General features: G+C 61.7%; 1 protein-coding gene across 2 annotated transcripts; it reads left to right on the forward strand.

Moving 5' to 3' along the window:
• The first annotated feature begins 23,636 nt into the window (after positions 1-23,636).
• Positions 23,637-40,450, forward strand: TSC22D3 (TSC22 domain family member 3). 2 transcript variants are annotated; one of them, XM_054838969.1, is made up of 3 exons: positions 23,637-24,153; positions 38,539-38,590; positions 39,175-40,450. In XM_054838969.1, exons 1-3 carry the CDS (start codon positions 23,831-23,833, stop codon positions 39,418-39,420), a joined length of 621 nt encoding a protein of 206 aa, XP_054694944.1. In that variant the 5' UTR covers positions 23,637-23,830; the 3' UTR covers positions 39,421-40,450. The 2 variants fall into 2 exon arrangements, with proteins under 2 accessions (XP_054694944.1, XP_054694945.1); XM_054838970.1 differs by lacking the exon at positions 23,637-24,153 and adding an exon at positions 37,956-38,276.
• Positions 40,451-60,948: the final 20,498 nt, after the last annotated feature.

Genomic DNA, 60,948 nt, shown 5'->3' on the forward strand with positions numbered 1-60,948 from the left:
AGCTCTGACTGCTGTCTTGTCAGGATAGACAGGTGGAGATAGATGCAGAGATAACGTTCTTGGACACAAATTATGATCCCTGAACAAAATTGTCTAAAAGCCCCAAGAAAAGACGCTGTTCTGGACTTAGTGTGGAGTGCTGCACAGGACCTGGCTCAAGCTGTGTCAGCGGGTGAACCGCTCTGTCCCAGGGAGTACCGTACAATTAGGTTTAATGCTGCAGAGGGAGAGTGCAGGCTAAAGAAATCCAGGGCACATATAGTCAATTTTAGGAAAGGAAACTATGTAAAAATGAGACAAGTTGTCAAAAAATGAAAGAAACAGCATCAACGAGAGGAAATCCACCGAAAGCAAGAGGCGTTGACGTTGGTGGGACCAGCTTGACGGCTAAGGCGTAATAGGTGCTTGGGGATGCTGAGGCCACAGCAGAGAAGGTCAGGGATTTCTTTGTGTTGGTCTTTACTGCCAGAGGTGCTGGGGACACTTGTGGTTTTCTGTAGCAGATCCATCAGAGGAGGTGAATCAAGCTGAAGGAACTGTGTGGGTCATATTAGACCCTTGGGGACTCCCTTGGCTCCTCCTTGTCCCCCCACCGCCATGGCCCTCATGCCCCAGGAGCCACCGATTGCCACTGCAGTGTTCTTTATGAGAAAATTAAGTAGAACAGCAGTCTTATCCCCACATCATAACAGCTTTTCCTAATGCCAAAATAAAATAAAAAAAAGCTATTTCATGCCGTAATTACAAGTCATAAAAAGAGCTGTGCTGACAGATATATAACACCCCAGTAACTGCCTCTGGCAGCCAGGCCCCACTAACACTAATCACGATAACAATCCCAACAATAATGAGAGATAAGACTCTCCCTGCGAGCCCTCGCTCCGCATCTGTCCCCGTGGCAGCCCCGGTTTGCTGGAGGAGACGTGCGGTGCTGGGGCAGGGGATGCGGGGAGCCCCGCCGTCCCGGGCAGGCGTCTGTGCCCCCCAGCTCCAGCCCCCTCCACAGCTCTGAAGCTTCCAGCCCAAACCCACGATGGTGCAGACACCTCAGCAGCTCGGTGGTGACACTAGAAGGGGTTGGGGGGCTGGCCTCTTAGGACTTATGGCCTCCACTGGCTGTTGGTGACCCACGGCATCTCTGGAGCTCTTTGAGACATCGTGTCCTAGTATTCCCATACTGGGAAATATATTCTGGGACAAGAGGAAAGTCCTAAATGTTTCCTTGCTTCTCCTTGCCACGAGGAACCAGCCCGTCTTGCACAGCGCGAGCACGCTTGCACGTCGTAGAGACGTGTGCCTGCAGTCTCACCAACATGGGCACACACGACCCCACACGCGCGTGCTGCCAGCTCCAGGTTATCTCCTGCTGCCCCATAGCTCCTCTTGCTCACGGTCGCAGCGCGCCAGCCCGCAGGGCCAAATGCGTCCCCAGGAGCAGGGGCTGGTGGCTCCAGCTCTGCCTCCCGCTGCCTGCCTACGCCCCGCCTCACTGCTTGCTCCCTCTTGCATTTGCGTATCATGCATATTCATGAGAGATGTGGCTAATTAAATATTCATGTACACAGTCATTGAACTTGCAATTAATCTGAAACTTGCAGTACTTCTCATATCCCCCCACCCCGAGAGGAGTCACGAGCCGGCTCTGGCTGCCAGAGGATGCTGGGCTTGCTGGGTGCTGTGGGCTGCAGCCCGGGAACAGACGTACCAGCACATACGTACCCTCTCACTGACCCCCTTTTCCCTGATCCACGCTGTTTCACAAGAGGGAGCGTGACGAGAATTGGGAGCTGCCCTTCCTGGTCCGGGGGAGGCCGTGGTGCATGGCACGAGCACATAAATACAGCAGCAAAAATCCTCAGTGCTGCAGGGTGCAAAAGCTTTGCCTCCAAGTGGGGCTGGTCTTACGGCAAAGCTGCCCCCCACCCGGCACCAGCCCCACGGCGGGGGTATGGCAGGGCGCGGGGCGAGGGCTCCCACCCCGGCAGCCTGGCTCTGCCTGGGCCCTGCAGAAAGGATGGTGCTGGGGGGTTGCTGGATGCCGTTGCTCCTCCACGTGCCCCAGCCCAGCCTCTCTGCACCCCCAGTGCTTGGCTCCTGCTCCAGCGTGCCCGAGGGGGATGGATGGGCTGGAGCGCTCACACGGAGCCCTCTCCTTGCTCCCCAGTGCCTCCTCCTCCCCCGCTAACGAATTGAAAGCTGCTCCTGGCAGCATCACTCTGCAGCTCCCGCAGCTCCCGCAAACTTCCTCTCATCTCCGTGTACTAATAGTGTGTCAGGAGCTTCTGCTTCAAACCACATCGAGTCTGACAGCCCACCCTGGAAAAGCCAGCTTCAAACAGCGCCGAGACTGACAGAATCAGAGCAGAGATGGGACGGGGTGGCAGGCAAGGTGGGGGGAGGAAGCGGGCACAGGGCTGCGGAGGTCCCCAAAAACACACGGCAGGGCTGGGCTGCCAGCTCCCTGGGGCCACAGAGCCCAGCCTAGCTGGTCCTGCCGCCCGCGTGTCCCCGAGCCATGCACAGCACTCATCCCTGGCCACGTGCAGCCCCGCGCACCGGCACGCAGGTGTCACACGCAGAGCTCCGGACCTCCCCTTCCGTCACAGCCCCCGGTCAGAGAGACGCAAGTGACTCCCGTGTGAATACAGCACTTAGAGCTGTCTCTCCGTCTGTTTTATCAGTAGTGCCAAGAAAAACCGTGGGTCGTGTTCCTTGAATCTATTTGCTCTGGCCAGGACATGGTCTGATGTACGGGCCATGCTGGGTATCCCAGACAGCAAACATTTGTTCAAACCATCAGCAGTGTTTTTTAAAACTCTCTCTAGTAACTCCCTCGGTTTCTTTGAGGAGTCTGGGCAGAAATCGAGATATTTGGGGCTATTACAGCTGACCCAGATCATCTCCCCAGATAAGCAGAGGCCACCTTGAAAATGCAGTCGGAGCAATCCAGAGTGTTTGCTCACCTAAAAACCTTCCAGCGATATTCTCATGCTCACCCCCCCCCCAGCCTTTTTGTGCTGTCAGTGATATCCCTGCCTGTTATTCTTCACTTTTCAAGTAGGTTTTGAAACCCGTCCTCTTTGAAAAGCCCTTGTTTAAAGGAGGAGAAAATATCCGGCAGGGTTGCAGCTTGTCAGCTCGGCAGCACCGGCTGCGGATTGAAGATTGAAGGAAGCTTGGCTGAAAGGGAGCAAGGTGTTTGGAAATGCTCTGCGGGGAGCTCAGGCACGCCTCCAGCGCCGCTCCGCTCCCCGCACGAGCGGGCGATGGCTCCCGTCTGCCGCTGCCTTCTCCTGTGCAGGTTTTCCATCCGCAGCTCGCTCTCTGCAGACGCCCATGTGGTCTGCATCAGAAGAGCGGAGGGTTGGTGGGTTTTTTAAGGCAATAAAGTTGTTTCCTTCCTGTCACTTGCTTAAAGTCACCTAGGGAGCTGGTAGATTCTACATCAGTGTCTACCCAGGAGACCTTCCTGGTTTTGTGGGAAGAAAGATTTCCAAATACATCACAGCTCCCAGACGTAGCAGTGGAGGGTACTGGTCTTTTGCTGCAGTTCATGTTTTAGCTCTAATTATGCCATCAAAGTTTGCTGCCACCGGGTAAAAGACACTCGTTACAAACCTGGCGTGTTGGGAACCACCGGGCTGGTTTGCAGAGCCCCCAGGGCAGCCGTGCTCGGCAGCTGGACACGCTCGTCCCTGTGCCCAGCAGCACACACTTGTCCCCTGGCACTGGGCACGGTGGGTCACAACGCAAATCACTCGTGTGCGTGTGCATGTGCATGTGCATGCACACGCACAAATCCTTCCTGGTCCCAGTTCTGGCCGATGACTTGGTGACAAATACCCCAGTATTAACCTCAAAAGTGCCCGGTCACGCCCAGGGCAGGAACAGGAGCAGGGGTGCTCCCCATCTCCCTCCTGGGATACAGCTGGAGATGTACCCCAGACCCCACGGAAGGACCGGGTGGCAGTTCCTAGCTCTCCCCACGAACATTAGCAGGACTGAAGCGGCTCAGGGGTCCCAGGCAGGCCGTAGGGGAATGCTCGGGCTGCCAATTTAATGGCATTTTGCAGATGACACCCCCCGCTGTCGATCCCTCCCAGTGCTTGTGGCCTGAAGCCAGCAAAACGTCCAGCCAACTCACTGGGGCTGTGCTGGGACACGGGGCTGCGGGCAAGAGATCACAGCTTGGTTTGCTGCAGGAGAAGCAGGTAGCTGGGGACACAGCATCTTAACCAGCCCTCTCCGGAGCTTCTTCACTCGGACAGAGCTGAGAGCAGTTTGGTCGCTCCACAGCCTTCCAGCAACGATGGACACAGTCCCGGCAGTGCATGGGGATGGGTGCATGGAGATGGACCACCAGCATCCTGGTGGACACCACAGCCCGCCTCTGTCCAGCAACAGGCTGCTACAGCCGGGTTGTAAGGCAGTGAAATCCCTACTTTGGTGCCTCTGAAAGCCGGATAGGGGCCCTGAGGCCACATCGAGAGGTGGCAAAGCGGAGCTGGGGGATGTGTCCCACAATAACTGTGCAGCAGCACAAACCTTCTTCACAGCCTGGGCTGTAAGCGGCTTCATCTGGCGTCGGGGGGGGGGGGGGGTACAAACCATCCTTAATGGTCTTTTCTGCTGGCATTACTGCATCCATTTTGCAAGTGTGATTGCTGCGTGCATTGCTGAGGCGCTGCTCTGCCGAGCTATCTTGAAGACATGAATGCAAATAAATCTGCTCTGAGAGGAGGCTGAAGGGCAGGAGGTTCAGGGCTGGGTTTTCTTCCTCGTTGTAGGAACATTAACATCTGGCTCCAGCTGCAGTATCTGCTGCTCTGATCTGCTCCACATTTCTTCCTCGCATTGCTCAGATGCCAATGGCAGCTCAGAATATCTTTCTGGGTGAATACATTGCGCTATTTGCCAGCGACTTCTCACTCCTTTCTTCCAGACTCTGTCAATGTTGACCCAGGGGTCGGTGGATGCGAGGTAACTCTCTGGGAACCCTCTGTAAATACCAGCGAGGCATTACAAGTAAATGGCACAAATATCAGGGATGAGGTTGCTGCCAGGAGCTGGGGAGGGCAGCCTGAGCTCTGAGCGAGGCAAAGCCTCGTTGCTGGGGGCAGGACTGCAGGAGCTCGACTCCCACCCGCTGGGGCGGAGGAGCACACCCTGGGCAGCTTTACCCAGAGCAAAGTCTCGTTGCTGATGTGACAGGGAACAGCAGCAGTGCCACAGCCATGGTCACGTTGACATCCCAACATGGTCCCCCATCTCCCCCAGCACTCTGGAAAGAAATTTGCAAGCGGCATTTGCATGGATTTACCGTCACGCACAGGTGCCCAGGCTCTTTGCAACCAGCACGTTGCCACCACAACCCCCTGACGAGGACAGCACGAGCCCCAACCCTCCCTTGCTATACAGAGGCACGGGGAGGAGGAGAGATGGCTTTTGGCCACAGCAGCCCCAGGACTGGTCAGGATGGGGACTCGGGGTGCCTGCATCCCACTCCTGAAGCCTGTGCTATCCAGAGGACTGCTAACTCACTCCGGCTCAGGCTGTGCCCGGCGCCTGGTGCTTCAGAAGGGATACAAGCATTAACCTGTCCCTTGCCCAAACTGGTCCCAGCTGGAACCGCTGCACCACGGAGCGGTGCATTGCATCTGTCCGTGTTTTGCTGTACAAGGTCTGAAGCACAAACCGGTCCTCCGTGGCCTGTGTTTGCTCCTTGTCCATCCCACCCATCTGGTATGGTGGGGGAGCGCCTGGTCCCCACTGAAAGAGTCTGTGTGCTGCCAGCCAGCCCCCAAAGTGTGCTGGTCCCCCACCTCCTGCCAGACAAGGCTAGCCTTGGCAAGATTTTATCAGAGCCAAAGCCAGCTCAGTTTACAGAATGATAATGCTGCTCTTGTGGGTGTTTAGACACTTTCAGGCTTACTGTGGCTTATAAATAAATATTTATTATTAATTTTATTCCCACTCTGGTGCCAGGGTGCACAGGATAAATCACCGCTGCTCTGTGATAAAGGATCCAGGAGCCAATCTTTAGCCTTGCCTGAGATTTATGCCCCTTTAAAAACAAAGATCCTGACAAAGAGAGAGATTTCCTGGCAGAGAGCAACTCTGTTTAATTAGAGAGATGATTCATGTTTTCAATCACAGTTTAATACCAGGCCCTTTACAGTCAGCAGTAAAGCAGGAGCCTGCGGGTCTGCCAGGCCCTTGAAAACGAGCCCATCCTGGGTTCCTCCGGCGGAGGCAACGTCGGCACGACACGCTGCTCTGCAGGGTTGCGGTGCCGAGAGGCTCTGCTGGACCCCAGCGCCTGCCGACCTTCACCAGAGCCGCCCGTAACCCTTTCCCAGCAGATCCGGTGCTCCGGAGAGACAGACCCCCCCCACGCCCCAGGGACGGCAGCAGCTCCCGCAGGGAAATCTCCCCCTTCCCCAACCCAGCCGACGTGCTTCGGTCCCGGGCTGCTCCGGGCAGGAGCTTTGCTCTCCATGCCCCATGCTTTGGTTGCCAGCATCCCTGCAGCAAGTGGCCAAGGTCTGTGCCACGGGCCACTGCCTGCCCATGGCAGCCCCTGGCCACGGGGCTCAGCAGGCTGTGGGAGCGGGTGGAGGCTGGCTCCCACGCCGGTGCTCCCCCGACCGGGACCAGCATTAGCAACACGCTGGGGATGGGAAGGCCAAGGTAGACTGGTCTGAGCATCCCCAGGCTGAAAAAGCTCCACCAAGCTTCCGTGGCCGTGGAGGTCATTGCAGTGGAGCTGGGTGTCTAGTGGAGACCAGCACTGGAAAGAAAAGCTTTGGCCCTAATTCTGCTCCAAAGTGGGGGAAAAAGGTCCTTGGGGGGGGGGGGGGGGGCAAACTCATGATGAGGCAATGTCATGCAGAGCTGGTCCCTGAGAAACAGGGACACCATTGTGGAGCAGACCCCGTTCCTGGCACGTGGTGCTTGGACTTGGGTTCAGCCGGCGCAGAACCAGGGCACAACCCAGCCAGGACAGGGGCCCGACCCAGCTTCTTTCTCCTCTCTCTCCTGCTCACCTGGGCACCATGCTGGAGGAGTAAGAGCGAGCCTGGTGAGGAAGTTAAGCGAGCTACCAGCCTCGCGCACGGCTGTCAGCCGCGTTTACGAGCCATGACTGTCTAGACAGTTTCCAAGAGTCGGTGGCTGCCTCGCTCACTGCGCTCCCTACCATCACATCCCGGGCATCAATTCAGAAATAAAACAGACGCGGCAAAGGCCCATAAAATTAATTAGTGCTCACTTTAAATTAAGCATCTCAAATGGGTGTTTCATGAAGATTTAATTAAAAGCCTGAAAGTTATACTGTAAGCAACGGCTGGAGCTGAGCCGGAGAGGATGGGGTGTAGGCATGGGGCTGGCAGCCGGCACCACGTCCCCGGCCGCGCCGAGCGGTCGGACAGGCAGTGTGCACAGCGGTGGCTGCTGGGTGTGATGAGTGTGGATGAGCTGGTGTGTGCCCCCCAATGTCACTGTGTCCCCCCTGCCTGAGCCCGTCCTCGCAGGGGCTTCTGCAGCCCGAGCGGGGCACAGAGGTATGCAGGAGGGAGACCTGAGGTGGGCGGCATTCTGCTGATAGGGAGGGACTTCTCAGAGGCAGAGGGGATTTGGGGTCTGTCCCCATGCTTGTCTGTGGCCCTGGCACCGGAGGATGTGGCACCTGGAGGAGCAGGAGAGGAGTCCCAGACCGGGGCAGGGTATGCCCAAACAAGCACTAACATCACCAGGGTTGAGAGGGATCAGGCTGGGTTCAGCTCAACGTGAGACACGTTAGGACCATGGGGCATCACCTGAGGTCCCCCTGCGTGGGACATCTGATGCTGGGTGTGCCTTGGTGATGGGCAAAACGCCCTGTGCTGAACAAACGTTGGCCACGGGCAGTCCGCACCCCAGCGAGACGTGTGCTGTCACACCATGTCCCTCTCCTTGCGCTCTGCCAGCAGGTCCCCTCCAGCCCAGCCTTGGCAGGGCTCCACGTGGCCACAGCAGCAGCAGGCTAATGTTCATGGTTCCAGCACACCACTCAAGCCTGATGCTAATGAAGAGGAAGAACTGGAGAAGGAAAAGAAAGTTATTTCCATCCCTAAAAAGCCCCGAGGTTGCTTAGCAGTGTATCCAAGCAACACCCTTTCTGATTATAGAGTTGACTTCTGCCCTTCTCCATCACTCCTGCCTCTAGATCCTCGGTAAATTCAGGGCAGGATACTGGGAGCACACAGCAGCAGGAATACATTGCAGAAAAAAAACCATCTTCATTTCCCAGCCAGGCACACTCCTCCTCAGGTACCCCCCACCAAACACTCACTTGTGCTCAGGACTGGAGTGCCAAAGAATTTCCTTCTGCTGGTGAATGGGCAGGTCTTAAAATCCAGCAGCTCTGAAGCATGAGAGCAAAGGCTCCCTCTCCGAACCTTGCCAGCTCTGCAGCCTGGCAGTCCCTGGGGACAGGGGCCTTCTTGTTCAGCTTGCTCCTGCCAGCAACAGCAGTGCTAAGGCCAGACCAAACGCCCGGATAACCACAGCCCTGCTATCAACCTGGGACCGGAGACATCATCCCGTGGAGAGGACCGTCCTGTTCCATGCTGTCCTTGCTCCAGAGGAACCTTCCACGGGCAGTCCCCGGAGGCAGGCACATTGCCGGGTGGCTCCGCTGTGATTTTTCCTTTGCTTTGGTGTCATATTCTGATGTGAGGTTCCTCACTGGTTAAATTGAAGCCCTGCAAGATGTCAAGTGAAAACCAGGCTGCAGCAGGCTGCCGGGGCTATTTTTACCCTGGGGAGCAAACAGGGACCAGGCAGCCTGTCCTCCCCCGGTCACGCTGAGCACCGCTGGCTCATGTGCCTCCCAAACCGGTGCTCAAGGAAAGCAAGTCTTTGGGGTAAGAAAAGACCTCTCCCAGCTTCCCGAGGCTGCCCAGCTGGGTGCTGGCAGCACCTTGAGGGTGCACCGCCTTGGCCAAGCACCCTTGCATTACTCTGGCCACCCTGGAAAACAGCAGCACCGAAGCGAGGGAGCTTGTTACACTGAATCCCAAATGGAAAGGGTTGATCGCTATCTTTAGCGATGTGCTGCTAACACCAAAACCGCCCCTCCAAGGCCTCCCGGCTCCCCGGACTTCCAAGGGGCTCTCTCTGCCTCCTGGGGTTTGGCTCCTTAGATGAAACCCCACGTTGGGTGAAGAGATTTGGGCTGGGGAGGGAGAGGCCCCTTTGAAGTCTGCTGGGGACTCCAGTCAAAGCACAAACGACCGCAAGGCTTTCCTGTATTACATAAACTTGATGCTTAAGATACCACTTTTAACATTTCTCCCAGGAGAGCGCCGATGTTGGAGTCTTGCTGTTTCTTGACATACTGTTTTCTGGAGAGGGAAGAGGAGCTTGAATTTGAATAATGAGGCTTTGACAGGAAAGCATCCTGCCTTGCTTCCTTGCTTTGTGCCGAAGACTATTCCTTCCCCCGAGGAGCAGGCAGACCCAGCCTGGCTGCTGGAGGCTGGGGAAGACGAGCGAGAGAGACCGTGCTCGGGAACACGAGTCCAACAGGTCGCGGTGCGAGTGCTCCCCCCCTGCTCCCCACCTTCCTACGCCCGCCTGCGCTGCAGATGTGATCCCGGCAGCTCTTACTCATAAAGGCCACACACATAAGACAGGCCCAACGGGCATTATTAAATGTGCGTGTCTCACCATTATGTAATGGCTAATTTACCTTAATTATATTAAACTTATAACAAACTTTCATTTTATCTCATTCGTAAAGTATTTATGCTGCTTAATTTTTTGCTCTGCCCCAGCTTTCTGATGAGCAATTCTCAGCTGTTTAAACAGTGGCCCATTCACAGCACCGCCTGTTGCTACCTGGCTTATTTTGCACCGGAAATTTTAATCCCCGTGCTGCTACTGATGTGCCAATACTGCCAACGCCCCGGTTACTTCATCAGCATTTTACATTTGGGTCCTGCACAGCCGTAGCCAGGCTGGACCACGCCAGTTCTCCCACCCACCTTCCCTTGGCCACTCGTGCATCTGGTCCACACATGAGCTGTTAAAGGTGACATTCTCCTCAGCTTTCTCGAATCCCCTCAGACTTGCATTCAGTTCATGAGAGCCCATTAATTTGTGTCTGAGGCTTGGAGACATCCCCAGAGGAATATCGCTAAAGCATCTACCCGAGCCCAGGTGGGATCAAAAATCCTGGCGGGAGCATGAGGCTCTTTGCAAAGCTGCACTGGCATCAGGCTCCCATGGCTCAAACGGCTCCTTCCTCCCCGACTTCCTCCCCACCATCTCCCTGGGGGCTGGCTTCGTGACCTCAAAAACATGGAAGCAAGCGGCCCTGGCTCCCAGCAGGACCAACCACGCCATGCTGGCCTAGATCCTCCTAGTCCTCGTGGTCCTCAGTTCTGATTGCCCTGTGTGGTCTTGCAACCTTTCTTTCCCTGCTGGGTCTGGATAAGTTAGCGGTGCTGCAGGTTTTAAACCTCTCTGCCTGTGTGTGCTCAGTAGTCCGTTCCCCCCTTGCTCCGCTCCTCTCGTGCTGTACTGTGGAGCTAATCCCCAGAACCATCTTCGGGCCATTTCACTGGATGCAAAGATGTTGGCAGACTTCATCATTTCGGGCCAAAGGCCTCTGAGTTTTGCTTCCTCTGCAACTGAAACAGCAGCATCCTGCATCCGCTGGAAACGTTTCCAGAGGAGCTCTGTGCACATCTGGGTTTCTGCAGCCAACAGGCTGAGACCTGTTTTTCTCTTGCAAAGTTCCAGAGAGGTGTAAAATGCCTGAGATCAGGTCAAAGTGTCATGCTCACACCTGCACAAATGCACACTTCTGTGCAAGGTATATCTTCATCATCAGAAGCCATTTGCTACAGAATCCTCTGAAATATATTCAGTTTTAAGGGCTGTTCTCCCCAATATGTTTATACAAGTGGCCGCCACGGGAGCTGCAGCCAGCGTGCTTTCCTTACGTCTAGAACAATTAGCATCGAAGGCTCAAGAGGATGCCTCGTGGGCCAAAGAGGAGCATCGTTTGCTGCACGGTATCTCTGCCACTGGCATTTGTGCAGGCCGGTGCTGTGCCCGCCGCTCCTGGGGAGCTTTCAGCACCGCTGGGCTGTTTGCGGCAGGATCTGCCCCGTCCCCCGCCGCCCCGGCTCCACAGCTGCCCCCCCCCCCCGCCATTCCACTCGCTCCCCGAGCGGTCACCCTTTGTGGGAAGATCCCGCCGGGCTCGGTGCCGGCCGCCCTGGCTCCAGCCACCCCGTACCACAAGGAAACCCCTGGGAAACCCCCCCCCCCCCAGTGCATCCGCCTGCCCCCGGGGCACTCCAGGGACCACGTCCCCTTCTCTGCTCCCCGCAAGCTCCCCCAGCCCTCCGCACCCCGCTCGGCACCAGCCGGCCCAGCTCCCCTCTCCCGGTGGCGCCGGTGGCTCAGCACCGGGGACTTGCTGCCATCCAGCGGCTGCTGCAGGCGGCGATGGAGACCCGCTCCCGCCCAGCCCGGGCTGCCAGCCCTGCCCCGCCGTGAAAAGCTCGCGCAGGCACGTACGCGTGTGTTCACAGGCGCGTGACGGTGTTTGCACACAGATGGGTGTCTGCAAGCATGTGTGTTTGCGTGTGTCTGCCCATGTGCACGCGTGGTCTGGGCACGCGTGTGAGCAAGGACACGGTCTAGTGCAAGTGGCCAACGCAGCCAGCGTGCGTGCGTGAGAGAGAGCGTGCACGTGTGCGTGCACGGCCGCGCGTGTGGCTGGGAGCACTGCACACGTGTGCAGGCGGCGGGTGGGTTGCAGCTCTGAGAGCAGACGGTATGAGCCGGTCACTTGGCCCAGCCACCCCCGTAGCGTCTGCCCCGTCCCCAGCTGCGGGGCTCAGCCTCCCAGGCTCGTCCGGGGTGAGCGTGAGCCCAGCAAACGAGCAGGCAGCAGGGCTGGCTCTGGAGAGAGCTGGCACCTCTGCTCCAGGCGGCAGAGCCAGCGGCAGGGAACGGGCAGCCGTGACACGCGTCTGGTGCACTGGGCTGGATGTGCGGCAGCATCCTCCCCTGGCAGTTTTAGCCTCTGGTTTTGGCCGTTTCCTGGGGCATCTCAGGGTGATTCTTGCAAGGTCTGCAGAGCAGGAAGCAGCAGACTGTGGGGATGTGTGTTGCCTGGCCCAGCACGTCGCGATGAGAAAAATGGGAGAGCCAGCCCTGCTCCAGCTGCTGCCGAACTGTGCACCTGCTCCCAAGCATACGGCTCTGCTGGTGCTGATAAATCTTCGCTCACTCTCAAGACTTCACGTAATTGATGGCAGAGCTGAACTGTATTTAACGAAAGCCTTTTCTGTTTGGCAATATGCATCTGCCACCCAGCTGCAGACACGTGAGATATGGAAGAGGGAGGTCTTTCCGGCTCTGCACTCCTCCTCGGGCACAGAAGCGGTGCGTGGTGCCCCACTCCAAACAGCTCTCCCTGATCTTGCCTGTAAGCTGCTAATGGACTAGGTGGCCTCCATCATCCACAACATCCTGCCCCATCAGCAGCAAGTACAAGGCAGAGCCTCAACTACGCCTGCCAAGCCTGGCTGGGTGTTAAAGGTCCCAGCTCATCCCACTGCCTGCAACTGGGAGCCCCAGGTGAGACGCAGAGGCACGTGTCAGCCAGAGGAGCAGGACATCTTCTCCCAGAAGGATCTGCAAACACGTGCCAGGTGGGGGACAGAGCGCAGGCGAGTCATGTGGGTGTCGCTGGAGCACAGCTGGTTCCACAGCAGTCCTGCAACTGGATGCAGGGTTTTGGGGTGCAGCATCCCCATGGCACCCCCCAGAAGAGAGCTCAGTGTGAGTGTCAATGTTCCAGCCCTCTGCTTCCTTTCCCTTTTCCAGGACGTGCACTGGGCTGTCACAGCCAGGGGGGTGGCAGCAAGCTCCTGGTCCCAGCCGTGCCTGTGGGCATCTCCAAGGTGGGAGTCTCCCCTGGCACAGATCGGGGACACGGCAGCCCCATTCACCTCCTCCCCAAAGGCAGCACGTGGAGGTCCCTGCCACCGGGGTCATTAATTAGCACAAGTCATTCTCTGTATAACTTCTAATGGCTGTTCATCGTTGCTGCTGCTGTGACCTCCCCTGACCACCCCCCAGTGCAGCCAGGCGAGGCCCCTCGGCCCCATTCTGCCCCCACTGCCCCACACCACCCAGCCCAACGTGGAAGGACCTAGAGGCGACAGGTCTGCTTTCCCCTGGGCAGGCTGTGAGCAGGACCGTCCCTGTGGACCCTCACCGCCTAGGGACATTCGAGTGGGCAGCTGGAGCCACAGGGCCCTGCGTGATCGAGGCTTAGCTCGTCTCAGGAATGCCCACAATTTGGACAGCCTCCATCTTCATCCTCTGACCACGGGAAAACTTGGCAAGAACGAGACTTTGTCCGTCAATCTTGGCACTAACTGGACAAGCATTGAGCACCATTAAATTAGTTTCCGCACTCAATTGAACATAATGCAACTTCATTCATATTAATAAAGCCCTAATCTCCACGGTCACTCAAGTGAGTATCTTAGATGGGGGTTTACTGTGTGGCAGCTCCTGGCAGTGCCACAGCTGGGCAACCCATCACCAGCATTAATTAAAGGCGGAATTAGAAATTATAACCATGGCTGTGCTGCTTCTGTCGTTTTGATAAGTTATAATATCTCCCATAAATTAACAAGGGTAGGGAAGAAACGACCCCGTAACTGCAGGGGCTTTCCAGGGAAGTGAATTGCTTTGCAGGGATGATCATTTTTCAGTATCTCAAATTATGTGGTTTTGGAAGCATCACTGCTGTGTCACGCCTCCTCCACCAGCGACTGTAAACAACCTTCGTGGCAGAGACCAGCGAGGGACGGGGGCACTCACCAGCCCCAGGACAAGGGAGATGGAGGATTCCTTGGGGATGAGCCCGGCTGGAGCAAACACCGGTCCCTGGCTGGTGGCAGCACTCCAGGAGCACAGGCCAGGCAGATGGCTGGAGGAGAGGTTCCTTGGGCTGCCAGGGGTGGCCAGGGGACCTGGCTTCCAACGTCCCTCGCTGTGTCACAGCGGCAGGCTGGAGAGCCGTGGCATGGAGCTGGGATCCACCTGGGAATGACATCTGGGGACACGCGGCCAGGAGCGGCGTCTCTGCCACCCAAGGGGCAAAGGAGGTCGGGCGGTGGGATGGGACCCATGGCTGCCTCAGGGTTTGGCCCAGGGCTCTGGTGCTGGCATGGCCCAAGCTGGGTGTGCAAGACCTGAAGTGAACCCAGCACAAGTAGTCTGCACCCAGCCTGGGCACACAGCACCCAGCCCAGACAGCCCAGCACCAGGAAAGCCTTTGTCCTGCCATGTCGGCCCTGAAAAGCCCCCATTAGCCTCGGTGATGTGACCCCCTAACGCAGAAGCAAGAGCCCATCCGTCCTCCACCCACCCCGTCCTCTGCCTGCAGCCCAGCGCGGCAGGAAGGGAGGACTGGCTTGTTTTCCCTGAGGGCAGCTGAAACCTGCCCCCGGGTCACAGACCTGCGCGTACGGCATCTACTGACCCCAGCCTCTGAGCCGTTCCTCCCTGGAGCATCCTGGTCCCCGTCCCTGCCCCCTTTCCACAGGAGTTCCACATCAACACCTGGGAAATCAAACACTTCTAACAGGCCGTAACTCACCCTCCTTCCCCTTGCTTTGTGGCTCGGGGAAACAGAGCCAGAAGGCCTGTGCTAACAAATGCTAACGCAACCGCTGCGGCTGGGATGGGCAACGCGGGATGGGGTAAGTCCTCCTGCTTGGCCAGGCACGGGCGAACATTCCCCCGGTGCTGCCCAGGGCTCCCACAGTATCTGTCCTAAGGCAGCTGGATGATTTCATGTGGGGCTGGCACCAGCGAAGAGGGGCTGAGTCCATGGGGATCCCAGCAGGTCCCTGGGCTCGGTGCAGTGGCCGTGGCTGTTTCAGCTGTCCCTGCAGAGATGGTGGCCCCAAGCCATGCCACCCTCTTCACCAGAACCAGGGGATGCTGCCGTTGCCAGCTGCCTGCTCGTCAGCTCGCCGCGCAACGTGGCCGTGCCGCAGGCTGGGCAGGTCCCTGTGCAGGAGGATTACCGTCCTCGCGTGCGCTGGCGTGCAGAGCCCTTTTCTAACGTGCAATCCCAGCCAGGTCAAGTTGCTCCTACCACCTCACAGCCGCGCAAACGAGCTCCCTGGGGAGGATTAGCCTTGCTGCAGGAGACAGTGTCTGCTCAGATTGGCATTGGGTGCCAATTCACCCGTCAGAAACTTATTGAGCTTTGGAAATGGAGGCTGTTGGCTCCTGCACCTTGCCCCACTCCTCAGGCCCCCAAAGGCAAATCTGGGTGACATTCGGGCTATTGCTGTGGGGAGTTTTTCTGTCTGTGCCCCCCCAACCAGCACTTGCTCTGTAGAGCAGACAGGGAGCACCTCGAGGTACCTTTGTGCACGCTGCAATCGCCCTGGCACTGTGCGCTTTCGTTAGGCAGGAGTCACTCAGCCCCGCTCAGCTTGGCACCAGCACTGACACCTCCCTCCTGATTAGGGACAGGGAAGGCAAGGGACATTAGGAGCTTGGAGGAAGCAGATATCCAGGAGCTGGCATCATTCTCTGATGCCTGAGCTGCACTAGCAAAGCACTGAGCTGGGCTTGGGGGGAGCGGAGAGGATGGGAAGTAAAGCTGCCGTGCCTGAAAGGAACAGAGAAGCCGGATCACCTTTTGCTTCTGAAGTCTGGGCTCCAGGGCGGGAGAAAATCCTCATCAGGCACTCTGGAGAGGACACACTGGGGGCAGGGTGTCCAAGGCTCCCAGAACAGCTCCCCTCTTCTCCCCCAGGTACCCTATGCCAAGTTTTCCCCTTTTGCCTGAGCTGCTGCATAGGGACCCCGGGCAAGCGCGCGGCTCCTCTCCCTGCAGAGCTGGTGTGTGCATCTGGGCTGGCCGAGAAGGGTCAGCTGGACTTTCCCAGTGGTCCCTCACGCTCTGCCAACTGCCCGACCCCACGGGCAAGGGCCACATCAGGACACTGCTCCTTGGCACACTGCAACAGATGCCTGGGGCAAGGAGGTCTTCAAGGCTGCCTGCCCGCTGCGTGCCCACTGCAGGGATTTAAAGGCAGGTCTAGGGGGCCGGGCAAAGGAAATGTGCTGGGGAAGGTGCCTCAGTGGGGTGGTACCCCAAAAAGCTCTCCAGATAAGGCTCAGAGGAATGAGGAACTGCTTGGTACCCGGCCAGGACGAGGTAGGAGAGCTCCAATGTGCTCTTGGGCCACTCCAGACATAACACATCCGCAGCCCCCCATGCTCCCACCATGCGACCATTCAGCCCCCAGAGATGAGCCTGGAGGGGGATATATCTCCTGTATCTCCAGCAACACCCCAGAGGACCCTGCCAGAGGACCGGGAACATCAGCATCAGGTCTGCGGTGACACCAGTGAGGGGATTTATCTGCAGCGCCAGCAGTTGCTAGGCAATAGCGTGTCAGGCTAATGCCACCGCTGCTGCTGCGAGCTGGCGAAGGAGCTGGCAGGGTGGTCGTGCTGGCATCTCTTGGGGTAGCACCTGCATGTCCTGCTCCCCCTCCCCAAGGAGCATCAGGTGTGATGGCCTTCCTCCAGCCCTGGAGGCTTTTCTGAGATGATTTCCCTGTGAAGCGCAGCCATCACCTCGCATGTCCTTAGGAGCCAAGTTCAGGGCACTTGTCTGCTTCCCTTGGACATGTCCTGCAAGCCCTTGGCTCTCCTGGTGCTCCCAAGGGGTGGATCTCCAAATGGCGAGCTCACATCAGCCACAGAGACCCAAGGGGATGTCCAGACACACTCCATGCCTGCGCCTGCGTCATCCACGTAGGGTCTGCAGGATCCACGTCTAGGTGCTGGGACTTGCTGCCCTGTCAATGCCTGGGTGCTTTCAAGTCAAGGGTATATACTGAAAACTCTCTTTGGCCGTCTCCCGCCTTGCATCAACATGTTGCATTGAACTGCAAAGTCAGGATGGGCCCTGTGGGCCCGGCTCATCTTCCGCCAGCAGATACGAAACAACATTATCGACGAGGCTGTCGCACAGGTTGTTACAAAGCTGCCTCTCAGCATGTACAAACCTCTTTCTACTTGGGCCTTTCTATCTAGGCAAGGGTTTTCCCTCAGAAAGGGCTGGAAAAATGGATTCACAGCCAAAAGCATTGCTTATAATTCAAAATGCTCAAAACTGGAGTTTATTGCCATGGGGAAACAGCTAGCAAGTCCCAAGGGAAAGACATAAATGTCTTGTTGAATATTTGTGCATTCTTTCAAATGCCACCAAAAATAAGACATTCCTGGTACTTGCCGTGACTGCCAAAAATGACTGGAGAATGGAGAAGCCCTGCAGAGAGGAGAGGATGAGGAGGGGAAGCGCACACAAGCGTGTGCATGTGTGCGGGCACACACGTGCCTGGGAGAAGCTCGGGCCTTGCGGCGTTCACGTTCCCCTCCAGACCGCTGCCGGCTGCCGCCACGCAGATGCGGGGAGATGGAACGGCTCCCACCATCTCCTGTACCCCCCGCAACACCTGAGCCGCCCCGTGTCCCCTCCTAACCTAGGATGATCCCGCTATGGTCTAGCATCGCCCGCGTCCCATGTCCCACCGTGCCACCCCAGCAATGCCCCGCGTCCTCTTTGTTCCACCTGCCAGCTGGGGCAGAGCCACCATCTCCCGCACGTCGTGCTGGGGGCTCTTTCACCTGGAGCAGGCCAAGGGGGAACGGCGTGACTCTCCCAAAGCACGGAAATGCCAGCAGGCGACCGGGAGGGAATAACCTCCCCAGGTGCATGGGAACAAGGCAAGAGTCGCAGGCTGGAAATTAAGGCGGAAGAGCGAGTCAGTGAGAAGCTGTGGGCACAGGAGAGAGGGGCACCTGCCCGCAGCGTGGTCCTGCGGGGTGCCTTGTCGCCCACAGCCACTCTGAGAAGAAGCAGGCACCGCAGGAAGCGTTTTTCACTGCGGTATGACGTGTCTAATCGCAGCCACGGACTTTATACCCCCAGCGCAAGCAATTCTTTCTCACCGGAGGAAAGCGCAGCCTATTTTACATTTCCAAAAAAACGCTGGAAACTGCCCAGACCGCCGGCGTGGCTTCGTCCCTGCTCAGCCTCTAGGCAAAACCTCACCTGGCGTTTTCAGAGGCTTCCCCCGGTTCCAGGCCATGGGCAGTATACAGCCAGCCCCAAAACAGGATTTCCAAACGGGAGGAGCAGCACAGAGCTGTGCCCCGTTGCCTGCCCTCGGCTTGCTCTGTGCTCTGCCAGACTGGCCAGCAGCAAACCCACACCCCTGGGTGGCCATAATTATTTTAAGACACCCCCCCCCCAACGCATCCCCGAAGCTCCTACCACCCTTTTGCTGTGCACCTCACAGAGCCCGAGGGCAGTTTAACAACGCCGACGGGCGCTCGCCCCAGCGGATGCAGCACGAAGCTGCCGTGCTGTAGTTTTACCCCCTCGCTGTGAGGCTTTCCCAGGCTCGCACCAACCCCGTGGGAAAGCCAATTTGACTTTAACCCCTTCCAAACGCGCTGAAAAGTCTTGCATTGCAATAACCCGTCACCCTCTGGCCCGGCTGGAAGAGCCCCTCAGCTGCCGGCACTCAGCCCGGGGAGTCGCTCCCCAGGGCCGTGCAAGTCCCCGCGCCGGAGCACGGGCAGCGCGTGGAAACCCACGTGCCAGGAAGCTGCTCGGCTGGGGCCTGTCAGGGCATTTCCAATGGTTTGCTGGAGCGTTACACAAAGAGGAAAACATCCGAGACTCACGGCGGGCTGCGTGACTCACGCTCGCCCGGGGAGGAAGGGCTCCGTCGCCTCTTATGCAAGTGCCGGCAGCTGCTGGGCTGCGCGAGCCCTTGGTGGGAGCGCTGTGTCCCAGCGAAACCCACCGGTTTTAGGGCACGGCCAGGGTGCTGGGGGAAACACCGCGTGCAGGTCCTCAGAGCGGGAGCAGCAGCTCTGCTTTCTGCTGGCCCAGCCTCGGGAGCGGCAGGGCTGTGCCAGGGTTGCCATGCCCTAGGGACCCAAACTGGGTGTGGGGGAAGGTGCTCCCCTCCCGGACCCAGGAGAGGAGGAGGAGGAGGAGGAGGAGGTGTCTGGGTAGGGGATTCGCAGGCTGGGGGCAGAGGAGGTGACCTGGGCTAGGAAAGGCTGGGTGTGGGAAAAGCTCCAGAAAAGCTTGGCAAGGGGAAGGACTGGGGATTTTTTTATTATTATTTTTTATTTTTCCCTGCTAAGTCCTGTTTTCTCACCATCTGGATTGCTGCCTGCAGGAGAGCAGACACAAGGATGGCCACACTGGGATGAGACCCTCTCACTCGGTGCAGCTGGGAGAGAAGGAGCCAGCAAGTCAGGGCAGAGCCGGGCAGAGCTCTGGGGAACAGTCTGTGTCCCCCCGCACAAGGGAAGGCAGAGCTGGGGGCGGGGGGGGGGCATCATGCCCACATTTGCAGTCAGTGTGACAGGGTCTTCTCCACAAGCAGCTCCGGGGTGTCTCTCTCATCCCCCTGGATGGAGGAGACCCCTTTGCCAGGCCACAAAGCGCAGCTGGGTCCCCGTCCCTCTGTGCGTGGCTCCGGCTCTGTCGGCAGCCGTGGGGGGAAGGCAGAGTTATGGCCACCCAGCCCTGGAGGCTTCCTGGGGGTCCTGCAGAGCTCGGGACGAGGCGTCTGTTTATGGGACACTGGAAAAAGCAGGACGAGGTGGGCCAGCAGCTCCCCGGGTCCCCACGCTGGGTACAAGGATGCAGGCAGCAATAACCCCGTGTCCCACCGCAGTGTTCATGCTCCTGCTCAGGCAGGAGGGGGGGGACGGCCCCCCCCCCCCCACCAGCCACACGTGGCCCCCCCAGACTGCCCACCCCGTCCCCCCTGCGTGGCTAGCGGCTGACGTCAGGCAGCAGATGCATCCTGTGCCCGGCAGGCTGGAGTGGGGGTGGCACCAGCGGGCGCCTGCAAATATCACGGCTGCTGACGGCGCCGGTTATTCTTAGCACCCCGCGGAGGCGCAGGGGGGTCTGCCTGGCAGCATAGTCGGGAAACGGCGGGCTCCCCTGGAGCAGATGGCCCGGCTACATAAACCGGCTCCCTCCAAGGCATCAACGGGGAAGGGATGAGGAAAGTGGCATGGCCAGATTGCATCTAGAGCCCTGCCTGGGAGGGATCTATGAGGGGGTGGCTCTGGAGACACCCTGAGATCAGGACAGGGTGCAAGCTTCTCTCCCAGACCCAAAGCATGCGCTGGGAAGATGGGCTGCGGCTGCAGGACCTGGACAGACCCTGCAGCTCCCGGACAGACAGCACATGGTTTGGGTCCCCCCGTGAGGAGAGGAGAGGGCTGCTCAGCCCATGACTGGCACAGAGCTGGCTGAGCCCAGGCCCCTCCACAGCCCTGCACAATTCCCCATGTGCTCTCCTTCCCAGCCCATCACCCCCTCCAGCCAGGGGAGGGGGCTGCAGGAGGAGCAGAGGCAGGGCTGGGGTCCCTGCACTGAGCCGGGGGGCAGAGCACCCCACATTTCAGCCAGGAGAAGGCAATCCCATTTAGAGCCGAGAGAGTGATGTGGGGCCTCTCTGTGTGCACCACGCCGGCCTCAGCCATCCCCTGCTTTCCAAGTCCGCACCAGCCCTGAATGAGTCCTCACCCCCGCCGGCTCATCGGCCGTGCCGGCCATGGCACAGGGCTGGCAGTGCCTCTGCCTGTGTCTGGGGTGCAGGCTCTGCCTGGGGTGCGGAGCAGCTGGGTGCCCTTGAGGAAAGCGGGCGTGCGGAGCTGAAGGCAGAAATCAGCACTGTCCCAGTCCTGAGAACAGCAGGACCCAAAAAGGCCAGAGCTAAACATAGGAAACCTACTTTTCAGCTGTCGCCGCCAACAGCGGGGCTGGATGCCTGCTCCCGGCTGATACCCTCGTCCCGTCACGTGGCTCCAGGATCTGGGGCTCTAGGGAGCCCGTCATGGCTTGCAAGGCTTGCACGCAAGAATGTGGCAGCCCATGACACGTGCCCGTTGTGGATCAGGGGCGAGGAGCTGATGGCCAAGGAGTAGCAGGGCTGGTGTGGAGAAGCCCTTCCCATGGCAAGCGTGCCGGCCGTCAGGCTGCCCCGAGCCCCGGGCAGCAGCTCCCGGGGTTGCTGGAGGGGTCGCGGGCCAGCGGCCACAGCCGAAGGGCAGGAGGAGCCTGCAGGAGCCAGCGACCTGTACCCCGGGCTCCTTCCAGGAGAAGGGAGGTGATGCAACCTGCTGAAAATAGCAGCAGCCCCGAAACGCTCCAGGACCGTCTGCCTGGCCTGCAGCCACGCTCCGGAGCCGGCAAGCGCCGTGCCCAGGCTGGCAGGGCACAGGCCGCCGGAGCCGGGCAGGACCCCCGGGCCTTGGGCACCGCGGAGGGACGGAGCCATGGGGGGCTGGAGGGGCGGGAAGGGGTGCAGCGCTGGGCGCAGACAGGGGGACGTGTCCTACCCACTGTGCCCACGGGATGGCAGCAGCCACCCGCGGCTCCTGCTGGGCACACACCCCACACGCCGCCCCACAGTGCCCGGTGTGGGGCACAGCTCTGCCCGGGGCCGCATCCCGCTCCCCAGCTTATGGGGGATGTTTTCCAGCCGGAGGGATGGAGGAGAAGAAACCTCAGCGCCTTCTTGCTCCCGTGGGCCCTGGCAGCAGTGGGGTCACGCAGGAACCTCTTCACCAGCAGTGGGGTCACCCAGGGACCCCCTCGCCAGCCCCACTGCCAGGTCGTGCCAATGCTGCTGGCACACCCCGCGCAGGGCAAGGCTCTGCTTCTGTTCCCTGCCACGGTGCTCAGCCCCTCAGCAACCACTGGAAGGGGTGAGGAAGCACCTCGAAAACAGTCCTCAGCATCCACCAGTGCCACAGAGAGAGGGGACACCCCTGGGTCGCCCCTCCTTCGGGGGTTCGCCTCGTTCCAGCATCATCCCAGGGCTGCCAGTCACCCCCGTCCCGCGCCTGGACCCCCTGCTAGTGCCACCTCCGCTGGCAGGGCCGAATCCTGGCCCGTCCCCAGGACTGCTGTATCGAGACAAAATGAGAAGCGCTGCCCGGAGATCTCCTTGGCCACTTTTACAGCTGTTTATCTGTGGTAGACGTTTTCTTGTGCCTTCCTTGGTTACTAATGGACTGGAAAGCACTTCATCCTCATGTGATGCGAATGCATCTTCCTCCTCCTTGCCAAATAGGGAACAGAAATGTTTATTGAACACTTCTGCCTTTTCTTCAGCAGCATTAGCCGCCCTATTAACATCTCATGTGAGCGCTGCTCTGCCGCCAGGATCTCTGCTGTCCTGGTGCTTTTGGTGGTTTTGCCCTGCCGGATTTTGACCTGGTTTATCTCTTCTTATCAATTCTGTGCACTTCAGACCCGCTCCTGTCCTCCGATTGCTCCTTTCTGCAACTACCTCTATCAATCCATTTGCAATTCCTCCGTACAGACTTCCTCCTGCAGCCTTCACTTCCCCTCCTGCCCGTGGTGGGCTTTTAAAAGCCTGCCCGCTCCTTCCCTCGGGCAGCTCTCTCGGATCCTTGGCCAACCCTTCTTCAGCAGCTCCCGGTTGTTTTGTCCAGATGTTTTCCTCTCCGAAGGGGTGAGGGATCTCCCGGCTGGCTCGCAGGGTTCATTGACTGACAGTGATGGCAGCCCAGCCCAGCTTCCGCCCCACACGCCGTCCGCCCTCTCTCACCCTGTTTCTGCGTGTGCTCCTTAGCTGCGACCTTGGCACCCTCCCATTCCTCATCCCAGGTGTCACAGCCCAGCCATCCCCACATCTCTGCCGGTTTTGTCCTGTACCCCAGCACCATCAGGGCAGCACAACATCACCAGCCCACAGAGATAAGTGCATCTCACTGGCGGGAGAGATGCTCCCTCTGGGATGCAGAAGTGCCAGGGAAGTCACTTTCCCCCCTCTGCAGAAATTTCCTTTTCCCCTTGTGTACCCCCAGAGCCCCCAGCACACTGTGGGCAAATCAAAACTTCTCCCCACGTCCTCGGCCACCCTGGCTCTATGGGCTCGTGTTCCACCTGCGCCTTTTCTTGGCTCTGGGTTAGCGGCTCCCAGCCACAGTGGTGGTGCCAGGTCACTCCAGGCTCCGCTGCCATCCCGGCATCTTCTTTCCCTTTTCCCTCTTTTCTGCCTCTGCTCCGGAGCCACGTGGGCTTTTGCGTGGCCCTGCCGAAGCCCCGAGGGTTGATGCGGTGGCCACGCTCCAGCCTCCCCGAGCCCCTCTGCTCCCTCCCCAGGAGGCACAGCGCGGGGCAGGGGGTTCCCTCCGGGGAAGGGAGCGCCGTGGCCGCTTTCTGCCCCTTGCCACCCTCTCCCGGGCCACCCCGAGCCGCCAGGTCGGGGGGCCGCGCACCCCCAGAGGTCCCGCTGCTGGCTCAGTGCTGCCCGGGGAGCGGGGGGGGGGGGGACGGACGACACACACAGAAAGCGCCTCGGGGACCCACGCGTGGGGTGTGCCGGGCTGCGGGGGGCAGGACCGGCGAGGGGGCGGGTGCCCGGGGGCGGGGGGGGGGGGGGCGGTGGCGGCGGCGGGGCGGGGTGCGGCGGCGGGCGGCCCGTGCGCCCGGGGCCGCCGTTACCAATCAGCGCGGCGGAGCCGGGGCGGGCGGCGGAGCCGGGGCGGGCGGCCGGGCGGGGCGGGCGGCGGAGCCGGGCCGGGCGGGCGGCGGTGCGCGGCGCTCGGCAGCCGGGCGCGTCCTGCCGCCGCTCGCCCTCCGCGGCCCCGGGAGCGGCCCCGGTTGCGCCGCCGTGGCAACGCGCGGGGGGATCCCGGGATGTCCTCGTCGCCCGCGGAGGAGTGCCGGTCGCCCGTGGGGCTGGACTGCTGCAGCTGCTGCCTGGACTTGGCCAACCGGAGCGGACTGGAGGAGGGGGCTGGGGGCGAGAACAACAACCTGGGCAGCCCCACCGTCAGCAGCTTCCGGCAGCTGCAGGAGCAGCTGGTCCGCAAGAACCTCAACACCGACAAGCTGAGCTCCATCATGCGCCAGGACTCGCTGGAGCCCGTCGTGCGGGACCCCTGCTACCTCTTCAACCAGGGCATCTGCAACAGGAACATCGACCAGACTCTGCTCTCCATCCTTCTGCTCTTCCACAGGTGGGTGTCACCGGCGGATGCCAAGGGGCTGCCCATACGCTGGATGCCCCTGGAGCCGGACTAGGGCTGACTGTGCGCTCGGGCGCTGGCAGTATGGGGGCAAGATGTGGGGCCTGCAGCCCCCCAGGCTGGCAGGGGCAGGGGGACCCATATGACCCTGGACCCGGGTAAGGGGGCAGCACTGAGGGTTTCTAGGTGGGGCGAAGGATGAGCAGCCACGTGTGGCAGGGAGCCCAGTCCACCCGCCATGGGTGGTGCGAGCCCAGTCCCTGGGCGCGGGTCCGGGTGGCTCTGCCCCACGATGGCCAGCGGTGCCCCTCCGTTAGTGCCCTGTGCCTGTCCAGGCAGTGACGACAGCCTCCAGCTGTATGTCTTGGCCCCTAGAATCTGTGTTCATCTCCCTGGCTACATCTTATCCACACAGACATCGCCTACAGGGGCACGGACAGTGTCCAGCGTCAAACGGGCATCGTCCTCTTAGTCCTGCATGGAGAGGGGCAGCTTGTCACTTGAGAAACAGCCGTGCTGCCTAGAAAGCCACCTTTAGAGTTAGTGAGAAACTGGATAGGGAGCCCAAGAGTCCTGCTGCCAGGTCCTGCTCTTTCAGCAGCTTCCCTGTCTCTCCCTGGCATAAATTGAGTGGAGACATATTTGGCCTGGGTGGTATTTCCCATCCCTGGAAAGTGACTCTGCCCCTGACCGAGCTGCTCCCTCTCGGCCCAGGGCAGGCTGCTCAGGGACGGGGCCGCCGGTGCACAAGCAGCGGGACGTGCTCGGGGCTGGTCTCATCCGCTTACCAAGGCTGGGGAAGGTGGGGGTGAGGGGTCCGTCCCTGCTCCCCTGCTCCGGCATTGCGGGCAGAGGAGACCTCGCTGCCACCCTGCGGTCTCCAGCCCTGACGAGGGGGACCCCAGGGGCGGGGAGGGGACAGAGCTGTCTCAGGTCCTGCACTGGTGCCTCCGGCCACCCTGGAGGGATGGTGAGACAACGGGAGCAGCCTGTGCTGCGGGCTGGCAGGCCCGGGGCTCTCCAGCTCGGCCTTGGGAAAGCCGAGCTGGACCAGGGGGTGCCGCAGGGAGCCGCAGCGTGGTAGCACCCAGAGCTGCCTGTGGCTTCAGCAGGTGGGAGACATCCTCCCTCCCAGGGCTGAGGGGACGTGTGGCCCATCAGCGCGTATGTGACAGGCATCTGCGTGACCGGCAGGGCAGGCAGCGGCTCTGGGGCTCGATCCTCTGCCATAGGTGGGGTAGCGTGCAGGTGCGGTGCGCGGCAGCACCCACGCGTTTGCAGACACCTCGCCATCACCTCCCCTCCCTGCATGCACATGCACCTGTAGGTGTGCTCCTGGTCTGTGCACAGGCGTGCAAGCCACCCTTCACGCCCCTCGCCTGGCGCGGGGAGGCGGGTGGGCTCACACGTGGCTGCCCCACGCGTGCGAGCCACCCAGGCGGTGCGTGCACGCCTCCTCACCCCAGCCAGCGTCTCACGCTGAACAGGCTGCTCCTTCTGAGCCATCCTCGGCGGAGACGCTCTTCCTGCACTTACATAACGCTGAGCTGCCGCTCAGGTGGGAAAGGAGGAGCCGGGACGCCCGCCAAGGCACCCAGCACCCGGCACGGGCTCCCGGCTGCACAGCAAGTAGCGAACCCGCCCAGCCGGGAGGAAAACAGGAGCAAGAGATTTCCCTTCACTCCGGGAGGCTGCAGCCAGTTGGCATCGTGGGCAGAGAGGGGAAGCGAGACACCGTCCCCAGCGCAGGCTGCTGGGGCTGGGTGTCAGAGCCAAGCATCCGGGCTGCTTGCCCGGGGAAGGCGGTGACAGTGCCTGCGAGCGGGAGGCAGGCGATGTGGGCACGGCTTGCTGCTTTCCAACCAGTCCCTGCTGGAGCAGGACCCACGGTGCTCCTGGCAAGCATTGGTCCGCTCTGCTGAGGTAGGGAGCAAGCGGAGGTGCCAGGGGACTGGGGTTTCTCCCCACCTGTGCCCCTCAGTGCCCCTCACTGCAGTGCCCAAGCCTGTCCTCCATGCCCCGGTGTGCGTTGTGTCCCGAGAGGCTCCGGGCATTCCTGTTTGTGACGGGCTGTGCCGTAGCGTGGTGCGAAGCTGTGGTGTCCCTCCATCACACCCTGCTGCCAGCCTGGTCTGGAGACTGCTTGGGTGATTCCCCCCCCGCCCGTGGGTGGCACAGCGTGTGGGAGCTGGGGGGCACGGCCCCGGGCACTGGAGGCAGGTGTGCCCACACCTGTGTTTGCTGCTGTTTTGCTCCAGCCTGAACTTTCTCCTCCTGGGGAATGAGCCAAGATACCCAAGAGGTGATAGCATACAAAGCAGGGGATTGTGGGTGCCAGAGGAACACCCCGATAACAGGCCCGATAAGGGCACCCTTGCTGCTGGCACCGGGGAACCCGAGCACATTTGTGCCCCTTGTTTTACCTGATGTGCTCCTACACTGGCACAGGAGGAGAGGGAGGTCACGTGGATGCACACGCTTGTGCATAGCTGAAGTCCAGCATGGCACGGGAGGACCAAGCAGCTGCATCTGGAGTCTAAGTCTGGCTGTGGGGATGCTGGAGACAGTTCAGCCCATGCTGGATCGAGCCCTGGGCTCTGCAAATCAGGCTCACATCAGTGCTGAGGGTCTCGGACAGCTTACATCCAGCATTTCCAGCCTTTTCTCTGGGGGTTGCCCTCTGGCTGGGTGGTCCCTGCCAGGCTCTCCATGCTCTTTGCTTGCTGCAGGGATGCTGTGACGGCTGCATGAGGTAGGGATGCTCTGGACCGATGGCCTACAGGCCTGTTGCTCCTGCAGGAAACCCTCCTGCCCAGGGAGTGCGTGGGATCCTGTTGAAAAAGGGCTTCTCCCCTCCGTGCCCTCACATGGGTCATCGTGAGCTGCTCTCCAAGGAGACCCGGGCAGTGCCAAGGGGCCAAGCTTGCACGGAAACACCAGGTAGAGGGAGGCCAGCTACCGCTATGCTGGCTGGGTTTCTCATCTCCTCCCCCCAGATGCCGGCACTGTGGGCAGAAAGCTCTCCGCCATCCCTCCGCAATGCCAACGTTACCCTGAGATTGCTCATCCAAGACCCAGGCGTGAGCCCGACCAAGCGTGGGCCGGGGAGAACAGCCCCATGACTGCATGGCACTTTTCCCAGGGCTGCGGGGAGCCGGTGGCTGGGAGGGGGTCAGTGCTGCGGGGGGAGAGCAGCACCCTCCCGGGTGCGTACTGGCGTGTGATTCGAGCAGGGCCCCGCCTGGCTCTGGGGTGGGGAGAGGAGATATGTGCCAACCTGCTCGCCCACATCGACCAGCCTGTACCAGCTCTCCTTGCCCAGCCTCCCCTGAACAGGGTCTGGCAGCCTGGCCAGCCTGTGCCCCGTCCCGCTCCGGGCAGCAAGGGGACATCTCTGCCCAGCTGGACCCTCTCTGGGCACTGCGGGACCTGCTGCTCCACCGAACGGGGTGGGCAATGACCCACCCTTTGGTCTGTGCTGTGAAAGGGGCTGGGGACCACCTTCCCCCGGATCCTGGGCAAGCCAAGGGAATTGCAGGGAGGCAGGGGAGCGCTGTGCTGCACCGAGAGGCTGGGGGAAGGATGAATCGGGGCGAGAGAAGCTGGGCAGCACCGCCTTTCCCACCATAAGGTCAGGCCGGCGAGCAAGAGCTGCCCAGGCAGTGGTGCCAGGGTGGCATCTGTGGCATGGCACCACTTGTTCCCGTCTGTCGGGTGTCACTTTGCAGCAACGATGCAGGAGGAGGAGACGGAGCCAGGGCATGAAGGGCATCCTGGGGCGGCGGGGCCGGGGAGCACATTCCTGCTGGCCGAGTGGGCTGGAGCAACAAGGAGGCATTGACGGGGAGAGGGGCCGCGCGCGGGAGCACGTGTGAGTGTGAGAGAGGTGTGGGTGTGAGACCGGAGAGCTGTCCCGCCGGCCGTTCTGCCCTCCCCAGCCCCGCGGGGCAGGTCTGCCTGGGGAGGGGGCTGGGAGAGCCCCCCTTCCCGCTCAGGACTGGTGCCCCGGGTACTTGTTTGCTTTGCTCTCGTGGGACAGAGCTGCACGTGGCGTGACCCGTGTCTTGTAGCGTGGTATGCCGAGCCCTGCAGACTGCCGAGATGCCGGGGAGCTTTTGCTATAGCAGCAAGAGCCTCGGCTCCGGGGAGTAGCTGACCTTGGCGTGCCCAAATCCTCCCACTGCCTGGAAGATGCCAGGCAGCCAGTCTGCTGTGCCCGCCTTGGTTTCCACTGTGGGCATCCTGCCACCCTGGGACCCCCACCCCGTGACCCAGCAGGCTTCGGAGTGATGTCCCTTGCAGGCCAGGCTTGGCCGTGGCACACCGCGCTTGGCTCGGCGCAGCTCAGCAGGGCTGACGGCGGCACGCGCCGCACCGTGCGCCGTGCCCGTCCCTGCCTGCTTCTGCGAGACCCAGCTCCCTCCAGCAAGGAGATTCCCCAATGTGCCCTGGAGCACGGGAGAGTCCTGCTCAGCACCTCCAAGCCCTCAGGATGAAACCATTTGCCCCTGTCCACGTGGCTATGGCCAAGGGGGCCCGGCACAGCTGAGCTGAAGTCCAGTGATGCCAATGCCAGCTGCACAGAAACCCATCACCTTGGCCTCCTGCGGATGCTCAGGTGCTGCCTGTCTGCCAGGGCATGCGCCCAGCTCCGAGCAGGCAGGGTGTAGGTGTCCCAAGGGCAGGCAGGGACGGGCAGCGTGGCCCCATGGGCAAAATGCTGGCCAGGATTTATTTCAAGCTCTGAACTTTAGGTGTGGAAGAGGTTGGAGCTGGAGCAGGCTACAGGGGTCTGCCCCAGTCCCAGCATCATGCCCCTCCTTCCCTGGGGACATGTGGCCCGATCCTGGATGGTGCTGAGGATGGTACCGCCGAGCTCGGCTGTGAGTTGGGGTTGGCACACAGGGGAAGCCTTTCACGGCCTGGCAGGCATCTCAGCTCCCACCAGGCACGCCGCACGGCCATGGGCAATGCCTTTGCGGGCACATCGTGCCCCTGGTTTGCTCTTCTGTGCTGGGACCCGATGGCACCTCCCCAGCCGCCTCCCAGCGCAGAGAGGGTTAAAGCCGACCCTGTAGCTTGGGGGAGCACCGTGACCTGTGTGGGACTGAGGGGTCCAGGGCACTTGTCGGCAGAGCCTGGCAGCTGCACGTGCGCACAGGGTGCGTGTGTATATGCACCATAACGTGGCTACCAAGGGGAGAGAGGGTCCGGGCAGATCCTGCCCTGGGAAAGCGACTGAGACCCTGTTTGCAGAGGGCAGAGGATACCCTGCGGTGTGTGGCCAGGGGGGTGAGGGCTGGAGAGGTGTCAAAGGCTGCGACCTGTCCCAAAGCCGTGCTTTGCCAATGAGCTCCAGGTTATATTTATCCAGGTGCCACACATTGCTGGCTTCGGGACAGGAGTTTGTCATCCTCCGTCTGTGTCCTTAGAGAGAGGTGTATACATATATTTGAGGGGGTTTTGCTGCAGAATGACTCTGGTGGCAGAGCAGAAGCCCTGGGCCCCTTCCTGCCCTGCTGATGCCCTGGCCCCGGGGTTAGGGTGTCATCCTGTCCTCGCCACCCCACGCCTGCGACTCCCCTGGGGATGGCAGCCCTGCCCTGGTGGGCGGCGGGGTGGCCGATGCCACAGGGCGGGACAAGACATCCCCATGGCCTCGAGTGAAACCGTCCTGGTGATCCCCCCGTGGCACGGAGCAGGACTGCTCCGGGTGGTCTGGAGGCAGGGGACGGTCTCAGGTTGTCCCCAAGGGTTGGCACGAGCCAGGTGACGGCTGGCAGCCAAGGCTGGGCACACGGAGAGCCACAGCAGCGCCGCAGGTACGTGTCCTGCCAGCAGCTTATTGTCTTTCATGTTTTTATTGTTCTGAAATGTCAGCAAGGGAAGGGTTTTAACGAAGCGTCCCCAGTTTGAAATGCCCGGGATTCTTTGCAAAGGCCAGGCGGGGTATTAATAACCGGCTCTGCTGAAACTGTGCAGCCCCAACGCGCGTCCTTGCCTGACCTCCCGTGGGGCGGCTGGCTCACGCGCCGGCGGAGTTCGGCTCCTCTCCCACTCCTGACCCTCACCGGGTTGTGTCTGGCCAGGCTTCGCACCCCCCGCTGGGTCCAGCCGGCCGGCCCCCGGGAAGGGGTGCTGAGGGGCTGCCGGGGCTCCCCCCGAGCATCAGGCCAGGCAGGAGAGCGCAAAGTTCGGGCACCCTTGAAAGGGGAAGGTGAGGGATTCAAGGGTTTCCTCGAGCATGGGTTAATCTGGGCTGGAAGAACAGCTTTTTGGTTGCACGGGGTGCCGACGCGCTGCTCTCTCGCAGCTTCCCAGCCGCTGTCCTCTCATTATATAACGAGCTGCCTTCCAATTAGCGAGCAGGGCACTCCCGCACACCGCAGGGCAGCAGCTGCCAGCGCTGAGCGTGGCTCCGGAGCGCCCGCTCCTGCCTGCAGAGTTGCCTGGGATTTCTTTCGGCGGCTGCCGGAGGCCCTGCCTCGGGGTTCCTCTCTTGGGCTGGGGATCTCCGGAAAAGCCGGCTCTGCGCCAGCGAGGGGCTCAGGGAGGGCAGAGCCCAGGCTGGCAGCCCCCTGCCCGCCGTGCGCTCTGGGGTCCGGGGCACTGCGTGGCCCTGGTGCTGCAGGGGGTCCCTTCAGCATCACAGACACCTCCGCTCTGTCCCCGGTTCCCCGAAACCGGACTGGAGAAGGGGAGCCAGGACCTAGGGATGATCCAGCTGGGACTGTCCGAGATGATACAGTGGGCTACGAAACGAGGTCAGACCTGAAGTTCGCAGCCTGGGCTGGCAGGAGACCTGCGGGGCAGGGCATGGCTAACCAAGGGAGGTGATAACATGGAGTTCAGTTACGGGACTCCACCCCACAGGGCCCGTGGGTGTGAAATGCTTGCTCTGCGGACAGATTTGTGGATGAAAACTCTGCTGAGGGTTCAGTCCGCCCATCCTCCCTGGGGCTGGGCATCCCTGACCTGCGGGAGGGGCAGGGAGCATGGCCAGGGGCTGGCTGTGCTTCCCCCCCCGCCCCCCCGCAGCCAGGCATGACGCTCGTGGGAACGCCACGGGGTTTTTTGCCAGGCTGCGCCATACCTGGCACCTTCCCCCCGCAGCGTGCTGTGGTTGTGTGACCCTGCACGGGCCAGGCGGGAGCAGGGCAGCAGCGGGGCGGCGAGGTTTGCTGCACGGCCCCCGGCAGGGCGCACGCTGGGGCGACCCGAGCTGCGCAGGCAGCAGCGTGGGGCTGGTGTCGACAAACGCAGGCAAGGCGGGAGGTTGGGTCCAGGGCTGGTGATAAGCAGATCAGCCCCTTTTTCCTCTTCCCCTCCTACCCCAGCATGCCTGGGGAAGTGATGGCTTTGGGGGCTTCCTGCGTACAGCATCGCGGGGAAGGCTCTGCGGGAGCCGGGCCATCTCTGACCTCCCGTCCTCACGCTGCTGCTGGGGGGCAGCTGCTACTGGGGCGCACCGGGTAGGGGGCACGGGAGGAAAAAGAGGGGCTGGTGACAAAGTTAGAGAAAGAAAAATTGCAGCTCTCAGCAGGCCGGCTCCAGGGTGTGCGCTCACACGCCAGAAAAAACAGAACTGGGAGTACAGCCAAGTACCTTTATCAGAGGAAGCAGGCAGCCCAACAGCTGGACACGGGAGCCTGCCAGGGCTCCCTGCTCCCGCCCCACGCTGCCTCCAGCCCAACAGGTTGGAGGAGTCCCCACGCCGCAATCCGTGCCCGTGCCCCGCTGCCCGGGGGGGGGGGGTTAGCCATGTCCCCTGCCCACGGCTCCCGGCACTCTGCAGGTCCCCGCTGCCCACGGGAGCTCGCTCTGCCTCCGTCAGTGGTGAAGGGAGGGCAGGACAGGTTCCCCATCGGCCTTCCCCAATTGCAAACCCTCCCTGGGCTTCCCCAGCGTTGCAAAGGCCGTGACCGCCCTGCGCAGCTCACCCGTTGCTCTGATGTCCCCTAGCCCTGGGACTGGGACTAGGTCTAGCCAGGCCAGCAGCACTGGCTGTGCAGGCAGGGGCTTGCGTACCTGCCCGGGCACTTACAGATACACCCAGGAGGGCTTGCCCTCTGCTCTGGGGCAGCACATGCCCCGGGCTGAGGGATTAATGAGTCCTCCAAAGCTCTGCTGGGCATGAACCAGGTCCCCATGTCACAGGGCTCCCGGTTGCATGGGGCTGCCACGGGTCCCACGCAGCCCCTGGAAGGCCCCGGCTGAGCCAGGGGTAGTGCCAAGTCTGCAGTAAACAGCTCGGCCAGGACGTCTTCAGGATGAGGAAACCAAGAGCTGGCCAACGGGTGTGCTCCGGCAGCCCACAGCTCTGGCCCCGCAGCCCTTGGGACTGGCACAGCAGCCCCACGCCAGCGCTGCAGGGCGGGCAGGCGCGGTTTGGGACACTGGGAGCGGGACTGCCGACTGGGACAGCGACGGCACAGCTGCCTGCTTGCCCGTGGGCAGCCCCCTGGCGCTACCTCTCCCTCCCCAGCACCAGGATGTGGGGCAAGACTTGGGGCTCCTCAGCCCTGTCCCACGCCCAGCCCTTCCCACCATGGGCTCCCACAAGACCCAGCCATCACCGATGTCCCTGGCCACCCCTCCTTCTGGCGCTGGCATCCCCAGTTCCCTTGGCCGGCACAGCCATGGCTGCAGGATATCAGGCTGTGAAAGGCAGAGTTTTCTTAGCTGTGTGTTTGCAAGCAGTGGCTTTTCCTCTCCCCCTCTGCTCTGACCCTTTGAGCTGGAGATCTGGCTCTGCAGAGCAGCCTGGGCAGCTTTGGCTCTGAGCCTTTCCCGTTTTGCTCTCCAGTGTCTCCGAGGCCAGGCAATAAACATTTCCCACGCCTCAGACCCTCTGAAGGGCCTTCCTCCCATTGAACTGAGTCCTTGGGAGAGAGCAAGGCAGGAGCACTGCCTCAGAGCAGCGAGAACGGCCTGGAGCTGGGGGAGAGCAGAGGCTGAGGAGCCGGGACTGCTCCTGCAGCACTGGCCGTTCCTCCAGCTCCCACCAGCAGCTGACAGGGCAAGGGCATCCTTTGGCGTGCGGCACCGCAGTGCCTGGCACAGGTTCAATGCACGAGGCTCAGTGCACTAGCAATCTCGTCCCTGGGGCCATGGGGACGGGGCCATGTCCCCTGACCCACAACAGAGTGCAGGCGTGGGGTGCCAGGAGGCAAGAGAGATGATCCCATCACCCTGCTCCCTGTCGTCCCTGGCTCCAGCCAGGCTCAGCCCTGCGGGGGCTGCAGCCCAGGTGCTTCCGCGCCTCCGCGTCCTGTTGCAGAGGAGGAGGTGGTCACTAAATGTCACCCTGGCGATTGGGGCTGGCATCTCCCAGGCTGGGGCACAGGCTGGCTGTGGGCTGGCTGGAGGGTTGCTAGCAGCTTTGGGGTACCCTCCAGGGCCATTGCTGGGGGTGACACCAGCAAATGGCGGGTTTCACCACCCTCTCCTAGCTGCTCAGTGACAGCCACCAGGTTTTTTTCCCCTCAGAGAGCGCAACAATTAGTGTCACAATTACACCGTATCGTGGCTGCTGTTATTGTTCCCAAAATAACCACAGGCACGAGCCGGAGCCCTGCCTGACGAACCTCCCATAGCTGCACACGAGGCAAGAGCTGCCACGCTGCTGCCCCAGGGATGTAGCTCGCGCCGCTGGCCCCTCTCGCCCAGCCTGCTCCAAAGTGCCCGTCACCACGGCCACTGGTGCCATAGGGTAGCAGCGAGTCCGCGGCCCCCTGCTCTGTAGGAAGAGCAAGGAGGGACATCGCCCACCCTGCTCTGCTGCTGCCAGGCCCTGAAGGAGCAGGAGCAGGGTGGTGGGAGAGGAAGCGGATCCCAGCAGCCCTGCTGGAGTGGGGCCAGCAGCCCGGCAAGGCTGTCTGCTGGGGCCACGGGGGGCTGGGAAAGGTCCCCCCACCGCTCAGGGCACAGCTGGAGCCCCACGCAGGACTCTGCTGCTGTGGGAGGTGTTTGGACAGCCCGCAGGGGCTCCCATGCAGATCCCTGGGGAAAGCCGAGCACAACCCGGGGGGTCCGGCAAAGAGCTGTGAGCTGCTGCTCCCCCCCCCGAGTTGTGCTGCAGTGGGGCCGCCCCATGGGCTGGGGGGTGTCTCCCCCCTGCACAAGGGGACAGCTGGGCTGCCCCCCCTCCGCGCCGCCGACGCCGTGTGCGCGTGCACGGGTGTGCATCTGCGTCAGCTGTGAGTCAGGGCAACGCGTGCACGTGCAGGGGGAGGTATCTGCAGTTCACAGGCAGGATGCATCGGCACGCATGCGGGATGGGTGGGCATGCACAAGTGCGTGTGCATGCACATGCGTGCAGGATGCATGAGTGTGCGCGTGTATGAAGGGTGCGCACTTGTGTGCAGAGTGCATGCCCATGTGGGCTAGAAAATGCCCATGTGCATGCAAGGGGTGTGGGCGTGCCCGCGCGTGCAGGGCACGCCTGTGTGTCTGCAAGCAGGACTGGCACGTGTGCGCGTGAATGTATGGGTTGCAAAGCGTGACCGTGTTTGTGTGCACCCAGCCACATGTCCAGGGTGCCTGCAGCAGAAGCCACATCCCCCAAGTGGGTGTGCGGGTGAGGGGCTGCAGGGAGGTGGGCTGCATCCCTGTTGAGGCTGTGCCAGGAGGAGGAGGCAGCCCTGGTGCCCAGCATGACCTGCCCCGGGGCCGGGCAGGCTGCCCTGGGATTCCTCATTAATTAACTGCCGGGAAGGAAAGAGAAAGCAGAGCCTTTTGCACTTCCATCCCTAAAAAGCATCCCTCCCCTGGGGGTCTCATGGAGGAGGGCAGCATCCTTCACAGGCGGGGAGCCGGTGCCCCAAGCAGTGATGGCCATGGTCAGGGCTGTGCAGGGCTGGGAAAGACCCCAGGAGGGGGAGCAGGGAAGTCAGCGACTTACTTCTGTTTATTTTTGCAATAGTCCCAGCTCCATGGGAAAAATATTGGAGGTGACAGAGCTGAAGCGATTTCCTCACGAAGCGCTATGCTGCTGCGCTTCCCCGCTTTGCTCCAGCAGCCGCAGAAATCGCCAGCTTTGCCCCAGCCCTCGGTACTCCAGCGCTGTGTGGGGAAGGGGCTGGGCAGGGTCCAGGACCCCTGAGCTGTGGGGCAGGAGCCACAAGCCAGGCTCTGGTCTGTCCATCCTGGAGCCCTTGGGGTCCCTGGCACTAATGATTTAGGGCTTTCCTTTGGGAAGGGGGCTGGCCCAGGTCTAGGGGTGCTGTAGCACAGGAGATGGGGAAACCGAGGCACAGCTGCCAGGGCTAGGGGCAGGCTGGGGTCTGCCTACCCTATCTCCCTGCTGCTGCCCACCTCTCTGCAGGAGACAGGAGGTGGCACAACCAGTGACGCGCCCAGCCATGGGAGAGAAAATGTCTCTCCCCTTCTTCCCTGCCCTCTCCGCAGCGAGACGGACACCTTCCCTGAGCTGTGATGGGAAATCGAGTCACAGGACCCCCGGGGTGGGTGGCCTGGGCTTGTCCTGGCCGAGGGGACAGAGCTGTGCCCCGTGTCCCAGGGGCTGCCAGCCTGCCCACCACCAGCCACCCTGGGGACAAGCGCACACAGAGCGCCTTTCATCTGCCCGTGGAGGGGGGCAGCTGCCCGCTCCCCGCTCAGCACCCGCACGGCTCAGGGTGGCACGCTGGCCCGCCGGCCCCTGAAAGGGCTGATTGAGCATGGCTGAGGTCATCCACCCGGCGTGTTTACGCCGTGCCCAGGGCCCCAGGATGCAGCCGGCACCCAGGCTGTCCCTGCCACCCGGCAGGCCGGGGGGACGTGGCTGCAGGCAGAGCTGGCATCGCTGCTGGAGCGCTGGGCTGCTGCCGGGGAGCAGAGGGGCTGGAGTGGGGTCGCAGGTGCCAGCATGGCCTTCCAGCCGCCGTACTCCCCGAGCCTCTTCAGGAGGAGGGACTGGTGAGTAGGGCCTGGCCGCGGGCAGGGCGGGGGGACACGCGCCAGCCCCGGGGCTTGGGGGGGGAACAAGCCCCCGCCAGCTCTCTGCAGTACCAGCCCCCCTGCTCAGCCCCTGCCCAGCGGCTTTGCACGGGCCAGGCTGGTGCTGGCACGGGGGGATGTGCATCATCCCCCCCGCAGACAGAGGGGCAAACAGGTCCCACACGTGCCCAGTGGGGAGAAGCACCCCTCCCATGCGCAATCCCCCCACCAGGGAGGAGAAGATGCTTTCTCGCATCCCCGCATCAAACCTGTGTGTCTCAGGGCACCTGCGTGTGCCCGGCCGCGGTTCGTGGGTAGCACAGTGTCCCATGCAGGGTGCCCGTGCCCTTCGCTGTTTGGGACAGCGTGGTCCGCATCCTGCCCTGGGAGGTGGGGGTGCGATTTTCTGCGGAGCAAGCTGGCAGAGCCTTGCTCTAAGCAGCAGCCACGCTGCACCGTGCCTCAGTTTCCCTTTCTGATGGGGAAATACCCTTCCACCCACCCTCAGCCCTTTCCCCAAGGAAGGAGCATGGCAGCACACCCGCCAGTTGGGACTCCTTGGGCTGCTCCCCGTGCTGGCACCCACCAGCCGGGTGCCGGGCACCTTCAGCACGCCCTGGATCACAGGATTTGGGGTCCTCTGCAGCACCTCTGGGGTGCACGTGCCGCTGCCAGCACTAATGCTTTCTCGGACGCTGCACCATGGCACAGGCTGTCTCGCAGGGTCTCGTTCAGCATCAGCGCCTGCCCTGGCTTGTGAAGGATGAGCACCGGGTCAGTGGCAGCGGGCAGCGGTGGGGCGACCGCCCGGGGTGCTGAGCAAAGTCCCTCCGGGTCCAGGTCCAGAGGGCAGAGATAAGCGCTGGGGCTGGCAGGGCAGCCCAGGGAGGGCGGCCGAGCTCACGGGGAGCATCACCCGCGGTGGGCAATGCCACCCCCCAGCCCCCCCCCCCGTGTTGCTCCATGTGCAAGTCGCTCCGCTGGTGCAGGGGGGGCCTTGGCGTGACGCGGCGCTTGCACACGTGTGTGCACACGCGGGGACGTCGCTCCGTGCAAACACAGCGCAGACCCGGCCCCCGGCTGTGCATCCCCCCAGCATCTCCCCAGCCCCACGGGGCGCCCCGATCTCCCTCCGCGCGCAGCTCGGGGGGCGGCCCCGGCCCCGGCCCCGGCCCCGGCCCCGCTGCAGTGCCGGCCCTGGCCGCGGGGCGGCGGCCCCCCCCGGCGGAGCGCGGCCCCGGTGCGGTGCGGTGCAGGGTTATGCAAGGGCGGGGCGGGGCCGGCGGCTGGCCCGGGGCTTGTTTTGCACCCCGGGGATTGTTTTGCAGGCCGGTTTTGTTTTTCGCTCCCGTTTTTGTTTTGCGCTCCAGGTCTTGTTTTGCGCGCCCGTGTTGTTTTTCCACTCCCGTTTCTGTTTTGCGCTCCCGGTTTTGTTTGGCACGGCCATAGCTGCCCCCTTCGCCATCCCCCCCACTTGCACCCCGGCGGGGTCCTGCAGGGGTGCACACCCCAAATGCAAAGTGGGTTTCCTCCTTTTCCCAGCCTCCCAAGCAGGTCCCCCCACAGCTGAACCCCCATCCCGGGGGGATGCGGGGAGCACAGGAAGGGGGTGCTGAGGCGTGTGGGCTGCGGAGGAATGTGGGGTGGAGGGATGGGTGCCGGGGGGTGCCATGGACGGATAGGGTGCCAGGACTCCGGTGGCAGAAGCCGAGGGGTGCAGGAGTGGGTGTACAGATTAGGGGTGCAGACTCGCGAGGACGCAGTGCCGGGAGGCGGGGGCCCTGCACTGGGAGAGGGCCGCGCTGTGCTGGGGTGCAACTGGGAGGTGCAGGGGTGCCGTGCGGCGGCAGGGTGCTGTGCAAGGGTGCAGCACCGGGGTAGAGGTGCCACGGCACGGGGGCGGCACCGGCCGTGGGGCGGTGGGCGGGCGCGGCGCCGCTGGCACCACCCACGGGGCGGACACCGGCGATATAAGCGGGGGCGGTGAGGGGGGGTCCCGCAGTGCGTCCTGCTGCTGCTCCTCTGCTCGCGTCGCTCTCCGCAGCCATAGCCATGAGCACCGGCATGTACCAGTCCCCCATGGAGGTGGCTGTCTACCAGCTCCACAACTTCTCCATCTCCTTTTTCTCCTCCCTGCTCGGGGGGGACGTGGTCTCCGTGAAGCTCGACAACAGGTACGGGCAGCCCCGGTACCGGCCGCGGTTCGTCTCGCTGCTTCTCGCCGTGGCCCTGGGTGGGCTGGCGTATTGCTGCAGGGGGGGTCCGGGTGCGTTGTGGCTCGGCGGGCGGCGGGACCGGCATCGATTGATTCGCAGTGAAGGGGAAAGCCCCGGCGCACTGAAGCCTGCGGTGGGGGAGCGTCCCGGTACACGGATCCTCGGGGAAGGGGGGTGCTTGGGGGCTTGCCGCTAACGCTCTGCCTCTGCTCTCTTCCAGCGCCTCCGGAGCCAGCGTGGTGGCCATCGACAACAAGATCGAGCAGGCAATGGTAAGCTGCAGTGGCCCTCCCCGGGCACCTTGCTCTGTGACCCCCCCCCTCTCCGGGTGCTCTTGTTTGGGGGGATCCCCGCTCCCCGGGTGGGTGCTCTACCCAGAGTGGGGGGGTCTCTGCTCCCCAGCCTGTTGCCGGGAGAGCAGCTCCTTTGTCTGTGTGCTGCAGCTGGCTGAGCTCATTGGCTCCGGCAGCACCGCAGTGCGCAGGGAGCCCGCTGAGGGGGGGACCTGGGAAGGACCCTCTGGGGATTGGGGGTGACCAGGTCAGGTCCCATGGGTGATAGGGAACTGCAGCCTGCCAGACCCCTGGGGAGGTGTGAGGAGCTGGAGAGTGCCTCCAGAGGCAGCAAGACCTGGGAGATGGGGGACCCGAGGGATGCTGTGGGTGCTGGCCTGGGGGGAGCTACATGGGGCGAGCACCAAGCCCTGCCCTGGGTGTCAAGGGTGGGAAGGGACAGTCTTTGGGAAAAGCCTTTGTGGCACTTGGCGAGTGGCTGGGGGCAGAGCTTTGCAGGGCCGGGTGGGAGCAACCCCCAGGGCATAACACTGGAGTGATCCGGTCTCTTTGGCCTTTTGCAGGATCTTGTGAAAAATCACCTGATGTATGCAGTGCGGGAGGAGGTGGAGGTCCTGAAAGAGCAAATCAAAGAACTGTTGGAGAAAAACTCCCAGCTGGAGCGTGAAAACAGCCTCCTGAAGACCCTTGCCAGCCCTGAGCAGCTGGAAAAGTTCCAGTCCCGGCTTCCCACGGAGGTCCTGTGCCCAGAGGAGCAGAGCCCCGGGGCGGCTGCCCCGGCCCAGCACTCAGGGGGCTCTGCGGTGTAAGGTGGCTCTGTCCTCGGGGTGGGCAGAGCCACAGAACTCTTTCTACTTAATCTCCTGCAAAATCGTTTCCGCCTTCATCTCAGACGAAGGACTGCCAGACCCCGGTGCTGAGCCGTGCCCCTCCTGGGCAACCCTGGCCAGCCAGCAGAGCCAGTGGCTGTCTCCTGCACGAGGATGCTCTTCTGCGAGGGAGACGCGGGCAGCTGACCCCTCCCCATCCAACCACCCGCCGTGTGCCAGGAGTAGATCTGTGGCCTGCCTGTCCTGGGCTCTGCTGAAACCTGGGCATCCACAACACCCTGGCAGTGCCAGGCAACCTTTGGCACTTTAATGGGAATCCACGGTTGGAAGGAGTGCACGCCGAGTCCCGTGCCTTTGCTGCACTGTGCAGGGGGGGGGTCTCCTTCTGGCAAGGCCTGACGTTGGAGGAAGACCGTTGTTTAGTGAGCGATGCAGATTTGTCCTGCTAGCCACCCAGGAGCGTGCTGGAACCCACATCTGACTCTGAGCAGCACTGGTGGTAGCAGTTGCGGTGTAGTGCATGGCTGTACACACATCAGTGTGGGGATTACAAGGAAAAAAGCTTGTTTTATTAGTTTGGGCATCTTCTGTAGCCGTATATATGTATAAACACACGCATGAGCGGTGCCCACGAGGCTCTAGGCCAGCTGTGCCCATCTCTGTACAGCTGGGGGATTCAAGGCAAGACTGGAATGGCGAGTGGCTGTAACTGGGTGGCCAGCGCTGCGAGTGGCCCAAAGGAGGGATGGATTCACCCCTCTCCGGCATCCACCGCAACGGAGCCATGCAGCAGCGCTGGGAGGATCTGGACTGACCACTGGGCAGAGCCACGACAGGGGCTGCGCTCCAGCCCGCTGGGTTGGGGGGAGCCAGCCCATGCTTCTGGGCTCCCCACCTTTCCCAGCCAGCTCTCTGGGAAGTGACGGGACGTCTCTCTTGACGTCGGAAGCGGTGACACAGTTGTGTAAATCTAGGTAGAAATGGCAATAAACTCTACTTTTTATATAAATGTGTACCCCTAGCTGTGTGTCTGTGGTGGGGAAGGGGGAGGTGTTGGGGGGGGTGGAACGTGGGTTGCTGGGGAAGGGCCTGGAGCTTGCTGGGATGAGACTGGTGAGGATCGTGTGCTGCAAACCCAGTGGGGGCTGGGCTGGTGCTGCTCCCCACCTTTGAGGGGGATGTCGGTACCCTCTAAACTGCCCTGGTTGAGCTAAGATGGGATTTTGGAGATGTGAGCAGACACCCCCTTCCCAGGGGGCTCTGTGTGTGGAAGGGAAAGGTGCCCTGAACCTACAGGTCTTTGTCCTCTCTGTCATGCCTGTCACCAGGGGTGTGTGCAGGGCAGGCTGGAAGGAGGCTCTTCCCAGGCTGTGTGGAGCTTTATGCACCCCAGCTCTGCTCTTCCTCCTGTGACTTTTGTTCTGTTGCTTCTCATGGATACCACTGATTTATTTTTTTTTTCTTTTTTGAACCATCTTGAAACATGGTGTGATGGTCAGCTGGATTGGGGCTGAGGGTGTCCCAACCCTGTCCTAGGATACAGCCAGCCGTGGATTCAACCCCATAGGGTAGGTGGGAGAGGGGGAAAAAAAAAACCCCAAACCAACCCCTCCATCTTTGGGGATGCTGAGTGGCTATGACCAGAGCCCCAGGCTGGCAGCATGCTTGAAGCTAGGTGCAGTGTCCTCCCCTGAGGTTTTATACCCTGGACACAACTCCTTGGCCAGCTGGAGACATCCCCAGCCCAGTGAAGGGGGCCGGCAGTGCCCCAGGCCCGGGGTAGCCGGTATGTGGCCATACTCTGTGCTGCCCACAGCACTGCTTTGCACTGCTTTCGGTCTCCGCTGCAGTCAGCGCGACTCAGCCCCAGCCCGGTGTGAGTCACAGCAGAGCCAGGGAGCTGACGATGGTTGGTTCCCTGGAAACGCCGGGTAAACAGCAAAACACAGGCCACAAGGGCTTGAAACCGTTACGGGGTGCCTGTCCCCTTCCTGTCCTGTCTGTCCCGGGGCTGGTACCCAATTGCAGCCTTGCGCAGGCAGCCCTGCAGACTCTTTAGCGCAAGGGCTCAGCATGCACACGCGTGTGCCTTGAGTGTGCGAGTACCGTGTGTGATTGCTTCCCCTGCTGGGTGCATGCGTGTGCACACAGGTTCAGGCACCCCCATACCATGTATACACACATCCTTTGCACATACAGGCACTGCAGCAAGCTGGGGGGCACGCACGCAGCACACCCCCAGTGCTGCCAGTCTCTTGGGTGGCACAGTTTCTCCAGGAAGGGCTCTCCCCCAGGGCACTGGATGCCAGCAGCTTGCGCTGGCCATTTCACTGTAGTGGGTGTTAGGGGTGCTCCTGGGCTCCCAGCTGCTGGGAAATTGTCCAGCAATTTCTGCACCTCTCCGGCTGGGGAAGGTTTGGGCTGCAGTGATGAGCTCTGTACTCCATCTGGCCTTGCTGCACCCCACACCCCGGCTGCATTCGAGAGATGCGATGATGGGGTTTGGAGGCTGGAGCCCTGTTTGCCACCTCTCCCCCTCATCCTCTGTCCCCTCCCCACGGCCCTGGGATTCCCCACAGCCCTCACACGAGGGACTGACAGGCACCGACACCCAGGCAGATCCCGCTCATTGCAACCACTCTGCAAAACCCACCCTCCCCAAACCACTTGCCTCAGATGAGCCTTCCTCCCACGGGTGGGCAGAGCCCGTTCCTGTCCCCACAGCGTGGTGTGACACAGAACCAGCCAATGGCACAGGGCAGCCCCACCAGAAACCCCTCCCTGCGGCCTGCACACGCCACGGCAGAGCTGAGCCCAGCCCCGGTGGGGTCCCCCGGGAGCAGCACCCAAGGAGATGCACCCTTGGCTGAGCAGTGGCCAAGGGAAAGCAGCTGCCAACCCCAGCCCCCTGGGGTGCACAGGGCCGGCTCCCCAGCTCCTGCCGCATCTACCAACACCCCTACATCACTGAAGACACCCTATGCCCTTTCCCAGACCCTCTGGTTATGGAAAAGGCTTGGAAATACCCTTCCCAGGCTGCCAGCTCCTTCTGGACACGACGTCCCCTCGCGCTGTGCCACAGGCCCCGAAGGAAGCGGTACACGTTGTGCGGCACCCGAAATGAGATAAGGGCCCCTCCCTTCCCGCTGCGCGCTCTGGCTCTCTGCCCCCGCCAGCGCCTGGGCTCCAGAGCGTTATCCCCTGCTGTAGTGAGGGTGCCGGGTACCACGGCACCCCAGCCCTCTCCGTCAGCCCCCCCAGCAAGGATGCACCTTGCGGGAAGAGGCAAACCATGGGCAGCAGCCGGAGGGGAAGTGGAGCCAGGCTGGGAGCTGACGGCCCCCTCTGACCTGAGCTCCCCCAAGTTCCCAGGGTCGAGTCATGCTCCGACGTCCCTACGGCGGGGACGCGGGTGACCGCACCAGCCCGGGAAGCGGGGGGGTTAACGCTGCACCGTGGCCACCGCGGGTTGCCCTCGCTTCCTGCTGCTCAGCGGCGCCGCAGGGGTTAACGCCGGCAGCAGGAAGCGTCTCGGGAACGGCTGATTTGTGAGAAAAACCGAGACGCTGCTGCTGCGCAGAGCGGTGCCTGCCCGGCCCCCCGGCCCCCCCCCCCGCACCCCGGCATCCCCGACCTGCACGGGGGGTGCAAATGTGGCACTGGGAGGAGGGGGGACTGTGCACCCAGCCCTTCCCCCTTGTCCTTGGGCGCGTGGGGGGTGGGGGAGGGGGCGAGATGAGGCTGGGGATGGGGGGTGATGGGGATGGAGAAGGGGGTGGGGATGGAATGAGATGGAGGTGGAAGGGGGAGGGGGAGAGAAAGGGAGATGGGGTGAGGATGCACCCCTCTTCTCCCACCCTGCTGGGGCAGGCTGAGCTTCCAGGGCTCCGTCCAGCCAGGAGCCTGGCTCAGCTCAGCGCCACGATGGACAAAAGGGGCTGGGGGACTTTTTGTTGCAGAAAGGGGGAGCGCACACGTAGCCGATGCTCAGCGCAGCACGCGCAGGGCAAGCAGCTGCCTGGGGGGACATTCAGAACAGCATGGGGAGAGCAGAAGGGTTTGGAGGTCCACCCAAGGGTCAAGTGTATGTGGGGAGACACTCCCCAACTCTGCATGTTCCTGCTCTCTCCCCGCTGCACCCCGCTGGGCTCTGCATGCTGGGAGCCCACCTGGGCTGACTCAGCTGCAGCCAAAGCAGTCGGCCTTGTGCAAGCGTCCCTCCCTGCTCCTCGAACGCCATGTCCCAGCCCGGCCCAGCCCCGCGGGAGCCTCACAGATAAATGTGTGGCTGGGATTTTCCACGTGGTCCTCAGAGCCCAGTTTCCCCTGTGGATCCAGACCAGCTTGAACCTCCAAGTGGGCTGGGGTTAGCCCACCTCGGGCGGCTTGGGACCAGGCCTGGGACCCTTTGGGAAGGGAAAGCCATGCTGTGAAATGGAGGTTCACACTGGAGAGCAGCATGAGTCATGGCCGCCAGGCCTGAGCAAGCAGTGGCTCAGAGCGGTGGAGATCTGTGCACGGCTGGAGCCTGCACACGGGCAGCATAGGACTGCTTGGGCTCTGCGCGCAGCAGCCTCCCGAGGACACGTGCACAAGTGTTGCACAGGCACTGGCACCCCCTCCCCAGCTGGACATTGCCCTGCAGAAGAAGGCAGAAGAGGGGAAAGATGCAGCCAGAGGATGAGCCAACGACAAGACTGGGGCACACCGGAATCGTCCCCCAGGGACCTTTGCAGCAGGGCAGATGGGGGCGAGCAGAGGGACTAACCCCCAATTTGGGGCTGCACCCAGACCCAGAGGGTGCTGAGGGTTGGGAAGCTGCTCAGAGCCAGGGCTGTTGGTCCAGCCTGCCTCCTTCCCTGCAGCTCAGCAGTACCTGCCCTTCTGCCATGCCTCAGTTTCCCCTCTGCTGTGTTTCATGTCCCCTGGGAAGGGGGTTCCTCCAGGGCAGGGCCAGACTGAGACCCCAGCACTCCTACAGATAGTCCCCAGCTGGGGATGGCGTTGTAGGGGCCACATGGCAGTCAGGATCAGGCACCGGGCTCAGGCCAGGTAGAGGGGAAGGAAGCTGTTTCCAGCACGCATGCGTGCCCGGACCAGGCTTCAGCAGAGCTGCTAGCAAGCCTGCCCACCGTGGGCACGCTGCTGCCGTGCCCTTTGCCAGCTCTGCTTGCCCGTGGGCACTGGCACCTGTGGGCTGCAGGCAGTGCCTCCCGAAACAGCACAGGCAGTCCTTGCGGAGAAGCTGTTGCTGTCCCGGCATGTACCGCGCCGCCGTTATACAACCATGGAGAACCAGCCCAGACCTGCACCCTCCTGCAGAGTGCTGGGATTGGACCCGGCAGTGCTGGCCTCCAGTCCCATCAGGGTTTTTGGCCCCGTGGCAGATCATGGGGCTGTTTCCCCCTCCCAAGTGCACTGCCACCCCATCACCCCTGCACCCCCGACAGGATGGAGACCTTCCAGAGCAAGAGCCCAGCCTGCCGCAGAGGGCAGGGGCTGCGTGCTGCGACACCGGGCTTGGTGTCAGGGTGGGCTCCACAGGCAGGGGTGCTGGGGTGGGTACACTGTGTTCACCAGCGGTTTGTGGTCCCTGGCACCCTGCCCTGACACCCAGTTACAGGCATTTGTTGGTGTCAGGAAGTGAAATAAACAGCGGGCAGTCGCCAGGCAGCGGGACCGCAGGCAGCCCTGGTGTGCAGGGTGTGCAGGGTGCACCAGGCTGAGACACCGCCACCACTGCCTGTCCTCAGGCATGGTGCCTCTCCCTGCCTCCCTAGGGACTGCTGGGACACCTGAAGGGAGCAGGCAGGGCGTTTCTACCCCAGCCAGCTCCTCCTCTCCACACTCAGATGTCCTCCCTGCATCCTCGTGGACCACAGGATGAGTTTTCCTCAAAACTTTTTTGGGACCAAAAAAAAAATAAATTTGCCCTGAACACCTCCATGGTTTGTGGCCTCTGGGCTGCAGTCATGTCCTCAGCTTGGTCAAATGCTACAGTCTGGTGAGATGCTGAGTCCAGCTGTCCCTAAAGGTCCCTGCATGTGGCACAGGGGTGTTATGCTTTGGGGAGCCAGCAGCACTGTCCATCCTTTCATCCCCAGCCAGCTGGCGAAAGGGGAGCCCAGAGAGGAGCCATCTGCCCACAGTCTGCTATGGGCCAGCACACGGAGAGCCACAGCTTTGTCCCCATCGTGAGGTGGCTTTGTGTGCTGGGATGATCCTCTGGATAGACGCTTCCCAGGGCTGGGACGATGGTGGGAGCTGCTGTTGCACAACCACAAAAGGATTTCATCTTCCCAGATAGAAACAAGGTTGAACAGCCCCAAGGAGCTGAGCTTAGAGGGACAGCAAGAGAGGAGAGGGAAGGAGATGTTAAGACAAGTGGGAGATGATGTCGAATGACAGCATCGATTACAAGAGGAGCTGAGGAAGGTGGAAACCAGCTGGATCACGCAGGAGGGTGAAAAGAGTGCACCAGACACACAAACAACCTAAGATTCCTCCTGCCTGTCTGTGCCAGAGCCAGTGTGACTGCTCCACAAGGTTAATGGGATCTATTAGAGGAGATAAGGAGGCTGCTAAGCAGTAAAATGTTCCCGAGAAAGTGAACTTCCTCATTCCCGCCAAGAAAGGGAGATTCATTCAGAGCAAACAGCACCAGAACAAATAAAACAATCAGAAACAGCAAGTTCTCAAACCCAGACAAACACCCCAGGGACCCGGAAGGCTTTCGCGTAGCAAGAGCCATGCTTGGAGCAAACACTTCTACCCAGGGGACTGCCACATAATGAATGAGCAATGGGAGTTAAAGAAGGTGCCAGGGATTAGACAGGATTTAGGGGCCTGGGGGACCTGGCCAATTTGCTTTAATTGATCATTAGAAACAGCATAATCCCCAGGAAAATCAGTGTGGGAAATCCGGGCGTCCAGGCTCCGGGGAGGACTTTGCTGGGGCTTACAAGTGGGCACAAGTCACGGAGGGGTTGTCTCCATCTCAGAAGGGTCCCGAGCATGAGCGGCTCGGCTTGTGCTGCGAGCCCCCCCGGGGGCTGCCCACAGCCTGCACAGCCCAGCTGCCTGCACAGCCCAGCTGCCCGCACCTTCCAGCTGCCCGCACCGTCCAGCCCCAGGGGCAACGCTTGGAAAGCAGCCCAGGGGCAGAACAGAGGGACACGGGTTGACTCGCACCCTGGGGAAGGCTGACCTCTCCATCCTGTCCCTCCACGTCCCACCCAAGACTGCCCACGGGCCATGCCCCGGGAAGGCGCGGGCAGCGGGCTGGTGACCTCAGTAGGGGTGACAGTGGGGGCAGCTCTGTGCCACGTTTATACCCTCCCCAAACACTACCATGGAAATTTCCCCTGAGCTCAGCACTTGGGTTTCCCTGGCTGGTGTTTCAGGTCTGCCCTGCCAGCCGTCCCAGCCTCGTCAATGATTACCAGGGACAGAGGCTGCCCAAGAGACACCGGGGCAGGAACGGATCAGGTACGACATTCCCAAACAAACACAAACAGCCCTCGCCGGGGCAGGGTGCCAGCTCCCGCTGTCTCCTGCAACAGCCCTTTGCTGACACAGCTGGTGGCATGCGAGGCCACCCTACTGCCTGGCCACCCAAGGGTGAAGACACCCCAGAGAAGCCCGACCCTCCTCCCTGCCCCTGCAAAGCCAATATCCATCGTGACAGCCTCGACAGCCTCCTCTGCTGCTGGAGGAGATGCCCGCCCCTGCAGAGGCGGTGGCACGGCGGTGCTGCCCCATGGCCACTGCTACCGGCTCCTGTGTGCCGTGTGTGTTTGCCGAGGCAGGCGTGGTGGGGAGGAGGGCACCCGCCGGCCGGTCGGTACCATACAAGGAGAGGAATGTGGGTGCAGGGCACACCCCGCTCCCGCTGCCTGCCCATCACCCTGGCATCACCCTGGCAAAGTGACGGCTGCTTCCACCCCTTCCCCGGCCACCCCTGGCTCTGGGGAACGGCCAAAGTTCAGCCCTGCTTGGGGTTGGCTCCCGGTGTGGTGGGCAGCTTTGCGTCGCAGCTGGTCCATGATCCCCGTCCTGTTCGGGGACCTGGAGGCGGTGGCAAAGGCACCAATAAACCCCAGCAGGGTCAGACAGCTGATGACCCACTGTGAATTGCCTTTCTTATCATCAGCCCTCATCACAGGGAAAATAGCCGCCCAGCTCATATACACCAGATTTCCATGGTCCTATCTGGTGGGGATGGCCCCTGCAAAGGGGAAGAGACCCCTGGAGCCCCCCCGCACTTGAGCAGCTGCCTTGGAAACCTGCTTTGAACCCCATCTCTGCTGCCCAAGGCTGGGCTTGGACCATGTCCCCTTTCCCACCCCACCCCATGGAGCCTCCAGGAAATCCTCTCACTCCTGGCTGAAGAAGGAAGGGGGGTGTGGGGCTCCCCTCCATTGCACCTTAAGATGGGGGACAGCACAAAAAGTAGCTGCATCACCACCACGATGCTCGTAGCACAGCCCTGTCCCCATGTCCCTGGGGAGGGGACTCGTTCTGCCCTCCAAGCATGGGGGGGTAGAGGGAGCCTCTGTGCCCTGACACCCCCACCCCATCGCAGCTCAGCAGCCCCTGTGCAGGCAGTGCCCAGGCAGGACCCCCCCCCCAGGGCTCCTGCCCCAAACTTGGCAGAGGGGACCCTGCAAAGGGGACAAGGTCGGGGCCGCAGAGGGACCTCCAGCGAGCAGCCTCCCCTGCAGCCAGCGGGGTCACAGGCCGCTGCTGCGCAGGCAGAGATAAGGGGCCCTGGAGCTGGCTGGCGATGCAGCGTGGCGTTCAAGCGTGTTTGTTTTGTCTGAGCCCTCCTCCACCCTGTGCGACTGCATGCAGCCAGCAAAGCTGTGGCCGCTGCCCGGGTGCTGCCTGCTGAAGCCGGCTGCCGTAACCCCAGCGGGGCTAAGGGTTGACTCCGAAGCAGGAGATCTCCTGGGCTGTGGGATCTCCCAGGCTGTGGGATGACAAGCTGGAGTCCCTGCCATGGTTTTTGGTCTTTGCTTCTTGCTGTGGAACCTCCCTGGCGTTTTAGAGAAGGGCTCCCCAGGCGAAAGGCCCGGTCAGTCCTGCACCGGGGGCACCCAAGGCTCGGAGGAGGTGGCAAGAGATGGTCTGCGAGAAGCCACCACCCTTCTGGAGGGTGTGTGGGCCCTGTTTGTACTTGCACCAGTGCAAAGCAGCGCGACATTTCCAGCCCTTCCCCTCCACCCCTGGAGAAACTTCCCCCTGAACCTGTCTGTACTGTCCCCTCAATCACTTTTTGGTAATTCTTTCATGCCTACAGCAGAAGACACACTGGCAAGGTCAAAGATAGTCCTTGGCCACCTTTGAGCCAAACACAGCTAAACCTCCTGTCTCAGAGATCTCAGAGGCATGAAATGGGGCTTCTGACCCGCCAAGAGCATCCCGGTGCTCTGGAGTGTGAAACATCAGCGTGGTCCCGTTTCCAAACAGCAAGCTCTAGCACAAGTGTCACACCGCCTGCCCGCAGCCACGCTGCTTCTGCTGCCTGAACAGCTGCTGCTGCCCCACACTTCCAGGAGAAGCCCCATGAGGATGTTCAAGCCGGGGTGATGCAAGCAGGCAGGATGGTCTTTGCGTGCTGGAGCCCTTCGGCTGCCCCAACCCTCCCTGCGGCACCCCAAAGCACACCCCTGCGCAGGCTCGCTGTGGGTGACACCGGTTGTGCGGTGGGGGGGGGCATTGCAGCTGGGTTGGTGCCCCGGGAAGATGCTCCCACAGGCGGAAGGGGAGGTGTGCCGGGTTGGGAGCTGCCAGGCGCCGGGCCGGTGGCTGCTGCCTTGCCAGCACCCTGTTACTCATTCTTCAGGAGGGAGACCTTTGGACTGCGGAAAGTTCGAGGCTTGGGGAGGGTATGGGTGAAGGCAGAGTCCAGGCTCAGATCCGGCTGTCCAACCTCCCTCGACTGGGGTGACCGCCGGGCTGGGGACGCCTGTTTGCAGGGCTGGGGTGAACGCATTATGCAGCGGCTGGTGCATCTCCCAGAGTGGCAAAGCGCATACATCAGGAGGCCCTTTTTAGCTCCCCCGTTCACTCACGTCCCCCTCAGTTTGGGCTAGGCCAAGTTAGGGGGGGGATGTCAGACCCCGCAACCCGTGTGCAGGATGAGCGGGTGTGAGCACGGGGCGTGCGGAGCCCTGGCTCTGTCTTGGGAAGGTCCGAGCTGCAGTGCCATCCCGCCATGGTGTGAAGGGGCTCCTTGGAGCATGGCTGGCGGCCTGGGGACAGGCGACCCCACACCAGTGCAGCTGGCTCCTGCACCCCGGACTACGCTCACGCGGCCACAGCAGCAGTCCCAGCCCTGTGCTTGGCAGCGGGGAGGGACCACCGGGCACCGCGGCTGCTTGTCGGCCGCTTCGGCTCCCAGCCGGGACCGGCTTCCTCCCATGGAGGCTCCCAATTAAACCAATTTCTTGGACGGCTCCAGCGATGCAGGAGCCAGAGGCTTTGTAGTTGTGCAGCCCCTTGGGCCACCCCCGGGGTCTCCCTGTCCCCCCAGAGCCCTCCCCATCGCCGGGGCAGCACCTGCTCTCTTGTATAACGCGTGGCCCCGATCCCCCGGGGCAGTGCCGCCGCCAGCCCTGCTGCTCTCCACGAGCCTTATTGGGAACATATCCCAGCAGGGGCTGAGCGCCGGGGACTGTCCCGGCCTCGCCAGGCGAAAACAAGGCAGCACCGTGCTGGGATGCGAGCCGGAGGCGCCTCTGAAGCTGCCGCCCGGCCCGGGTCCCGCTGGTGCCAGCCCGCTGTGCCCAGGAGCCGTGGCGCCAAGCAAAGTGGCACATCAAAGCCCTTCTTGCCTTAGCTCCTCACGGCCCCCGGCCAGGCACAAAGAGAGGATTTGGCTGGGGAGTGGCAGGGAAGACAGGGAGGCAGGGCCAGGGCCCCTGTGGGGCTGGGGCTCGGGGACATGCCAGCCCTGGCCGTGCTGGGGAAATGGGCGTCTTCCCGCTCCCCACTTGCCGGAGCTCAGCCCCAGCATGTAACAAATACTCAGAGTGGTTGGGGTGGAGTAAGGATGGGAGCATCCGCGTGGGAACGCAGCGGATGACAGGGCAAGGCTTGCAGGCACAGCCTGTGCTGATGGCCGGGGGCACAAGGGACAACAGCCGGGTGGGCTGAGCGGTTCATCCCGGGGCACAGGAGCTGCACTCCCGTAAGCCCAGGACAGACGGACAGACAGCACGGGGGCAGGGACCTGTGCTGTCTAATGGAAGGATGCTCTGAGGTGCTGGTGCAGCAAACTCCTGGGGCTGTGACTCCAGGGAGACAGACCCAAAGGCGTTCCACGCCGGGTGGGACGGTGCACGGACACGTGCCCGGGTCCCTGTGCCAGCCCGTGGTGTGGGGACAGTGCTGGGGGCAGGAGGGACGTGGGCTGGGGCTGGCCGGCAGACAGAGCCCGTTTGTTGGTGGCGGCACTGCTGCTGACCCTGGTGTGACCAGGACCGTGGGAGACTGCACCCGCACAGGGACGCACACACAGCCCGGCACACACATGCACGCACCTCCGGACACATGCACAGCTCCATGCTCAGAGGGACCAAAGCCTCATTGTGTCCCCGGGCAGCCTCTGGGATGGCTAAAGGCTCCAGAGGTGCAAGCAAGACCCTGCTGCAAGGGAGTAGGGTGTGAGCAGCTCGGCTGCCTGTGACAGCGTTTTGGGAATTCAGATCCAGTGGCAGATACGGGGTGGAAAACGCTGGTGCTGACATTGTCCAGAGCCCTGGCCCCCCCCCAGCCCCCGGGGCTCTGGGGCTGAAGGCAGCGGCGCTGCAAAGAGCCTGAATGGCAAAACACGGAGCAACTGCCTGCCTGCAGGCTCTGGCAGACAGGGTAATTATTGTTATTATTGTTATTACACTAACAATAACAGTAACAATAACAGCTACTGCTTGCTACAATTGCATCATTGCTGGCATCATCGCCATTATCATTTCACTTAGAAACTGCCGCCCCAAGGGCAGAAGTGCAATGGGAAGGGGAACCCACCCTGCACGGGCGCTTGTCCTGCGGTCTGTCCCCTCTCTCAGGGCACCGACACCCCAGGATTCTGCTTTATTGCCTGCAGGTGCTTTAGGGTCTGGATTGAACGGGACAGACAGATGGGGCTGGAGACGGACTGACAGCTCCAGAGCACCCTGCTGATCCAGGGGCTGTGCCTCTTCCCTGGGTGGCTCCTGAGCGCCCTTGCCAGGAGCTCACCCCATCCCTGGGGGCCTGGCAGGGTGTCATTTGGAAGACAACCAGGGCCGGTGTCACTGGCCAGAGCTCTGCCTCTGCCAGGGAGGATGCCCCGCTCATGGGAAGGGACTGCTTGGCTTTCCAGCTCTCCTCCCGCCCCAGCAAACGTTGCTGTTAATGGACGGATTATTAGGGAATTAGGGGGTTGTGCGGTAAGCAGGTCTGGTCTGTGGGCTGCTGAGGGACAGGGATTACCCTGGGACAGCGGCTTAGTGCCAGCACCTCTCCAGCCGGAGCCAGTGCTGCCAGAGAGCTGAGCCCCATTAGTGCTGGCGCCCAGCCCAGCTGCAGCACCCAGGCTCTGCTCCCTCCAGGAATCTGAAGCAGGGATGCTGCATGCCTTTCTCCCTCCATGTCACCTGCCTATCCTCGACCTCCAGGTCCCGGAGGGGTCCTGCTGCATGGCTGGGGCTCCCAGCTCTACTAGAGACCGAGACGGGGGTGCCAAATCTCCTGGTGTGGTGGAGCAGTGCCTGGGAACCAATATTACCCAAAAGCTTACCGGCTGCCCTGGGCAAAGGGAAGCAATCCCCAGCTTCCCGTAACTGCTCGCTCTTCCCTAATTTCACACTTATGAGAAGCACACAGACACTCAGCACAGGCAGCCTGCACCCAGCAAAGGCCACCCATCCCTCCCGCTCTGCCCTCACTGCCTTTGCCCCAGGCTGCCTGCTTCCTTCGGGATGCCGTGAGGGAGCAAAGCAGCCAGTGCCTGGGGCCAGGCAACTGCTGTCCCTTGCAGGGCTGAGCCCGGGAGCACCCTGGAGCATTTCTGGCCAGCCCCAGCTCTGCCCTGCTGCGTGCAACGTGGCTGTGACGGAGCTCACGCATCTGCTGAATGCCACCGCGTCACCGCGCAGAGGGGAGGAAGGTCCTTCTCTCCCCAGAGAGCAAATCCCTCCTCTGAGCCAGGCCTGGATTACACTAAGGAGATTGCTGCAGCAGCAGGTCTACCCAGGAGCCCTCCCCGCCACCCTGGGGCTGCAGCGTCATGCCGAGGGGGTGGGGGAAGGAGCACACGTGTGGGGACAGGGGAGCACACACAGAGACCCTCTGCCAGGGTCTTGGGTTGGGCATCCCACCGGTACCTGAATCACTGAGGCTGTGACCTCTTGGCATTTTTCTGCTGGGGAAACAGAGAAGCAGCGTGTCATTTTAACAGCTCTGACATGGCGTGTCGTGGCTTCTCTGTTTCCCTGATACAAAAATGGCAGCAGCGTTAATGTTCTCCTGATACATCCCAGCCCTGCATAAAATCTGCTTGCTATCAGAAGACAAGCTCTGTTGGAAAGTTTCTATCCAGCTACGTTCTGACCTCCCCGGTCCTGAACCCCAGCAGCTCCCAGTCCATCCCAGTCACCTCTGCCAGCTCCCCTCCCCTCTGTCTGCCCGGCACAAAAGCTTTGCTTGCTGGTGAGCCACGGGCATTGCCAGCAGAGCAGAGCAGGGTCAGGCTGCGAGCGGGGCCTGACTCTGCACACATGCTGGATGTGATTAGGCAGCTGGAGACTGCTGAGAATAGCACGGCCGCACCATGGGAAAGCTGTAATACTAATTAATCCAGGCACCAGCTTGGGGCTGGGTTAGATCTTTCAGGACTGGTGGGGATTTGGGCAAGAAGAGAAAATGCCCCTGCAGTGCGTGGGTGCCTAACCAGCACCTGGGTCTGGCAGCCCATCCCCGGGCTGCATCCCTGCCCCACGGCTTGGGGTGACCCGCTCCTGCCCGGGGCTGGAAGAACCGTCCCCTGCTCCCCTTCCACCACCCTGGGGTCACTTCAACTCAGACCTCAGTGGCCAAGAGGGGCCAGGTGGGAAGGTAACAGGATTGCTTCATGGTCCAGAGGGTACTTTGAGGTCCCTGGCTGTCTGATCCCCACCCCGGCCGTGGGCCAGCCTCCCGGTGTGCTCATCCCTGCGGCATCCGGGGCAGCCGGGAGCCAGGCACAGCGCTCTATATAAGTCCAGCATATCTGCGCTCTGCCTGATGCTCTGATCGCAGTGGCAAGTGGGCGCCGGGCCAAAAAATGCCTTTCCCTTCCTACCTTCCCAGGGCAGCAGGACTGATGGAGCTGGAAAGCTCCTGGGGAAGGCTTAGGAGAGAAACCAAACCCCAAGGCTGGCCTGGTCTCCCTCCTCCCCGCCTCTTCCGCTGCACCCCATCACTGGGACGGGTCCCATCACTGGCGGGTTATCTGCTGCCATGGCTCAGCCAGCTCTGCAGGCTTGCCTTCAGCCTTCTCCTCCTCCTCCTTCCCCCGTGAGCCTCAAGCTGCTTCTGAGCAGCCTCGCACCAGCTGCCCACCAGCTCTCACACCTTCTGCCACCCTCCGTCAGCCTGAGAGCTGGCAGGGTGGTCTCCTGTAGGGCAGCTTCCAGGGATGGGTCCTCAGCACTGGAGCAGGAGCCAGCCCTCGAAAGCATCCAGTCACCCTGAACCCCAGCTCATCCTATCCAGATGTCGTGGTTAGGGATCGTTTGGAAGTGGGGAACGCATGCACCCACATGTACCAACCGAGGCACTGGTGCCCAGGTGGGCTGAGGAAGAAGTTGCAGGTACTTTCCAGCCCAAACCACTTCCAAGAGGGATCAGCTCCCAGACACATCAAAACCAGAACATTTGCTTCCTGTTTCAAGCTTCTTTTTTTGCATTAGGACTGATTATTTTTAACTGAAGCCATAAACATAGAAACAGGCACTGTGCTTCTGCTAACTTTGTTTCTTTTGGGAATCCCCCAGTCTTCGGGTCTGAAAGATCCCACAGATGATGCTGGACTAGCGTGGAGGAAGCCTGGTGCGGAGGACCTCCGGGCTGAAAGCTATGTGCTGTGCCCTGTATTTTTAGGAGCTGGAGCCAGCCAGCTGGATCCCACTCAGGACCCTCCCCTACCTTGCTTTGACCCTCTAAACTCTGGATCTCCAGATCAAGATGCCTTGCGGCACCCAACAAGCTTCTGCCCCCAGCAGTGTTGTGCTGCTGATGAAGAAAGTAATGCAGAATAGGGCTTATTTTTTGTTTAAAGCTGGTCTCTTCAGGTGTTTGCCATGTATATAATATTAATCAAGTTTGACGTACCCGTCCCCGGAGAGGGAACATATTTTGAAGCTGCCGTTTGCATTGCAGGGGCTGACGCAAGACGCGTGCCCAGGGCCGTGCGTGTGCAGCAGTGCTGGAAGGATCAGGCCATCCTGGTCCGTGCCCGGCTGGGTACAATACAGCAGTGTGATGCAGGAGTGCCCCAAGGCACCCGTGCTGTGCCACTGGGTGACTCTGCCTGGATGTGCCCCTGGGAAGCACAGGTCCTGCAAAACCCCAGCTGCGCGCGGGCACCGCACCCCTGCCGCAACCCCTTCCATGCCTGGACTCCCGCCGAGCTGCGGTCCGGCCTTGCCGGAGGAGCTGCTGTTCGGCCTGTTACCATGTTTGGGTGTTTTTGAGCCGGCGGATGACTCAGATCTTCGTTCCCAGGACTTGTTTACACAGCCGGAGGGGGGAGCAGGAACGTGCGTGAGTGCAGCTGGCAGCGCGGCGGCCGGGCAGTGGGGCTGGCCCTGCCGCCCGCTCCTGTGCTTGTGCCAGGGACGGCGAGGGACGGCTTCTCCTTTCGGAGCGGGAGCTCGCTGGACCCCCGCCAAGCACAGGAGAGCCCCTGGGAGGGACGAGCCCAGGCTCACACGGGGAGGCAAAGGCAGACCCGGGCGCGCTGCTCCAGAGCAGGTTGTTTCAGGTTGCTTTACCCACTCCTAGCAGGATCGGCCCACCAGCGCCTTTTTCCCTTGCTTAATTCTGATGCTGTGCAGTCCCTTGCCCTTTGCCAGCTGTGCCCATGGCGTGGCTACGCCGCTGTCCCACCGCCGGCTCTCTCAGCTAGCAGCTGGCACGCGTCCCCTGGCATGCCTGGCTGGTGGAGCTCGTGCCATTGGGGTTTCTTGGAAATCAAGCCACTTCTTTGGTCTGGAATTGCAGCTCAGCAAACACAGTGCAAAAATCCCCAGGGTTGAGCAATGAGTCGCTGCTCTCCTGCCTCGCCCCCGCCATCTGGCGATGCCGACAGTCTCCGGCGCAGCCCCTGGCACGGTGCCCTCCGTGAGGGAGGGAAGATGGATGTCTCTGGGCTTCTCCAGGTGGCTGCTTTCATCCAGATGCCACCAAGAAAGCTGTAGCAGGGCAGGCAGAGATGCAGATGAGCGGAGGGGAAGGCTGTTGTGGGCACAAGTGTTGGGTTTCCGCAGCCTTCAGCTCCACGACGCTGGAACAGGACCCCGGGGGCTTGTTCACAGCCCTGTGGTGGGGCCGGTGCTTGCAGAGCCTGGGAGATATTTCTTGCTCCACAATCTTCATCGAAACAGGTTTGTTTGCCATTAAGTGTTGGCTTTGTGCTGAAAAGACAATCTTTTCCAATTACTTGGTTCTCAACTATGAAAATATCTGGCTTTACAAAGAAAATGAGAGAGGGAGAGAGAAAAAATTATTGAAGCAGGCTCTTCCGCCTCTATTTTACCATCCCCGCGTGCCCCGAGCAACGGGCTTACCCTTTAGCAAAGCTCTGCTGGGAAGCGGCGCCCAGCCCACGCTGGCACAGACCCGGCGCAGCCTGCCCGGCCAGGCGTACCTGCCTGGGGAGCTGAGCTCTGGGGGCTCTGTCTGGGGGAAAAACTCGTGGCTTCGCAAAGAGGGGGTGCTTTGGGACCGGCCAGCTCGCTCGCTCGTGCCTGGTGCCAAGGTGGCACGTGGCGGGGAGGAGAGCCATGCCGTGCCGTGCCATGCCGTGCCGTGCCGTGCCGTGCAGCCTGGCTGCTCCATCCTTGCAGGCGCTGGTGCGACGGAGGCGATGTCACCTCCATGGTGGTTTTAATCCCTGGCTGGAGCTGAGCAGGCAAAACATGGCTCTTCTACAAGACCGAAAGTGAAAACTGCACATTTCCTGAATGCGGAAAGAGTCGAGCAGAGGAAGAAAGCGGCTGAGTAAAGCAGCCTCCCGCGTCCCAGCGCCTGGGGGAAGCACTCGGGTGGAAGCAGTCGAGCAACAGCAAATGCTGTCTGCTGCAAGGCAGTGCGCCAGCCCCGGCGGCCACGGTGCCGTGCTGCTCTGCAGCACCGTGCGCGGCAGGGCTTGGTGGCGGTGGGCTGCAGCCATGAGATGAATTAAGGACCAATAGTGCTGGGGAGCGTTTGTCAAGGAGCTTTGCAGGTGTCCTGGGTGCTGGGTAGTGGGTGCTGGAGCCAGGTAGGTGCTTGCAGGGTGGGAGAGCAGGCAGCTCCTGCCTGTGTGTGGTGGAGTGCTGAGATGAAAGGGCTCTTCGGAGGCACTGCTCCTCGCTCAGCCCGCTCAGCGCCAGGGCTCTGGGGATGGACGTGTCACCGGTGCCACCACAAGCCCACGAGAGTGAGGGAGGCTGAAAACAAACCCTCTGAGCAACCTCTGCCCCCTGCTCTGCTTCGATGTTCCCAGTCCGCACTCTCATCCCCACACAGTGCATGGATGTGGGCAGGATTAGTGGGGAAACTGAGGCACGGGGATGCTGAGCGGCACGCTGGCGTGGCGCCTGCAGCACAAAGTCGCCCCACTCTCTGGACAGGCACCATAGCTGTGTTCAGCTACATCCCCCTTCGATACTCGGGCTGCAGGAGGGGAAGGGTCTGTAAAATGACCCCAAAACCCCGGGCTGCCCCGCGAGGCCTTTCTCCACAGCACCACAGCCCCTCGTTGGCAGGATGGCTGCTGGATCTGGCCAGGGAGCGGCCAAAATTACCAGTCTGCCGCAGCCGATCCTGCAGTCCTTGCCTCCGGGGCGGTGTTCCCGGGGGATCCGGGAGCCTCTCCAGCACTTCCCCCCAGCTCCCGGCCGCACTGCACAGCCGCAGGCATCCTCCCAGCCCGCCCGACCACGGCAGCTCCCCGGGCTCTCCTTCAGCTGCGTTCTGCGGACATCCCAGGGCTTTCCTCCACCCCGCCCTGCCCCAGCCATCCCCATCCCCGTTTGAGAGCAGAAACCAAAGCCTGGCCCTTCCTGCCTGCCCACAGCGTCTCACAGCCACTGCCCAAAATAGCTGAAAAAGCCCTAAAATAGCCTGCTGCTGCCCACTCAGCCCATTCGGTACCCTGAGGAAGACGTAGGCGTGCATGCAAGGGTAGTGGTGGGCAAGCAGAGGGACCAGCCCAAAAAAATACATCCCGTGGGAGCATGATTTCCCCAGGGTTTCACAGGAAAACAGCTGTTGCTGTGGCGACAGCTCAGCGCTTTCTGCTTCCTCCCGCAAAATGGGGTGAGCATGACGTCAGCAGCCCGCCGTCCGACAGCGAGCGCAGCTCCAGCCTCTCCCAGCCATGACTCAGTGCTAGCACCAGCACCGGCCCCGCCTGGCCCCTGGCAGGATGAGGACGTGACTTCCCCGGTCACCCTCTCACCATGCCTGGGCATCTCCACCTTTCCCAAAGTGCCCGTCAGGTAGCGGGACATGGAGCCTGGGTCGCACTCAGCATGTTCAGGCTGGGAGATGGGGTGTCCCCATCCTCTCCAGCCCTGTTCTGGCTTAGCCATAAATCACCTCCAACGTGCCACTACCGTGCAAGTGATGGTAACTCAGGCCGAGCCACCTCTGTTCAGGCTCCTTCCACCTGCCTCCCCTTTCCATCCGGGGCAGCTGGCGGGGACCCTGCTTCCCCAGAGCATCCTCGCTGCAAGTGAAATGCTTCCTAGTGCCCTCGGGTTAATCCTGCTCCGCTGTCGAAGCACCCAGGGGAGATGCTCAGCTGGAAGCTGTCAGAGGTTCACGAGCCAGGGGAGCAGGAATGGGGTAAGCTGGGTATAGGTAAAGCAAATTGCCCTCTGCCCCCCAGGGATCAGCTCTCCTGACATGCTCATGTGTGTCCCAGTGAATGCTAATCCCCCTCTATTAAACTCAGATTACATAAAAGTCTCTTTTTCCGGCTCTGGCTCTCCCTTCCCGCTCCACACCACCCGAGGACTCCTCTTCCCACCTCCCCCATCTCCGACACCGGGCCAGTCTCAGGGGCTGGGCTGTCCTGACGTGCCCCTCTCCCCTTGCGGAGCCAGATACGCGCAAGCGGTCCCCGGAGGGTGCCCCCCCCTTCCCAGCCAGGCACCCCAGGAGTCCCTCCGCTTGGCAGGGTGCACAGACACCCCCCCCACCAAGTCGCCTGTCCCCAGGATGTGTCCACCTCCACGTGCTCCATGTCCCTGTTCCACATGCACGGCTCATGGACTTCATCTGACAGGGCCGCACCAACGGCACTGCTGCCCTCTCCCCTCAGCCCACCGCCACCACAAAGCCGTCGTGACAGGTTGTGATGCGATACAGCTCAAAGCAAAGACAAGGCAGGTGGGTGCTGTCAGCTGGGGCACGGAGCCGGTACCGGCTCCCCTTGGATGTTTGCAGGCTGCTCTGGGGCCAGGAGGTACAGTGGGGGGGTCAGACGTGGTCGACCGGAGCCTTCACCCCAGCTCCACAGCCCTGGGCACCAAGGGGTCTGACATCTTATTCCTGCAGTCTGCAGAAAGGCTGTAGGGGGTACCAGACCTAAAACCCCACACGTGGTTCATGCTAACTTCCCGTGTACCCAAATCCCGGCCCGGAGCAGCCCACGGTGGGCTCTGCAAGCAGGGCAGCACCTTGCCCTGCTCCAGGCAGCAGTATGATCCCACGTCTGGCTGTGAAATCCCACAGGAGCATCCCCGACGGAGCCAGCTCCCTGCACCATTCCCTGCTGACGGTCAGTCTCTGCAGCCGCTCCAGAGCTACATTGGCCAGGGCAAGCCGAGAAGGGCCACGCGCCCGGTGCACCACCAATTCTGCTTTGTGGCACTTAACTGCCCCCTCTGCTCCTTTTTTCACCTCAAATTCATGCACAAAATAAATCCAACAGCCTTGTTCTGCAGCCCAGACTGGCAGCGGAGCCATGGCACAGCCGGGCATGGGGTGCTGGGTGAGGGGGTTACGGCAGTGAGCAGGGGGATGCTCAGTGGTGCACAGCCACCCTCTGCGGCAGGACTGTCACCCCTCCCTATAAGCAATTGCCACCTGGCCACTGAAGCCTTTGCTCCCCTCTTTCCTTTTGGTCCTCTGGCATCTTCCCTGCCCACAGCCTGGTGGCAGGCGCAGGGGGTGCCCAGGACCCCTGCCCACATCGTTCCCAGCGTGGAAACTTGCTAAAGGCATCTTACAAGCTCATCTGTTTGTGCCCAGAGGACTTTCGGAGGAGGCAGGGCTAGGAGCTGTGGTGTGATGTTTTTCAGGAGCAGTTCTCCTGAGAAGGCAAGGAAAGGACCAAAAGTCACAGCTGCCCTATTCCTGCTCGTTGCCACCCACTGAAAACACCCAACCAAAGGAACAGCAGAGAAACTGCACCCAGCACCCCAGCCTCTCCCGGGGGCTGCAGCATCTCAGCCAGGAAAGCCAGGGACTGTCCCAGGGAGGCTCCACTCTGCCCACGCCGGGACATGGCAGCAGCAGGCTCCTGAAAGCCTTTGGCTTGCTCCCCTGACATCTCCTCCTTGGGGTTTCTCAAATAGGCTCTGGACCCCCACCCACCTCTGAGCAGAGCCCAAGTCTGGGTGCCTAGACACCCCGGGTCTCTCCTTATCCCCGTGCTCAGCCCCAGCAAAGGGGCCAGGAACCACCACCAGCCCCCCTGGGTCCCCACGGCCCCTCCTCGCCTGGCCCCAGTCCAGCCGGGATCCCCCGGCCCCCGGCGTGCTCAGCGCCGTTTGTGTGCTGCTGCCCTGGTTACCCGCCACTGAGTCACCACGAAACCGCCCCGCGCGGGCAGGGAAGCCCAGGCTCATATTTTCCACGGGAACCCTACAACTCATTCAACCTTTCGAGGTGGGGAGAGCTGTCGACAGGGTGTTATACAGAGCAGGGACCTCCCAGGGACCGGCACTGCCTGCACAGGGAGCAGCCAAGGACACGTCCAAGTCCTGCGGGGACCTTGGGGTCCCTTTGGAGCAGCGCAGCCACGGGCTGCTTAGGGGCAACGTGTGAAGGCAGCTGTGGGATGGTTTGCTCCATCACCCATTCAGCTGCATCTTCATCCCCACGTCCTCGCCCGTGCTGCCCTGCACTTTGCCCCCCAGTCCCAGACACAGGGACCCTGCCAGCCCCAGAGTCACGAGGTTTCCAGGCAGAGCTGGTCTGGCTGCAGAGCAAGGAGCTGGGGGAAGTGAGCTCAAATGCTAGCGAGATGAGGCAAAGCTTGGGCAA

This window comes from Grus americana, chromosome 12, assembly GCF_028858705.1.
Source record: "Grus americana isolate bGruAme1 chromosome 12, bGruAme1.mat, whole genome shotgun sequence".
In the NCBI taxonomy this organism is placed as follows: Eukaryota; Metazoa; Chordata; class Aves; order Gruiformes; family Gruidae; genus Grus; species Grus americana.

What these genes read in the sequence shown, in the direction of transcription:
- TSC22D3 (XM_054838969.1), top strand. Translation starts at nt 23,831, where the DNA reads ATGTCCTCGTCGCCCGCGGAGGAGTGCCGGTCGCCCGTGGGGCTGGAC. An exon ending in ATCCTTCTGCTCTTCCACAG is followed by an intron (nt 24,154 to 38,538) that starts GTGGGTGTCACC and finishes GCTCTCTTCCAG; the next exon opens with CGCCTCCGGAGCCAGCGTGG. An exon ending in ACAAGATCGAGCAGGCAATG is followed by an intron (nt 38,591 to 39,174) that starts GTAAGCTGCAGT and finishes GGCCTTTTGCAG; the next exon opens with GATCTTGTGAAAAATCACCT.